At 42.2% G+C, this 72,089-nt stretch overlaps 2 protein-coding genes across 2 annotated transcripts; one reads left to right on the forward strand and one right to left on the reverse strand.

The window, feature by feature from the left end:
* Positions 1-1,410: 1,410 nt before the first annotated feature.
* Positions 1,411-46,503, reverse strand: LOC121867432 (serine-rich adhesin for platelets-like). Its single transcript, XM_042367343.1, has 16 exons — positions 46,488-46,503; positions 25,541-25,784; positions 21,567-21,743; positions 20,685-20,793; positions 17,533-17,636; positions 15,792-15,898; positions 15,372-15,568; positions 14,828-15,007; positions 13,963-14,104; positions 13,077-13,267; positions 11,757-12,307; positions 9,368-10,138; positions 9,018-9,255; positions 8,521-8,664; positions 7,528-7,660; positions 1,411-2,797 (listed from the first exon to the last, which is right to left on the reverse strand). Exons 1-16 carry the CDS (start codon positions 46,501-46,503, stop codon positions 2,373-2,375), a joined length of 3,729 nt encoding a protein of 1,242 aa, XP_042223277.1. The 3' UTR covers positions 1,411-2,372.
* A 41-nt stretch (positions 46,504-46,544) lies between these two features.
* LOC121867433 (extensin-3-like) lies at positions 46,545-47,018 on the forward strand. The gene has a single exon (XM_042367344.1). The coding sequence runs from the start codon at positions 46,545-46,547 to the stop codon at positions 47,016-47,018; it is 474 nt and encodes a 157-aa protein (XP_042223278.1).
* The last annotated feature ends 25,071 nt before the right edge of the window (positions 47,019-72,089 follow it).

Consider the following 72,089-nt stretch of genomic DNA (forward strand, 5'->3'; position numbering starts at 1 on the left):
TTCAAGAGTGAAGTGCTTCCCCATCTGGAGTACTGTCACCCCATCTGGTCCCCGAAATATGATAGGGACTGTCAGTTGGTTGAAAATGTTCAAAGGGGGGCCACCAGACTGGTGCCTGCCCTTTGGCACCACAGCTACCCTGAGAGATTGGAGCGTCTGAAATTGCCTAGCTTATACTACAGACGGGCAAGGGGTGACATAATTGAGGTGTATAAGCATCTCAAGGGGCACTACTCAGTTGAGTGTACTTTCTTGGCGCTGACGGACGCTCGCCCCACAAGGGGTCACAGCTCAAGATTGAAGAAGCCGCAAGTCCAGAAAACTGTGAGGGCAAACTTTTTCGGAGTTTGAATTGTAAACTCTTGGAACAATCTACCAGAAAGTGTTGTGACGGCACCGAGTGTGAGCTCTTTCAAGACAAGACTTGACCAACACTGGAGCGGGTTCAGGTACATTCAGGAGCTGGTGCATGCCCAGTACTTGCCAACAGTGCGTAACAGAGACGTGACCGATCGCCCGAGCAGCTAACGAGCTGATCTTTTGGTGAAGAGGAGACAAGAAAAGGAAAAGTAATGAGAGACGTGACCAATCATCGAAGCGGCTAACGAGCCAATCAGTGGTGAAGAGGATAAAAGTAAAAGTAAGTAAAAACAAAGTGTGGGGATTGTGTCCAAAGAGAAGCAATGCTAAAAACGCCATGATATGCAAGTAAAGTGCAGAAACAACAAACAAGCTGGTATTCATCGGCAAATGTTGGATAGGTACCTGTGCGAGTCTACATTGTGCCAGCGTCACAAAGAGCAAAATTTGTACGAGCTTATGTTAAGCATGATTGGCCAGCACTTCCGATTCTTAGACCTGCAAGTCACAAATAAAACATTTCCACAAAACATGAGTTTCACATTTAAAATCAGCACAAAAAACTGTATTTTTAATGAAAATTTAAAAAATTTGGAACACAGTCCAAATTTTTAATAAGACCCTTCAATATAATTCACTCGTCGATTTTGCTTATCGTTCGTAAATCATGGAAAGTGACCTGTTGGCGACCTGTGGGGCCATGGTCAGCATGCTCACCTCGCAAGCGAATAGACCCGGGTTCGATTCCCGGGCAAGGTGTAACTAAGTAATGGCATTACAGTACAGTACAGTATAGTGTAGCAAGAATGATTTTACCTACTGGATACTTATTACCTCAGAATGCATGTGTAAGGTGTTAAAAGCACAAGTGTAAATGTCATACTGAGTGATTATACATTAAAATGTATCAATGGTATGACCAGGAAGATGGTATATTTTGACTGGTACATTCTGGCAGTAGGACAATGACACCATGTACCTTAAAATTGGCATCTTTTAATATTTGTCATAATTTGTGTAACACTGAAAGGGGAATTTAAAACTCGGTAATTGTTCTGAACTTTTTATTACATATCCCGATGATCAACACTGCTCTGGCAGCCAATGGAACAGAAGACGATGTGATTCTACATCAATCTGTAACTTTTCAATATTCAAACATAATTTTTTTTGTCACTGGTATTCTAAAGCCAAAATAATTCCCATCCTGAAGCATTAAACAACTAAAAATTAACAAAATCAATTCACCAGTATTAAAATTTGTTGTATAAAGTATTTACTTTGTAGTAATTCTTAATACAATATTCTGTCTGCACACTGTGAGAATCACTCAAAAGCTGTCCGACTACAGCAAACTCTAAAGTTACCGGGTACCTAAATTTCCATACACCACTAATTGTCTTTGGTAAAGAGGACTATCTACAGCACATAGCACAGCTGCTAAGTACAGTCAAAAGAACATGTATTCATATAACAAAAAAATAACAATAAAATAAAAAATAAAACAAAAATCACTGACTGCATACTTTAGGATGAAGCCCTAACCTTTTCCCAATGCAGGCAAGAAGTTCTTTTTCATAACAAATTGCCTATAGACAGAGAGAAGCAAAGCAGTTGAAGAAGCAATTACCTATGTCACAATTTTTTAAAAAGCTGAACAGTAATTAGCTTTGATTGCTCAAAAGCCTTGCATTTATAAGTCACTCTGATGTTTCCTTTACTGGGATATTTATCATCTCGGGAACAACAGCAGCTACCTAAATACTTCTTACATGATACTCAGAAACTAACATGGAATGTAGACATACAAATGGATTGTGACCTCATGATACGTGAATATATACATTATGCAAAACCAAACAAAAATACATTATGATGGCATTGCTACAACACAACCGGTCAACACGACATGATATGTTTGCATTCATTATGATAAATGCAGGAATAAATGCACCACTTATCCCAAAGGATATTATTATAATGGTAAACACAGCTCATTAGAGGTTGCAGTATCAAGGTTCCCCAGTTTCAGTATCGCTCCCGATGGAATAAGTGGGAAGATAGGTACTAAGAGTCTTTTCAAGATTTCTAAGGAGCTGAACACTTTTCAAAGGTTCATATTCTTTATTAAATTCCTTATACCTCCATGGACCACTGTTTGCATCATCATTATCACTGGTATGTTCATTTTCACTGACTATTGGCATCTTGACATCTTCCGTAGTAACACAACTCTTCAAGGTTTCCGTAAGCGCTTGCACCTTACCCTCTTCTTCATCTTCCTCAGAGTTACCATTTTCAACAACAGCTCCAAGTCTCCAGCGTGTTCTGCCAGCCACTTTCAATGCTCCGTCCTCCAGCTCCGCCTCGTCTTCCTCGTCTTCGCTACTTGTAAGGCTCGGAGAGAAGCTACTGAAACCTAAACTGACTGGAGATGCTGAAAAGGACAAAAGGTACTTTGATTACAAAGATATATAGAAAAAATATTAACCTATTGAAGAGTCAATCAGTGCTAATAAAGTATGCTAAGTTAAGTTCAGGATAATGCATTCACTATAAGTAAAACTAATTAGTTTAGAAAATGCATGATATTATGTAATGCATTCCATTTAAAACTAACTATTTGTTCAAAGCAAAGATAAATAATTCAAATTCTGTTCCAGAAAATGCAACATGGACTAAGTAAATTAGTAAGTACAATACTATATTTTCTAAGGAATTGTTCTATCAGTTATTCATACACTGTATAGTCTAGTGACCAAGGCTAAAAATTGATCAGACTGTGGTAAAAGTAGCAAATTTAGCCCATTGAACATACATTTTGAAATGGGATTCATGGAAAAGCAAGACTATATTCTCATTGATTTTTATAAACTAGTGCCTGGCTTGGGCAACTTAGGTTATTACCCCCTTCAAAATGAGGGTTATGGCTGGTTAGGAAGGAAGTACAGTACTGTAGTACAGTACTTGACATTCTGACAATATAATCATTCTGTAACCTTCTCTTTGGAACTGTTGCTCTACAAGAATCCTATTTCATTTTCTGTGTTTGGTCAGGGAAACCTTGATAAGTTTACCCAAAAATAACAGAAGCAGCTCTGTTAACAATTTAGGTGCAGGTATTGTGCAAATAATTACTGGCAATGCATAAGTTAGGTTGATGAATATGATAACTACACCATCACCAGTTTCATACAAAATTCTGATGCTACTTGCACTTTGTATATTCTGAGATACACAGGTGGCACTCACTTTATGTGACTGCACTATGTGTGTGAAGCCTCTACAGTATTTCTACTATTCTCGCTTCTTCTAGGAAAAGTTCACACTTATAAGCAGGTTGAGTTGGATATTCAATATGGTCACCACAATATTAAAGTGCCAACTTCAAATTTTAGGAATGAGAATTACGGTAGCCATTAAAATTTACATTTTAATTGGATTTGGTGGACACACGGAAAATTTTTAATGTTTCAAAATTTCAGGGTGAATTCAAAAGAATTACTTTACCAACTAACTTTTTGTACTTGAATATATTGGTGTAGTTACCAAAATCTTCTTACTATGTGACTTTAAAACTGAGATGCTTGATATATTGTATAATGCTTGACCATGGTTACCATCTTAAAAAAGTATGATGCACAATGGATCTTTGCTTTTATTTTTTATTTTTATTTTATTTATTTATTTGAAAGTATAATTTTTGCCACTTATCAGTTCACTAGCTGTTTGGGTGCTCTATCCAACTGTTAGTACAGGAGAAAACCTGTGATGTTTGGTAAGGTGACAGTGGATAACACCCTTCTCACGTGTGTTTAGGCCGAGGCTCGAACCCTTGACATATTGGTGAGAGTTACGTGCGTCACCACTGAACCACTTACACCCCCAGTTAATGTGAACAAATTTACTAAATTTAGTGGTTTTATCACTATCTTAACAATTATTATAGCTTCAGGCTGGCCTAATATCTATCATTATTTTTAATATCATAAATATTATTTCTGTTAGTCAGATATAATAAGTTTCTACATATAAAACATGTTTAATCAACTGGCCAAGTCGAACTATAGGCCTATCTAAAACCACACCAACATTCATTACTTATGAATTTTTCAAAAGCACTAAAATAGTTAAACAGAGAATAAAGTAAAGAAGAACAAGCACACAAAGCTCACCACCACCACCACCACCACCCCAAAGCTTTAATGTGTCATTATCTGTTTAAGGCAGACCTTTCCAGCATTATTGTGCAGACTAGCAACATTCAGGAAATATTTTACCATATCCTCAGTGCAAACACCTATTTTTTGAGCTCTAGTTTCAGATAATTATGACAACTATTAGTTTAAGCATACTCTTAGTAACTTTTACAATAATTACTTTTTAATTAGATCATGACATCGTCATAACATACATTAGTACAAGTAATTCACAAATGCAAATCATCAATAATTAGTGTATTAAATCAGCCTTATATATTACTGCCACAAAGACGCAACAGTTTTACCCTTCATAAGCGTTGGTCTTCAGTTCCATTGATTACAGAATAAACCAAATATTTCCTATAAAAAGAAGATACAATAAGAGAGAAATTCAGAATAGATTGTCTTCTTACCACTACTCCACGTCTAAAGCAGCGTGGAAAAGCAATTAAACAAACCATCAAAATACACTGAGTAATATTATATAGTGACATGATTGCCATCATCCTATGAAAATAGAAGGAAATACAACTTGTGGAAAATATTCATAACCAAATTTAGGGAATTATTTTTAATTTAAAGTACAGGTACTGTATTGTCACATTTAACACAGGATCAAAGATGCCAGTTTTTTTTACTTCAGTACTGTATATATAAAGGTGTAGTGTTTACTGTGTATGGTAATGTATGTGTATGTAAAACCTGAGTGACTGGTACAGTGCTATTTTAACATTACCCATTTTGACTAAACACAGGAATTACCAAATGTGATTTAAATAACCCACAATGGTATTGATTGAAACTGTGATCATAGGTTAATTACATGACTCATAAAGGTAGGACATGTATTGAAGCCCTTGATTGACTGTCTAATAATATATGAGAGGATCAGAAAGCATGTGAAGGATAAAAAGTATTTAAAGGATTGTGATGACCGGAGTACACCACCGCCATGTGTTTGCAAGCCTTAAAATAAAAACGAGATGTTTACGAGTCCAAATGTAAGGACACATAAAAATGACTTTCAGGAGAGAACGAAGCATAGGAGGCGGGTGATCTGAGAGTTGGCTGGCAAATATCATCAAGGGTAGGAATTTAAGTTTAGAGGTAAAGAAGGAACTCAGAAATAGTATTGTGTTTCCTAACTTAATTTATAGCAGCAAAACACGGACTTGGAATAGAGATGAATGCTATAAATTTAAGCCACAGAGATTCATTACTCGAGAGCTGCATGTGGGTTAACCAGAATGGAATGGAAAGAATTAATGAAGTGTATGGGGTGTTTGGAATACCAGAGAAGGCAAAGGTGAATATTGTACTGTGGAGTGGTGGAATAGTTAATGTGTGGCTCATTGATATAGTTTGAACATGTGAGAATGATGCACAGGGTGACGACTGTGTGTGTGTTGAGGCAATCTAGCAGGTGCACTGGGTAGAGGGATACATAGAAAAAAACGGTATTTTTTTTATGAATACAAAGGCAAAGCTTTCATTCTGAAACTCTCAGAAAATCCATTTCATGAATTTTTTTTTTATAGTTCTTAAATATTTTTATTGTTCTATCAACATACTTGAATGTTATTAACTACTGTACTGTATACATTTAAATGGTTGAGAATTAGGTCTTGTGTATGTAGGTTTTCTGTAGTACAGTACCACTGAAGTTTGAGCAAATGTTAGCATCTCAAAGAATGTGAGCACTGTACCTAAAAATGGAAATATGTTTTGTATTTCAATGTCACAAGTTAAATATATATCTGGATGTTTAAAATTCAAAAATAAAAAATAATAATGAATTTGGTACTTAAATTTAAAAACAATAACAGAAATACAGTATCTTCACTATCACTGACGGAAGGGCTTAACACATAAAAAGTTAACTCTGTGCCCAGGTGTAACACAAACAATATTATAAGAAGCACTGATGTAATGAATGTTATAGCCAAGTCATTTTGAACTGACATAGCAAAAGCTGTTTATTAATGTGCTGTGAATTCCCTGTAATTTACTCTGCCTATAAGACACTGATGCAATATAAAGGCTATCTCTTATAGATGCATTATATAAAGTGCTGGAGTGATTATACAGACACCATAAAGCTGGCTTAGAAGAGCTGTGTGCTGAGGTGAAACTATTTAAGGCTAAAGTACTGAAGGTCATTTGCATCAGAAGAGTACTGCATAAGATACTATACTAATTCAATAACAATATTATATCTTACAATGTATCTATTCTACTGCCTCGTTGCACTAAATTACTCAATATCTTATCTACTCTAAAGTTATACACATGTATTTGCATTATGGTTAACATTTATACATTTTTTATTTTACTGGTTTCTGTCCCAACTCAAAATGAATACCACCAAACCTATATATATATTAATTTCCTTATGAATAATAAACCCAATTAATGATTTATATTTTACTTCTCAGTTTCTCCTCACCTACCCAAAATTTCCAATTATTTCCTTTATTCTTCCACAGCTATCTTATACACTGCACTGCATTTCGTATTCTTCTGTACACTATCTTATTACAGATAATTCCTGAGCCACACCTTACTATAATATCATAAACTTTCATACATAATAAAGCTTTAAAAACCCATTATCTTTTCATAGCCTGTGGAGAAGTGGTCATCAAGAGGCTGCCCAGGTATCTCCGAGCCCAATACAGTACAAATTTCTAATAAAATTATCCAAAAACTTCTGAGGAAAATTCCATCCTAAATTTGTTATCATATTACCTAATCTAATCCTGCAAGACTAATCAGAAATATCTAATGCCATCTCTTCTATTTAAAATAATTCTGTTTCTTTTAAAATTATCAGAGTATTTAGTCCATTCTAATAAAAAAACTACCCGCACCCTAACATTGCTCTTAGATCAGCTCAGACAATCTCACATGACTAACCCTACACCCAGAGATCAGTTATCCCATCTTCTTCATTAGTTAGCTTTACCTGATCCATCCGCAAGCATGGAGTGCGGTGCCCGGCTATCCAGGAGATTCTCGGAGGATCCTACCGATAGCTGCATGTGTGGTTGCTGGAACAATAATGCGTTGAACTCGTCATCAAAAAACTCCTCCTCAACCTGGAATAAGGAGGTCTTGCATGAGGTTCAAGGTATAAATACATATGGAAAATAATTTATCATGGTAGGATCTTGCTTGGAAAAAATGTAGTTTCCTCTTATATCCCAATTCCATGTTATCAATTTGTACTTCTGATATTAATTATACATGACACCTGGAAGGCCATTTTGAATTTTCAATGAATTTATATTTCAAAACTGTACCGTCATTCTTGTTTTACTTTCTTGAACTACATGTACAGTACTGTATTAAGCTTATACAGTTATTGTCAGTCATAAAATATATTCTAATAACACAAATAATACAAAAGCAAGTGATACTCTATACTTTTTTAAATATACTACTGTATAAAGTACAGCAATGGTTGCCCCTCGTGTAACGAGGATGGCCTGCCCAAGGGCCACCTAGGCGTGAATTTGTTTAAGGTGTAGAAGCTGTCACCAACACAATAACCACACCCTAAGTTAACGAGTTGCATGACCCAGTGTCAAGGAACAGTCCGAGAAGACCGGACAACTTGCCAACTGCACTAGCTAGCCATTACCCCTGAACACAATCAGCAAATTGATTAATATCCAGGTTCCCAATTACTGCTGGGTAGACAGAGGCAAATGGCATAAAGAAACTTGCCCATAGTTTCACCCTGCCCGGGGATCGCACCCGGGTCCTCTCGCTTGCGAGGCGAGCATGCTTACCATTATACCACAGTTTGTATAAGTGAATGACAAGGTTATACTTTTTTCTTATCAATACTTCACAGGTTTAGTTTATTCAATTTCTGACCATTAGTACAACAAAAGATCCTAACAGTTTAACATTTAATAGGATACAGCAATAAAAATCAGTTTCAGGTACAAACCTCCACCTCTTGTCGGCGTTTGCTCTTGCGAGGTCGTGTTCTTTGGCCCTCCGAGTGTCGTCGTGTCTGTATCTTAACGGCTGAATCCCCAAGTCCAGCTGAAGTGCCGCTAATGCTGTTCCATCGTCGCCCTACACCTGCCTGCTACAGAATGGATATGAGAGTAATGATTCTAGTCACTTTATCTAAATGTTAATGGGCAATGACTTGAGTTGTTGGTCTTTATACATACCCATGTCCCTGTCTCCCTGAATAGTTATCAAGTCTCTTACTAACTAAAAGACTTCAAGAAATATCTGTTGTGTCTTTTATCAACTAAATTTCAAGTTATTGTTGTTATACCTCTAATATTCATGTTGTGGATATTAAATATATTTGTGTTAAATCCAATGACACATACAAATTACTTCACACACACACACACACATATCCACACTACTAGAAAAGTTCAACTAATTTATGAATACTGAACTGTATTGTACTCAAATGAGTTCTACCTTAGTGCCTCCACTGGTAGGAGAGCGAGATGGTGAGCCCTGATTGGACGATGGTCTAACACATGGACCAATAGTATTGCTATGCTGCCAGGATGTAGAGGAGCTGCCACTGTAGTGTGTGGGGCTGGATGGACCACTGGCTAATGAGCAAGAGGATGAATGGCGGGTCAGCTGGTGACTGGCTGGCTTAATACCAGTGATCTCCTCCCATCCACTATTCACCTCCTTTTTACTACTTCTGAAAATGTAAATTTGTTTTAATAATTCCCAGTACAGTACTGTAAGCTCGCTGGCACATATATTTGAGAGAAGCTTGTTTCTCACAAAACAGAGGTCTTAGCAGTAAATACCTGGCAGAGTGTGCTGGACTCTTAGGAGCAGAGCGGGATCTTCGTGTACGGGCCTGCTGTTCTTGCTGGGGTTCATTCATATCATCCTTACTGGAGGAGGAGTCTGAGACTTGTGATAACTTTCTAAGAGTGAGAGTAATCTGACTGACGGTACGAACGGGCCGCCGTCCGCTGATGTCACTACTGGCACTGGATGAAGCACTGGTCAGGGACACATGGGAAGTAGTCCTTGTGACACTGGTGCTGGTGGCAAGGCTTGGTGAGTTGATGTTAGTCATGCTCAGTCCACGACGGACCACCTCATTTCTTCGGAGGACGTCTGTCACTTGACTCTGGACGTCATTTCGATCAAGTCTGGAGGCACTTGAGGGACGTTCTGGCATTGTGGGAGATCCTTCATCGCCTCCATCACTCTCTATTAAAAAGGCTCTCTTGGCTGCATTAGAGATGTATCCATAGCCAGACGCTTGTTCTTCATCTGTTGGGGAACTTGTACGAGAGTGGTCAGAATCTGTGACTGGCATGATGGGAGACAGCAGAGGTGGAACAGATGTTGATGTAGAGTTTCTATGGAATACCTGTCCTTCCTGGTTCCTACACCCTCCTTTACCACACTCTAAATGCCCTCGGGAAAGTATGTCAGGGGTCTGTCCATTTTTTAGTGACTTAATGTTGACTTTGTTAGGAAGAAGGTCTGGTTGGAGATCCACTCGTAACACTGATGTAGTTGGTGGTCGAGCAGGAGTTGATGTTATAAATGATGGATTAATTCTGGAAGAAAAGTTTTCATTGTACAACCACAACTAGAAAGATGGTCATCAGAGCACAAACACACACACCCAGTATGGAACTCTGACCTTTATTTTATACTAACCTAAAATTCAATGGTTTCTTTGCTGGCTAATACCCTGTACACATTTTTGTGATACTGGTACTCAGTCTATCCAGTTTTTCACCTGTACAGATGGAAGCTCAATTTAATTTGTGACATTAATATCTGAGCTACATCCTCCAAAGATCATTTCATCCAAAGGGAATATGCAACCCATATGTAGAATTTCATCAAAATAGGTAATATTTTCTTTTTATTCCTACTACATAATGGAGACTAGTTCATATACACTTTATGGTAAAATATGCTATACAGTTAACCCTCACTTTACGCGGTTAATGTAACCCGGAGGGTACCGCGGAAAGCGAGAAACGCGTAAAGTGAATAACATAACATATGGGATTAATTGAAATGGAGTCCAGGCCGATCCCCAAACTCCACTTTTTGACGACACATAACTATGTTGTAGTAAAAATAACATCTTAATTTTATGATGGTACATGCACACAATTAATACTTAAGAGAAATAGAGAAATACAGTCGCCAAGTTAATGTCCATTCAAATAATGAACACGACTCCCTCCCCCTCTTCTCACACTACACTGCTGGCTCTTCCCTCTGAGAAATTTTGGGGGGAAAACCAGGTATAGTAATAAATAATACCTCAAACTAAAGTTAGGATAATATAATTGACATTGCTGGATTCCTTGTAAGACCAGGAATATTTTGAATATAAATGTCATATATTTTTCACAAAAGATAACATATTTACTCAGATTAAACATTACATCTAAAATTTGTATGTCTAATGCAAAATCTATGATGTTTATATTCAAAATGATCATCAAATTGTAAGAATTCCAGCAATGTAAATTATATTCTGGCCGGGTAATTTGTATGAATTTTATGAGCTAAAACAAATATCTTCAGTTAATAAAAAAAAAAAATATTCTTCACGACACTATCTGTCAATCAAAGTACCCCACCTTGCCTCCCCCCCTCTTCCAACCGCGCGGTCAGTCCCAACCCTCCCCCCCACCCCCCACCAATCCTCCCTTCAAGAGAAAGAGTGGGTGAAAAAAATAAATTTTAACATTTTGTATTAAATAATACCTCAGATTAAAGTTAGGATAATATAATTGACATTGCTGGATTCCTTGTAAGACCAGGAATATTTTGAATATAAACGTCATATATTTTGCACAAAAGATAACATACTTACTCAGAGTGAACATTATATCTAAAAATTTTATGTCTAATGCAAAATATATGATGTTTATATTCAAAATGATCATCAAATTGTAAGAATTCCAGCAATGTAAATTATATTCTGGCCGGGTAATTTGTATGAATTTTATGAGCTAAATTAAAAAAATTATACTTCACCCGTGTAAAGGGGTACACCCACCGCGGAATGTGAGCATCCTGGGTTCTGGCAGGGCACCGCGTAAACGTGGAAACGCGGAATGTGGGACCGCGTAAAGTGAGGGTTGACTGTATTTCATTAAGATGTACTGTATACTGTAAAATACATGTGACTGAGAATACTGTACTCACTTGGCACTGGTTATGGTGTCCAAGGTAGGGCTCGGTGTGCGGGTACATGGTGTTGAGAATCCACTATCCACGCTAGTTACCATTCCTTTGGCATTTCCTGGCACACCAGGCACCACCCTGGGCATACCGCCATCTGTCTTATCCTCTAGTGTAACATTAGGAGACTTTTGTAGCCCTTCAGCGTGTCGTTCAGGAGGTGAACGTGCAGGACGACCAGATGCAGTGGAAGATTTACTGTGGTGCACCTCGCTGGATACCACCATCTGTGTGGCTGAACTGGAATCTTTTCTCGAACCTTTTGTTCTCATCAGTTTGTTATTATAGTCACTAGAGATTTCTGGATGGCTTGAAAGAGACCCAGAACTATATTTCCGGTTGTTATAAGACTCGCTTGAAGAGTTCTGATTACTGACAGATGGTTTTCTTTTTGAGAGAGGAGAGGTGTTGGCTGAGGTCTGTGATGTGTGTCTGCCAATAACTGGTGTGTTGGGTATGGATGGTGGACCCCATGCTGGAACAGCTGGCACACGATCCTCCTCATTGGACTGAATCTGTTGTAAGAGAAGAATAGAGAACTACTGTATTAACTGTAAAGTGAAAAATTAATCCTAAACTTTCTTATAAACTACAGAATTAATAACATGTGTAGAGAGTATAATAATTCTTAACACAAAAAATAGAAAAGAAGAACAAACTCCAGTAACAGGTGCATTAATTCATAAACAGATAATTCTAAACATTAGTACAGTAAAGTACAATACATGGAATGAAAATAGAACCAAGAAGCTAAATTAAAAATATCAGTTCTAACCATTTAAAACTTTATCTGAAAATACACTAAAAAATTATAGAGGCCATAGAATTAATGAAAATGGTGAAACTAATCACCTATAATGGACAACATAATTTACAATATTCCATTCAGTATGTGTAGAGCCCCAAGTTATGATCCTGACTATTTCCATGGCACCAAGATGTACAACAGACCTTATCCATCACTTTATATGAAAGATTTATCACAAATCTATTGTTAGTGTTCTTGAGAAATGAAAATAAAGTTATCTGCTACAATTGGAATGACATTTCTGGATCCTACAACAAAAAATTATACCCAGTATACACAATCACAACTACAGTATTGACTAATCCATCTCATCTAGGAGTTGCCTCCCAACAAATTATGGGAATAATCATTAACTCCACCAGCACAACTTGGTCAGCACAGACTAAGCAAGACAAAGAACTTTCTTACATATTGAATGAATCAGTCACTCATCATATTCATATAGATGGGTGATGCAGCAAAAAAATGACACTCACCCTAAGTGACCGTAGCATTGTGTGGATCTCCTGAAGGTCAAGTTCCCTCTCGTGAGAGTTCCACTTGAGACCGTACTGAGTGAGGTAAGTGACAAGGGAAGGTGAAACTCCACTCACAGCAGGCAAAGTCTCGCCAGCACCCACCCTGTGCAACACCTCTGCTTCTTCCACACCGGACCATGGAGGCATTCCTGGTGGTACACAAAACATGATTAATTTCTAGTGTTTAGCAAATACTGTACTGAAGTTTTGAAGTATAGTTTTAAGGGTTTTATAAATATCTAAATAATGTATCAGAGACACCTGAGGGCTATATCACACTACAACTACATACAGGGAAAAATGGTGTGGTAAATTAACTCTGCATGGGGAGTGTATCTTAAAAAGTACTAACTCCCTAGGAATATTTTAGGGACTCTACTCCAAGAATTAGGTTAGGATGGAGTATACAGTATTATAATTGTAGGCTATTTCATCCGCAACCTCTTCATCCATCTAGAATTGGAAATTATAATTGACTGTAATCCGAACTTGTCTAAAATAAATAAATTACATTGTTATACAGTACATACTAATCTAATATTCTTCATTACTTTGATATTTATTATTTGAATCAAAATGGTTATCCTTGGCCTATAACTAATTATGAAAGTATGAATGAAGAATACTATACTTGAATCAAATTTAAACGTGCTGAAAAAACAAGATGGGGTCATTTAATATGGTCTCTTGGTGATAAGGCTGTTCATCAGTTCAAGCAATAAGTTTACAGAAAGTTGAAAAACACAAGTTAATTAATTCTGGTAACAATCAACTTCAGCTCTCATAAATGGACCAAATATTGTGACTTTCGTGAAAATAGTAAGTGGCCATGATATCTCCTCACCTGACCAGATTTCCCACATTATAGCCGTGAAGGAATAGATCTCTGAGCGTGTGGACACCATCTGCTCACTGAGAGTCTCCGGAGCCTGCCAGGGATGGAGCCATGTAGCTCGGAGAAGTTCTGGAGCCTTCATACTGCAACCCTATAAAACAAAAATAAAAAAGGTTATACTGTATATTAAAGTCTAGAGACCTATTCCAGAGACCTATTTTTATGCCTAACAAATTTTCAGAGGCCTATATAAAGAGCTTTTAAACCATCAGGGATCTATTTAAAATACTTTCAACCCACTGAGACTTTAATCTAAGTGGTTTTCAGTCTTAAAATTTATATAAAGAGTAATGGTAATCAATGGATAATTATGATTTAGTTTATGAATACTGTAGTGTACAGTATTCAGTTTATGATAGGGGTGTCATAAATCAAGGTGTACCTGTATACTGTACTTGTATCACATTTTTCTTTATATTCAGCATGGTAGGCTACACCACTGGACCAGCCAGTAGTTAAATACAGATGTCTTATTGGCTAACAATATCACTCTGCATTACAGAACTGTACTCTGCTTTCAGCTGAATTTTCTTTACCAGATTATTTTTTTTACTAAATATGATTATTATTAACGTACACAAAGCAGTACAATAACAACAAACTTAGTTAATATTTAAGTCTTTAGGAACTTTACCATAATGTCTTAGAATAAAAAATATAAAAACCATGCGACTTCAATACATGAACAAGGATTACCTCCGCTGGTATAATACAGCTTACCAAAACAAAAGGCATAAAATTGTATAGCACAGATTAAGATTCAAATGTATATCATATTTCAACATTTGTCTCAATGGGAACTAAGAAAACTTACCTTGCCGTGCATCTCTAGAGCAAACTCAAACCCTCCAAGCTTGGCATGGTTCATAGAAACTAGATGGAGGGCATGTGAGGAGAGGGCGGTGTGGAGCCAATTATGAGCATGAAGGAAGAGCAGAGCCTCCACCACACCCACCAGGATGTCCACAGCCCCACCCACACTCAGGTCTCGGTGCTGCGGGTAAGACAGTTCTCAAGAGTTCAAAAACAAAAATTTCTAATGCATGACATGTGAACCAAATCAGCTGCATGATATGGCCTGTGCCTCCTGTGTAATGACAACAACTTAGGGAATTGCTAGGAGTATAATGGTTACTAATATCCCTCCCTTATTATAAATATATTACTGTACATAAAAAAGTAAAACAAAAGAAATATTATATATTTCAAAGTCACACATTTCTATGATAAAAATAAAAGTAGGAAGCTAACCCACATGGTACTAAATAACTTAGAAATAACTATGAGAATAATGAAGAAAGAATCTTTAATCTGGACTTTCAATAACAACAAAACATTAACAAGAGCCTTGGTCTTACCTGGACGTGCAGATGATGGTAGAGGGAGCCATGGGGTACATGTTGGAAGACGAGGGTGATGTGGTCTGGGTACGGAGATGTCACGTGACACGCAGCCATCACCTCCAGAAAAGCTGGATGACGGAGGCGACGAAGAACTGACAGCTCCTGCACTAAGGAATTGCAAGCACCTTGATCCAGGGAGCTCTTATCTTCACCTGAAGGATAACATGAATGTTTATGACTAAGAACTGCTAGCTAATATGTGGTATACATTATATTTCAAGTACTGTACTGTACCTGATGTTGGATTATATTTACTGTACCTGATATATTGGTTGTATTTAATGTACCTGTCTAAATCATTAACTAAATATTAAGAACACTTTAATATCCGAATATATGGCCACAAACCCAAATAAAAATTAATAGCAGACATACCTTTAAGAGCATTTTCCTTGGGGAGAGAGAGTGCGGGAGTGGGCCTGCGGACAGTGACGTTAGTGCCCAGCCATGTGTAGGGGGAGTACACGGTGGGTCCACCACACCTGAGACACGGGGACAACTTTAGTAAACTCAAACATTAGTACAGTACTGTAGACAAAGATACAACCTACACTTAGCATTAGCTGTTCAAGACTTAGTTCATTAATACTTGTAAGTTCCTCAGGATCAATTTTAGTTCTTCTACTCACCTGCACCGATTCACCCAGTTGACACTTATCTGATCAATGCAGGAGTGAATCCAGGAAAATCAAAAGGGAGGGATCCAAAAACTTGTGGGTGGGGGAACATGGCGAGCCCACCCAATATAACGGGCATTTTGAAGCTATGTGCACTTGATATTAAGAGATATTCTGAGGTCAATAGCAATTACGTTTTACAGTGATCCCTCGGTTAACGAGCGCCTCGGTTAAAGAGATTTCGGTTAACGATTTACCTTCCATAAGATTCTTAACTTCGGTTAACGAGCAATCCCTCGATTAACGAGTTTTTTACAAGCCGACCTCAACATGTTTTCACTTGCATTTGGCGGTCCACCAGCTGTAGTATTAGTCCGCCAATACAGTAATCGGTTTTAGGGCTTAAATTCCTTACTATTTTAGTAAATATCAAGAAGTTTATACCATTCAATAATTTTAAAAGTTTAATATCAACATTTTTTAGTCATTTTAACAATTATTGAACATAATTGAAGGTAAAGAAACTAGTTTCTGGCGTGCCATCCAGCCTGTTAACACACAAACAGGCATTAGTCTCTCTCTCTTTTCAGTGGAAGTAACATATTGCTTGAGACTCTCTTCAACTAAACGCTTTTTTCTGTGTTTCCAAGCAAATTATTGGTCATTTTGAAATTTATTTTACATATTGACAAGAGAACTAAAATTTTATGGGTGAAATAGCACCATGGGGTGACTTCTCTTCCACCCCAATGCCTTCTCTTCTCCCTTCTCCTCCACCCCCATTCTAATTCCCATCATCATCATCATCCAGGAGCCTTCTACATACACACCTCAAAGTAAGTGTACTTTTCTACCCTTTTTGTTGAATTTAGTCAATTTTCGGTGAGCTGGAACCAATTACCCAAAAACCCATTGAAACAGTGGTTTCGGTTAACGAGTTTTTCGGTTAACGAGCAACCTGCTGGAACGGATTGTGCTCGTTAACCGAGGGACCACTGTACTATATAAAAATCCCTGAGTACAATACTACATTACAGAAAAAGTATTGTAATTTTCTGATGAAAGGGTGGGGTCCGGACCCCCAGGACCCTCTCCCTGGATCCGCCCCATGCAATGTTCACATTTTCTTACTCAACTCAAACATGATTTACAGTTTATACTTACATAAAAAGTGATAAGTATTTGCTTTACTTCTACTCCTCACTGGATAATATACCTCTCTCATTTGTTATTTGCTCTATTTAGACGCTTTCATAGATCACCGACAATAACCATTCAAAAACAGTGTCATTCATTTTTTTAGCCCACCACCTCCTTACATTCTTATTCTCCTACCTATATATAAGAATGTATTTTAGAGCCCAGTCTTGTACATGAACTGAATATAAAGAACACTTAAATATCTGCATCTGTTAGAATACCTGAAGTCATCTTCATTAATGTAACATGGCCCCGATATCATCTGATTAATAAACACATTGTTTAATAATAAGACTCACGTATAAGCAATGCCAGTGACCTCAGGACGTTTGAGGTCAGGTGGAGTAAGGAGGGGCAAGGACGTTGACACATACATCTGGTCCAGCAAGTGGCATGACACGGTCTGTAACAACAATAAATTATTATAACACAGGGAAACAAATTCTGACAATATGTTGTATTTATGTCTTTCAATATGGTCATTCTGAATCAAAAGCATTGTACACTCAAATGCACTGCAGATGTTACGATAACAGCCCTGTTAGATTCAACCTACAAGATATATAACAACACACACACACACACACACACACACACACACACACACACACACACACACACACACACACACACACACACACACACACACACACACACACACACACACACACACACACACACACACACACACACACACACACACACACACACACACACACACACACACACACACACACACACACACACACACACACACACACACACACACACACACACACACACACACACACACACACACACACACACACACACACACACACACACACACACACACACACACACACACACACACACACACACACACACACACACACACACACACACACACACACACACACACACACACACACACACACACACACACACACACACACACACACACACACACACACACACACACACACACACACACACACACACACACACACACACACACACACACACACACACACACACACACACACACACACACACACACACACACACACACACACACACACACACACACACACACACACACACACACACACACACACACACACACACACACACACACACACACACACACACACACACACACACACACACACACACACACACACACACACACACACACACACACACACACACACACACACACACACACACACACACACACACACACACACACACACACACACACACACACACACACACACACACACACACACAACACACACACACACACACACACACACACACACACACACACACACACACACACACACACACACACACACACACACACACACACACACACACACACACACACACACACGTATATAGAACATCTGGACGACGGTGGGAGCATTCTAGTCGAGGCCTCTTGTTATTTACAATTTTAAATTTAAACATAAATGCAGGTAATGTTTGTATTTACAGGTGTAGTGTGCTGGTATCAGTATTATGTCACAGTAGATGATTCAGTTATACCTTACATGGACTCTACTAGAAGCTATGACTCTTTTACGTGTAAATTCCTTGAATATATTAATGCGCGAATTATTTCCACCTAAAATATATGAAGCAGATAATCCTGATAAATGACTCACCCAACAAAGGATTAAGGTTGAATATAGCTGAATAAATTATTAGTCACAGTGTTGTAATTATATCCGACCTTGCAAGTGTTCATCCACAAAAGAAAATCTCTCACATAATTCAATGCTTGTTTTTATCAAGATTACTGTACTGTACAACCATACATAATAACTTCGGTGACCTGACATTTCTTCCTTTGAACATACTTAACTTGGTGTGACCTTATTTTCATATCATTGTCACGGGCGAGTTTGAGGATCATGTGAAGATTAGGCACCCCAACTTATTTCACCTGATGATCAAGCACCCTAACAATACCTTGAGGGGTTACGTTATACTTTTACTTTTATCCTCTTCAACACTGATCGGCTCGTTAGCCGCTTGGGCGATCGGTCATGTCCCTGTTATGCACTGTTGGCAAGTACTGGGCATGCACTGGCTCCTGAAATTGCTTGAACCTACTCCATTGTTGGTCAAGTCTGGTCTTGAAAGAGCTCACACTCGGTGCCGTCACAACACTTTCTGGCAGTTTGTTCCAAGAGTTCACAACTCTCACTCCGAAAAAGTTTGCCCTCACAGCTTTCTGGACCTGCGGCTTTTTCAGCCTTGAGCTGTGACCCCTTGTGGGGCGAGCGTCTGCCAGCTCCAGGTAAGGATACTCGACTGAGTAGTGCCCCTTGAGATGCTTATACACCTCAATTAGGTCACCCCTTGTCCGTCTGTAGTATAAGCTAGACAAGTTCAGGCGCTCCAATCTCTCAGGGTAGCTGAGGAGCCGAAGTGCAGGCACCAGGCTGGTGGCCCTCCTTTGAACATTTTCAACCAACTGACAGTCCCTAGCATATCTCGGGGACCAGACGGGGTGACAGTACTCCAGATGGGGAAGCACTTCACTCTTGAAGATCGTTACGAGGGAAGGACCGTCTAGATATCTGAACGACCTTCTTATAAGACTCATTAATTTATTTGCCTGATTTACCTTCTTCTCGCAATGGCCCCGAGAACTACAGCTCATTGTCAACATACACACCTAGGTCCTTCTCACATTCAGTCTCAAATAGTGCAGTTTCTTCATCCCGTTGGAACATATCATACGTCTCTTTACCGTTGGTACGCCCCAGGTGCATCCTCTTACACTTCGTGACAGGCATGCTATTTATGAAACAAACAAACAACAGCGGGCCCAATGCACTGCCCTGTGGTACCCCGCTCATGACAGGTGCAGATGATGATTTAGTGCCATTAACCACCACACACTGCTTGCGGTCACGTAGAAAGTCTTCTATCAACGCTAGGACATTTCCCCGAATTCCATACCCTTCCAGTTTGATTTACAGCCTTTCATGGGGTACACTGTGTTAAGGTGTTTAATCATCAGGTGAAATAAGATGGATTGCCTTATTCTCACGTAATCCGATTTTCGTCACAATACGCTGCTGATTTCTGGGCATATTCCAATCTAGTTAACTTTTGATGACTCTTTCACCTTTATGTGGCCTCAGTAACCACACCTATCATGTTAATCTACGGGAAATTATGTGACCTTCGTGACCTCCCTGAGTGCCATGATATAATCCTACCTGGCTACTGGTGCTCCTCAAAGCCACCCCCCCCCCTTTATTAAGCATTTGTGACTTACTGACCTTGTGAGGGTTGGTGGGGGGCAGGGAGGAGAGGATGGTGACCTTACTGACCTTGTGGAGGACAGGGAGGAGGGGATGGTGACTTTAATGACCTTGTAGAGGGTAGAGAGGAGGACAGGTAGGAGAGGATAGTGACCTTTATTGGCCAAGTGAATAACCTTACTAACCTTATGGAGATTGGTGGAGGTGCCCCCCTTGTAAGGTGGGGAGCGGGGAGATGTACTATCCCCCTCGGTGATACAAGCGCCCCACACACTCGCTAAACTTCCCTGCCGTCTGTGGGAGGGAAAAAAAAAACAACACGCTGTAACATAACGACGATCCCAACACACACACACACACACACACACATACACACAACACGATGGAAAAACACAAACACAAACACCGATCGGATAACAATTAAAAAAAAAAAAAACACCGAGGTTATAAACGGCTATCCAATACTCACTCCTGGGAATATTCCAATTAATGTACCACAATGAAGGTATTCCAGAAGTGATACAATCATTCGTCGTGACGGTAATGGTATCGACAAGCTGAGGAACGAGTTGGAATATCGGAAAAAAGACTTAGATTAAATTTCAGAACTTCGTAAATGAGGTGAATAATACAAATAACATATCACAGTATAATGATAAAAGAGGAAGATAAAATGCTACTTATGAGACAGTGTTACGTGAGGGAGTTGCTTCTTACGGAATACCTAGTCTAGTTGTTACTTAATGGACAGTATGTTACGTGAAAGTTGATATTTTATTGAAAAGACTAGGCTAGATATGTTACTTAAAGGTTAGACTATAATATATTTGTTACTTAAGGGCTAATGTTTTATTTAAGGGCTAATATGTTACTTAAGGGCTAGATATGTTACTTAAGGGCAAATATGTTACTTAAAGGTTATATATGCTACTTAAGGGCTGGATATGTTACTTAAAGGCTAGATATGTTACTTAAGGGCTATTTATAATTTCTTAAGGGATAGATATGTTACTTTAGGGCTATTTATAATTACTTAAGGGTTAGTATATTACATGAAGACGTCTTACTTGAGGGCGAGGCTGGTCTTGGAGATAGAACGATTCAGGGTAGGGTGAGGCAGGGTAACGTTGGTGGTGGTAGCAGTACGAGCCAAGGAACGGTGTAACGTCATTGCCAGAAGCAGATCCAGGAAGTTAATAATCTTTTGACGACGTATGGGCGATGGTTGCTTTAGTGCGTAGTCCCTGCAATAAGGTGGAGGAATTAGTGTGTAGTCCCTGTAATAAGGTGGAGGAATTAGTGTGTAGTCCCTGCAATAAGGTGGAGGAATTAGTGTGTAGTCCCTGCAATAAGGTGGAGGAATTAGTGTGTAGTCCCTGCAATAAGGTGAAGGAATTAGTGTGTAGTCCCTGTAATAAGGTGGAGGAATTAGTGTGTAGTCCCTGCAATAAGGTGGAGGAATTAGTGTGTAGTCTCTGTAATAAGGTGGAGGAATTAGTGTGTAGTCCCTGCAATAAGGTGAAGGAATTAGTGTGTAGTCCCTGTAATAAGGTGGAGGAATTAGTGTGTAGTCCCTGCAATAAGGTGAAGGAATTAGTGTGTAGTCTCTGTAATAAGGTGGAGGAATTAGTGTGTAGTCTCTGTAATAAGGTGGAGGAATTAGTGTGTAGTCCCTGCAATAAGGTGAAGGAATTAGTGTGTAGTCCCTGTAATAAGGTGGCGGAATTAGCGTGTAGTCTCTGTAATAAGGTGGAGGAATTAGTGAGTAGTCCCTGTAATAAGGTGGCGGAATTAGCGTGTAGTCTCTGTAATAAGGTGAAGGAATTAGTGTGTAGTCCCTGTAATAAGGTGGAGGAATTAGTGTGTAGTCTCTGTAATAAGGTGGAGGAATTAGTGTGTAGTCCCTGCAATAAGGTGGCGGAATTAGTGTGTAGTCCCTGTAATAAGGTGGAGGAATTAGTGTGTAGTCTCTGTAATAAGGTGGAGGAATTAGTGTGTAGTCCCTGTAATAAGGTGGCGGAATTAGCGTGTAGTCTCTGTAATAAGGTGGAGGAGGTGAGGGGTGGAGGTGAGGGGGTAAGGTGGGGGTGAGAGGTGAGGGGGTAAGGTGGGGGTGAGAGGTGAGGGGGTAAGGTGGGGGTGAGAGGTGAGGGGTAGTGAGTTCTTGTTGACGCTTGTTTACGCTCAGGTGATCAATGTTTTTATTTATACCCATACGATAAAGACTCTCTCTCTCTCTCTCTCTCTCTCTCTCTCTCTCTCTCTCAAGGGAAGGAGGGGGGGTAAGGTACTGCCACCATCATTCATACCCCTTGTTATTACTCTTCTAAGTTCCTGAAGCGTAACTTGATTTGGTCTACGCCCCGATGCACTTGTTCCCGCCAGACCACAACGCCAGGAGGGAGAGGAAGTTCCCTGTGGGTGCCGCTGGGTTAAAGGTCTCCCAGTTAGTGCTTCATACGGTTAAAGGTCTTCCAGTTAGTGCCTCATACGGTTAAAGGTCTTCCAGTTAGTGCTTCATACGGTTAAAGGTCTCAGTTAGTGCCTCATATTCCGCGGGTGTGGAGGTTGTCCCTGAATTTCAATGTTATTATTTATTATTATTATTATTATTATTTGTGTGTCCCGCGGCTCTGTACTGTATGTTGGTTCATTGGCCCGCGCATACATTCATACATACATACATACATACATACATACATACATACATAACTATAAATGACTCAATATAAACACAGGTAGGTATACACTCTGCCACTGAGCATGTGTGTGTGTGTGTGTGTGTGTGTGTGTGTGTGTGTGTGTGTGTGTGTGTATCTTCATGTATATTTATGTGTCTGTGTGGCCTTTAGATTGTGTGTACGCATGTAGGTGATTGCATGCCGTGAGTATGCATGTACATATGTGTGTGTCTGTGTGTGTGTGTGTGTGTGTGTGTGTGAGAGCGCGCATGGGTGTACCTCGCTCAGTAAACCTTGGTAAAAAGTTGTATCAGATTACAGGTATTGGCTTATTGCTCTCTCTCCATTGATCTATCTATCGATCTATCTTTCTCATTGTCATCTTCTATATCAATGGTCTCTCTCTCTCTCTCTCTCTCTCTCTCTCTCACCTGCGGTTCACAGTGACACAGGTACACCAAATAGTGAAAGGGAGAAGAATAATCACAATAATTCCTCGAGACTTCGCCCTTGTGTGTGCCTTGACCACCTTAGCCTGTGGGTTACGCCTCTCTGCCCCCGATAATGTATACCGTCGTCAGAAGCTTTGGAGGGTCACTCACTAACTCACTCACTCACTCACTCACTCACTAACTCACTCACTCCTATATGATGTTAAGTGAACGTATCTAGTTAAGTAAGAGTCTCAGTGTAATATTTCTGGACCAGTTACGTGTATTCTCAAAATTTGACTTACGAGGAACATTCACCTTACGAAACTCTATGACCCTGGACTCTCTCGTATCTTGAATTACATTGTCATTTTTTTTCTGGTTTCTTTTCTCAGCGACCAATTCCTCTCTTCTCTCTTATTTTATGATATTATGTATTGTTTTATCCAGACAAGACGTGAGTTTAGGTCATATCATTCGTAAATTCAAAAAAAAAAAAAAAAAACGATATATTCAATAATTTATCTCCGTGAAATCAATGGGACGAAACAAATAACAAAAGAGCATCAGTATTATACAAGCGCTCCAAATATGTAGTGGGCGTTACTCCAGGCGATCTGATCCTCCTCCTAAACAGGGACATGGTATCACATTCCCTTATCCCCCCATATAACTATCCCGTCACAATATTTACTTTGTTTATATATCCCAGTCTTTGTTTACCTATAATAATGGCTAATTCTGCATATTTTCTGCAGTTTGGGAGTTAAAACAAAGAAAAATAACAGGAATTGAAATATTATAGCATTTTGACGCGATGGGAGGAGATATGACATAGGAGAGAGCATTAAGAGTTACAATCTTACATAATGGCGATACAATCCGTAATAATTTCACTGTCTCACGAAAAAATAAGAATAAAATCCTCGTAAAAATATAAAACGTACATCACTGATTTACTTAAGGTAGAATTTCAGAACAGTTATGATGTTATTTTAGTGTTCTAGCTTGAGTTAATTTCCTTTGTGTACTCTTATCTCTTCACTTACGAGATATTTTTTTTATCGTAAGAGTTTTGAGAATCTGGAGACTAGTGTTGACCGTGAGAGTGGTCCAGATATAAAGACCAGGTTAAGTGTACACATGACCACAAGGACGTACACATGCACGCACAGCCATGAACATGCATAAAGACAGACACATACATACAGTACATACATACACGGGTACACACAGATTCAACACAAAAGTGCTTAAACGCACATACATACATATAAAGATGAACACACACACACACACACACACACACACACACACACACACACACACACACCTGCCTTACTTACACCAAAATTCCAACACAATAATTTATGCTTTTAATTGACTTTTAACCCCTCCCCCTTATCAACCCCTCCCCCTTATCAACCCCTCCCTCATTAAACCCTTCCACCTCTGTCCTAAGTCACCGGGGGAGAAGGGGTATGGAGGTCATATGGAAAACCTAAATTGAATCAGGTTTATTTTATCGTTGATGACAGTGACTGGCGGCGTGTGTAGGGGAGGAGAGGGGAGAGAGAGAAGGGAAAGGTGGGAGGGAGGGAGGGAGAGAAAAAAGAAGGAAGGGAAAGGGGGAGAGGAGGGAAGGGAAGAGGGTAGGGAGGGAGAGAGAGCAAAAGAGGAAAGAGATACGGGAGAGGAAGGAGGGGGAGATGGGGAGGGGAGTGAGAGGGGGGGAAAGAAAAAAGAGGAATGGGTAGGGGAGGAGGGGGGAAGGGGGGAAAGAAAGAAAGGGGAGAGGGAGGGGAGAGGGGAGATGTCAACACAACACAAACAAGTAGTTCACGGTCCCCTAATTCTCAAAGGTTTGCACACACACACCTACCTCTCTCTCTCTCTCTCTCTCTCTCTCTCTCTCTCTCTCTCTCTCACCTGGGCGTCTGGTCCTCGTTGTCCAGGAGGGAGAGGTCACCGCCAGCCTCCACCAGTAGCCTCAACACCCTCCTCGACCCCCGGTAGGAGGCGCCGTGGACGGGGGTGGCGCCCTTCACCCCGCACCTCCTGTTGGGGTTGGCTCCAAGACGCAGCAGAAGGGCCACCACTTCGTTGTCTCCGCCGAAGGAAGCGCAGAAGAGGGGCGTCTGTCCGTGCGAGTTGACGCTCTCGATGTGGACCCCTGTGGGAGGGAGAGATGGGTGTTAGTGGTGGTGGTGGTGGTGGTGGTGGAGGTGGAGGTGGTGGTGGTGGTGGTAGAGGTGGTGGTGGTGGTGGTAGAGGTAGGTGGTGGTGGGTGTAGAGGTGGTAGAGGTGGTGGTAGAGGTGGTGGTGGCGGTAGAGGTGGTGGTGGTGGTGGTGGTGGTAGTGATGGCGACTGAAAATAATACTGGTGGTGGTGATAATAATGGTGGAGGTTGTAGTGGTGATAATGGCGTTAATATAACTACAATAAACAATACCTCATCATAAAACAGCCACAAACAACAAGTCAACACACAGTAGACACCTCCCCCATCCCCCCCCATCCACCCTCTACAAACACCTACATTAATACAACCACGTTATCACAAGACCTACATGCAGAAGGTATGAACGAGGAACAAATCAGCAGTCATCATCACTCAAGTTCTGGGTGAGTAGCCAGCGAAGTGCCCCACCCCACACCCACCCCATCCCACACCCACTCCACCCCACCCACTCCACTCCACCACCCCACCCCACACCCACTCCACTCCACCCCACCAGTCATCTCTGAGTGATAACATTACGACACGGACGGTAACTAACAACACGATTACACAACACTGATATGAAAATAGACTGTCATTTCCTGGGTTTATTTTTTCCCCTTCACAACCTATGCTTTCAGGAGTTCAATACCAACGTCAATAAAGATTTAATTCATCACTAACTTTAAAGAGCTTGTTTTTATATCCTTCTAAATCATCAGTAACTTCAAAGAGCTTTTATTTCTATATGCTCTTGGTAATCCCATCCAGGCCGGAGTGTTGGAGCAGCCGACTTTATCTCTTGTAATATTAATGTATAAATATTCAAGTGTATAAATGAATAAACGTATAAATGCATTGTTGTATAAATGTACAGGAATATATAATTGGAGAAGATAAAATTGTCTGGACTGGAAAGAAAGCTGGACACACACACACACACACACACACACACATTCCTCGACAGGCACTCAACTCTTCCGGTAAAAATGTTCTGCTCCCTCCCTCCCTCCCTCCCTCCCTTCCCCTTCATCCTCCCTTCCTTCGTTCTCCCTTTCCTTCCCCCCTTCCTCCCTCACACTCCCTTCCTCCCTCAGCAGAAGCAGGGAGGCCCCAGGGAGGTGAGGTGATCCCGGCACAAAGGAGGAACACGCCCCTATCTTCTTCCTCATCTCCTGCCGCTGCTCTAGGTCACGACCCCCCAAGCGGCCACCACTGCAGGGGGCAAGTGGGGGCAAGAAACGGGGTAAGGAGGCTGGAAGAGGAGGGGGCAAGAGAGGGCAAAGGGGCAGGAGAAGGCGGCGTCAAAGGTCACGGGTGGAGGGGAAGTGGTGGGTGGACGCGGAAGCATTGTGGAGAATGTGATGTTTTGATTCTGTCGTTTATACATTTCTATTTTGATTCAGTTGTTTATAGATACTTGATGTTATTCTGTCGTTTATACATATTTGCTTTGATTCTGTCGTTTATGAAAGGTTCTCTTTTCTTTTGTCGTTTATACAATAACAACAGGTAAAAATAACAGAGGAATATACAAAGAATAGGATAAAATGAAGACAAAAGTGATAAAGGAAGCGGAAAATAAAAAAATACACGAAGAAATGGACTAAAAATATAACAAAAACAGGGAGATAAAAAGAAAACAAAAGATGGATAGAAAAAAAGAAGAGACGAAAAAAAACGTAAAAAAGAGATATTATGTGAAAAGTGAGAAAGACGAAGAGAGGAAGAGGGAAAAGATGAGAGGAACGCGTGATGATGTGGTGCGTGTACTCAGGGGAGGAGCATGGTGGAATGAGGCAAACACTGGCCAGGGGGGGAGAGTAAACAGGGGCTGGTAAAGAAGACAAAAGCACTCTTGAAAGTAGGATAAACATGGTTGCTTCTCGCTCACCTTCTCGTCAGAATTTGTGTGTGAGAGAGAGAGAGAGAGAGAGAGAGAGAGAGAGAGAGAGAGAGAGAGAGAGAGAGAGAGAGAGAGAGAGAGAGAGAGAGAGAGAGAGAGAGAGAGAGAGCCTGACACCTCCTGCATCTTCTGTGGAAGTCGTGAGTCACGTTCAAGTGAGGCTGTTCCACCTGCCTATACCTGCCTCCCACCTCCACCTGCCTATACCTGTCTCCCACCTCCACCTGCCTATACCTGTCTCCCACCTTCCACCTTCATCTGCCTCCCCCCCCTCACCACCACCTACCCCAATATTACACAAACGTTCAACTAATTGACTTTAATGTATAGTCACGACTCACTACACCTCGCTAATTGGCTCCAAAGGTAAGTGACCCCCATTAATCTCTAAGAAAGTAACGAAATAAAATGAATTACTTTTCACAAACTTTCAAAATACTTAATGAGAAAATAATGTCTTAAATCCAAGAGGAAAAGTTTGAACAAGGAAAAAAAAAAAGTAAGGTGTAATTTTAGGCTATATTTCGTGGGTTTAATTTCCACCTTTCCTGACCTGAATGATGTTGCTAGTTAGTGAGAATGTTTACTTATTTATTTTTTAGTTTATTTTTATGTTTTTGTGCAACTATTGTTTATTTCACGGTCACGATCCCAAGACAACTCTATCCGGGAAACTCCACCTGTCGAAGGAAGAAATTGACAGAGCAATGTCCTTCTATACTGACTATCAGGTTCTGTCAAGTTCTGTCAAGCTTTCGTGAAGTGACAGTAAGACAGATGGCTCTCTTGTGTGACGTCTGAAGTCTGATCCTCACTATTTAACCAAGATAACGTACGTGTGTGTGTGTGTGTGTGTGTGTGCGTGTGTGTGTCTATTATGATGCTTTGACTTATCGTAACACAGTTTTGTTTTTATCCTTTGTTTTGGATTAACTGATAGTAATTTGTTTTTAACCTGATAGTCTTTTGTTTTATACCTGTTAGTCTTTTGTTTTATACCTGTTAGTCTTTTGTTTTATACCTGATAGTCTTTTGTTTTATACCTGATAGTCTTTTGTTTTATACCTGATAGTCATTTGTTTTTTAACCCGATAGTCATTTTATTAACAAATGTCTACAGAAATTATAAAAAAAATTACAAATATTCAATAGTAATGAACTTAAAAGCAATGTAATACTACTACTACTACTACTACTTCTATAATAATAATAATAATAATAATAATAATAATAATAATAATAATAATAATAATAATAATAATAATAATAATAAGAAGAAGAATAAGAATAAGAATAAGAATAAGAATAAGAATAAGAATAAGAAGAAGAAGAAGAAGAAGAAGAAGAAGAAGAAGAATTCACTGGTTGCATCTGACCACAAAGATATACCACCATACTAGGAGAGGTAAACAACATTAGATATACCACAACAAAAGAGTATATTCCAGGTAAGGTATAACCCCAGGTCTTTGTCTGAGGAAAGGAGTGGTATATGTACAGACACAGGTAGACAGACAGACAAAGGTAGAGAGAGAGACGGGTAGACAGATAGCCACAGGTAGACAGAAACACAGGTAGACAGAGACAAAGGTAGACAGACATACACAGATAGACACATGTAGACAGAGACACAGGTAGACAAAAACACAGACAGACAGTTAAAGAGACAGATACAGATACAGATACAGACAGACAGGTAGATAGATAGACACAGACAGACAGACGCGTAACAAAAGCAGAACTGGCTCCAGCACGGGATAATTGTGGGAGTACACCAGTTTATAATGATATGTTATATATACGTGTCAAGCAGTGGCCTTGAAGCAGTAAGAGGGGGAGGATGGGGGGAGAGGGGGATGATAGAGGAAGGGGAGGGGGTGATGGAAAAGGGTGGAGAAGGGAGGAGGAGGAGGGGGTGATGGACGAATAGTGAGAGGATGGGGGTGATGGAAAGGGAATGGAGGGGGTGAGGAGGAGGGGGTAATGAAGGAAGGAGGAGAGGGGGTAATGGAAAGGGGATGGAGAAAGGAGGAGGATGGATAAATGAAAAGAAGGGGAAATGAGAGGGGGAGTAGAGTGAGAAGATGACAGAGGAAGGGGAGAAGGAGGGTGTGAAGGAAGGAGAAATAGAAGAGGGTGAAAAACGAAGGAGAAATTTGGGGGCATTGGGGTTGAAGGAGGAGATAGAGGTGAGGGAGTTTGGGTCAAATGGGAAAATTGGGAAAAGTTGGGAAAATGTGGCGGAGTGAGCGAAACTTATTAGAGATAATGGGTAAATGAATAGATAAATAGGTAAATGGGCAAAGGAATGATGGGTGGGTTAAAAAGACAGACAGACCGACAGACAGATAGACAGACAGACGGAGACAAAGACAGACGCACACAAAAAACAAGATCAGGGTACATTTACATATCATAACATCAAAATATTACCAACGGAAGTCCGTCTGCCGAGAGGGGCGTCAGCAGTGATGTGAGGGAGGGTGGGAGGGATGGATGGAGGGAGGGAGGGAGGAAGGAAGGTGGGAGGGAGGGAGGGAGGGAGGGAGGGAGGGAAACGAAGAAGGAAAAAGATGAAACGGGGCAGGATGGAATAAATGTGGGAAGGTGGAATGAGGAAGGTTACGGTTAACAAATCTGTTGACAAAGCTTGGAGTACAGTTTGCCTATTCTGAGTAAATTCAGTCAGGTCTTGACACTGAGGGTGGTATCACTGTTCACTGCCACACAGGACAGTGGTTCATATACAGTAGAAGTCATAATTAAGGACTAATCAGTGTGAACCAGCAGCAAATTTTGGATAAACAGCAAGAATGTCCTCAAGCAGTCCTGATTCAATGGAATAATTACAAAGTTCATGATACAATAAGCCAGGTGGCCTGAAGTCTTCGACAGTATCACATTTAATAATATAGTGTTCAAGTGTATGCTTTAAAGGTTTATCACAAAGTTTACACGCTGAGTGTTACGGTATGGGTACAGCGTTACTAACTTGCCAGATGTGTCTGTATCCTAGCCTAATTCTGGCCACGACTACATCACATTGTCTGGTTCTGCCCTGTGCTGGCCATACCGGTACCTCTTGTTACAAAATTTGTCATATTTACTAATGCTACAACTACCAGGTCTGTGCATTTCTCAGTTAAGGATGGAGTAGGATGGGATTGATGAAATGGGAAGGATGAAACCGAAGAAGAAAAATTGAAAGGGGAGGAAGGGACAATGGAATAGGAATGGAAAGATGGAATGACGGAGAGAGAGACCAATCACAGCCTACGGGATCACTGAATGAATCCCAACAGCCAATCACAACCTTCAAGGACCCAACAACTTAACGAGGACAAAACCTGCGTTAACTGGGTTGTTTGGTGGAGTCGTTCACACCAGTGGTAACGAGGCAATTACACTGTGGATAGCCATGGGTGGTCGCACGTTACCCCCCCAGCTAAAAACTTGTTAACAGGAGGATGTGTGTGATGGTGGGAATGTGGAGGTCGTTAGCTCCTTATATGGTGGTGATAATGGTGGTGATGGTGGTGATGGTGATGGTGGTGATGGTGGTGGTTGTGGCAGTGGTGGTAATGATGGTGGTGGTGGTAATGATGGTGGTGGTGATGGTGGTGGTGATGATGATGGTGGTGGTGGTGATGGAGGTGGTGGCAGTGGTGGTAATGATGGTGGTGGTGGTGATGGTGGTGGTGATGATTGTGGTGGTGGTGTTGGTGGTGGTGTTGGTGATGGTGATAATGATGATGAAGATTATACATTATTATTGTGGCTGTTGCTATTATTATTATTACCACAAATACTATCATCATCACTATCATCACCATCATCATATCTTTATCATCATTATATTTTGACTCATCATTAAAACCTCCACAGTCTGTGTCCTTCTGTGCATCCTGCCCGACTACTGTGTCTCAGGCAGTGAACAAGACTGATTCACACATGACACTCCCCCCACACACACATCTGCACGTGTCACGGTGTAAACACAGGACACACCCACCAGCACACCTGCCTGAGGACTAAGAGACACCCTCTCACACACCTGCCTGGGGAAAATCATAACACACCCTCCCACACACCTGCCTGAGGACTGAGACACCCTCCCTCACACCTGCCTGGGGACTGAAACACCCTCCCACACACCTGCCTGAGGGTAAAGATAAGACAATGACCCAACAGGTGTCTACAGTATCAGGCCATCATCGTCCACGCCCTTCCTTGGTCAGTGAGTCACCCGTGTCTTGGTCCGCTTCGTCTATGACTCACCACTTCCTCATCACCACTATCATCATTATCATCATCATCGGCCTGTGTCAGTCAAGTCTACAGCTGCATGACGGGTTCTTCTATGTTGTTCATCATCATCATCATCATCACCATCATCACCATCATCACCATCATCAGTCAGACACTAGTACTGGATAAAGATCTTCCCTACACACACACAGATAAGATATTACATTATTAACTCTTGTAGTGTGTGTGTGTGTGTGTGTGTGTGTGTGTGTGTGTGTGTGTGTCCTCACCTTCCTTCCAACACCTGTCCTTTCCACTCTCCTTCCTTCACCCTCCCTCTACCCCCATCCGGTATTTCCCACAAAATCCTTCCTCCCTCTCACCTTCCTTCTCTCCCTCCTTCTTACTCCTTCTTTCCATCTCTTCCTTCCTCTTCCTCTCCTCCCTCTTTATCCCCTTCTATCCCCCACCCATCCTTCCCCCTTCCCCATCTCCCCTACCATTTCCCTCCCCCAACAATTCCCCCAAAAATATCACCAAGGTAAGATGGATAATCTGTCTTAACATTAATGTGTTTTACGCCGCTGCAGAGGTGGAAGGTCTTAGTGTATGGCCTTGAAACATTTTTACTGCTCTTGTAATAAAAGAAGGAGGAGGAAGGGGAAGGGGGGGGAGGGGGAAGGGGGAGGAGGGGGAGGGGGGGGAGGGGGAAGGGGAGGAGGGGGAAGGGGAGGAGGTGATGTGGAAAGGGGGGGGCGGGGATGTGGAAGAGGAGGTGGGGGAGGAGAAGAAAGAGGAGGAGGAGGAAGTGGAGTGGCGAAGAGGAGGAGGAGAAAGAGGATTTTTATGAGAAGGAGAAGGAAGGAAGAGTAAGAGAGTAGGAGTAGAAGGAGGAGGAAGGACGTGCAGGACTCACCATGGGCGTTTCCTTAAGGGCATATCCTGCAAGTACCTAAGCCCCTTAAACTGTAGGATCCTGTGTGAGGCTTCCTGATAGGCTAGTTGGCTCACCTGAAGATTAATCACCCCAAGATTATTTCACCTTAATGCTTCCTGGAGGTTAGGTTAGGTTAGGTTATTTAATCCTCATGTGAAATATACTGGGGTGCCTAAACTTCAGGTGATCCATTTAATCTTGGCAAGATGTGTCCCCCCCCCGCCCCCCCACGAGTGTGCTCTTCAATGGACAGTAACTCAAGCTCATTGTCTGCTGTACCTGACTGTAATCGTCACACACACACACACACACACACACACACACACACACACACACACACACACACACACACACACACACACACACACACACACCATATTTTCTACACTCCATCAAATATAAAAGAGAAAGAGAGAGAGACAAACTCTCTCTCTCTCTCTCTCTCTCTCTCACCAGGAAACAGAACACCAGTAAGGCTCGGTATATTCACCTCCCTCCTCTCACTCCACATTACACCTCGTGGGAATTAAATCAACACACCTGGAATTTAACGCCAAAAAAGTTCAAGGAAGTTTTTAATACAGTGTAAAATTATATTCACACCATTTCTATGTACTTCCGGGTATGGTGTAAAAGACGCCATGTTATTTCTTCATTGGAGAAAAAAGTCTTGGAAATAATAATAATAATAATAATAAAAATCATCATTATAACAACAACAACAGCAACAACAGCAACAACAAAAACAACATAATAATAATAATAATAATAATAATAATAATAATAATAATAATATTAAAAATCATCATTATAACAACAACAACAACAACAACATATTAATAATAATAATAATAATAATAATAATAATGAATAAAAGCTCAAAGAAAACAAAAAAAATAGGAAAATAACGACAAATAATAAAAAAATAAATAAACAATGAAAAAAAAAAGAGAGGAAAATCTCACAACACAAATGAGACCAAATTAAACAAATAATAGATAACGTTAAGATACACAGGATAACAAAAAATAAATAAATAAATCTCTCACCAAGGAAACACATCCACCAGTTCGGTCAGAAAAGGCGGAAGCTATCACGAATAAAACTTTACAGTGTGTTATGTTTAATCAATCATAGAGTCATGCGTCAAGGTAGTGTTGGTTCTCAGGGTATGACTTTACCTGGTCGTAATTTTCTTAATGAGGTTACCTTAATTAGTTTAGGATCACATGAAGATTAGGCACCCCAGCTTATCTCACTAAACACCTTAACCTAACCTAACGCAATGTAACCTAACCTGACCTGACCTGACCTAACCTAACATAACCTAACACAATGTAACCTAACCTGACTTAAACTAACCTAATTCAACGTGACTTAACACTGAGACTGTACTGTACCTGTCTGTAATTGGTCACTGTTGCGGCCCAATTTCAGATGCCTCTCTCAAAAAGTGCCTGAGATATCGCCCAGCCTAGGAGGAAAGCAAGGGTCTGGAGAAGGAATGGGAGGGAGGAGGAGGGGGGGGTAGGAATGGGAGGGAGAGGGAGGGAGAGGGCGAAGGAAGGAGGGAGGGAGGGAAGGAGGGGCGTTGTACACGAACATTGCCGTAACTGATAAACCCACTGAGACTAAGTGGCAGCCCAACTACTACTATCACCACTACTACGCCGCCACCACCGCCTACACCATCATCACCACCACCACTACGCTAACACGAACTTGTCATCAGGTGTGGAACTAATGCTGCAGCGTAGAGGTGCTTCCGGTGCATTGTGTGTGTGTGTGTGTAATGTTTAGGATGTTTAACATGAATTTAAACTAAGTTACTAATCTGTTTTGCCTTGTAATATTCGTGCCTGAGTTTCCTTGTAAATATATCGGTTTGTTTTAAGTGTATTTTTCACTCTGGGTTTTCTCCTTCACAATCACTACAACTATTTTGCTGTCACTCGGAATCGAGTATGACGATCATCCAGCTATGATACAATAATATGAGTTATTAAGGCTGTCACCTTCGCTGGTGAGCTCTGAGGTGACTCGAGAGACCGATACGGGACCGACACGGCCGTCCACAGATGTTGTACGTGTGGAGGGCTACATCTAGTGCGGGAGGGGCGGTGGCAGCGTCTTTCCGGCGTTGGCACTTGTCTGCCTCGGTATGCAGTCGGGCTAACTCGAAGGTATTGGCACCTCGTGTGGTGCTCCTCCAAGCTTTACGGTGTGGAGTGATCGTCTTCCAGGTAAGGGGGTCGATTTGGCACTTTTTCAAGTTTGTCTTAAGATTATCCTTATACATTTTCAGTTGTCTGCCAGCGTTACGTTTACTCTTCGTTAGGTGACAGTGCAGTAGCTGCTTTGGCAGTCTACAGTCACCCATGCGAGTAACATGGCCAGCCCAGCGTAGTTGTTCATGGATAATGGTAGCCTCGATGCTCCTACAGTTGGTGGCGGCAAGAATACTGTCCCTTGTCTTCCCAGTGAACTCGGAGGATGGAACGTAGACTACGTTGGAGAAAGTTTTCAAGTGCCTTGAAGTGCCTCCTGTATGTGACCCATGTCTCGCTGCCATATAGCAGGGTGGGGAGGACCACTGCTCGATATACATACAACTTTGTAGATAATTTTAGCTCCCTACAGTTGAAGACACGGGTACGGAGTTTGAGATGCACATCTGATCCGCTGTTGAATCTCTTCATCGATGTCCGCGGTGGTGGACAGGTGGGAGCTGAGATAATGAAAGTGGGTAACTTTAGAGAGGGTAGTACCGTTAAGCTGGATGGATGGTGGAGGTGTCTGAACCAGGGGCAGGTTGAAAGAGGATCTGAGTCTTACGTAACATTCACCTTAAGGCTGAAGTGTGCATACGCATCTGCATAGGTATTCAGGATCTCCTGTAGGTCGCGTTTAGATGTGAGCGACAAGGGTGAGGTCGTCTGCATACTAAAGTTCGGTAATGGAAGCTGCCGACACCTTGGTATGTATGCCAATCTCAGTCTCTCTTATCTATCCTTGTGTCTGTCTCCTCTAAGACCTAAACAACTTAACCTCTCGCCATTCCGGATATGTTCCCTTCCTGTTCTAATCAGTTTTTTATCGTCACGTCTCCACCACTTCTCGTTATGTCACTACTTCCTCCTCCTACCTGCCTCACACACCTTTATTATCTTACCACCTTATGATATATTCTTGTTGTCTTGACCTAGCTCATTACCTGTGTGTGTGTGGGGGCAGGGAAATTGAGGGAGAGTGAGGTTGAGGGCAGAGAGAGAGAGGAGAGTTCATGGTGAGAGTGAATAGTATTGTTGGGGTGAGAGGCAGAGGGGAGGGGGGAGGTGTATTAGGGGTTAGAGGTGAGTGTAATGAGAGAGAGAGAGAGAGAGAGAGAGAGAGAGAGAGAGAGAGAGAGAGAGAGAGAGAGAGAGAGAGAGAGAGAGAGAGAGAGAGAGAGAGATTATATTTTTATCAGTACGCCCTTTTAACCTCTCACACTCCTCACCACGTCTGTTAGTCATTATACACTGCCTTCACTATACACTGCCTCTTTCACTACCATTATTATTATTATTTTATTACTACTGTTATTGGTAATTTACTTTTATCTCTTATTCCTTATTTATTGGTCACTTTCTCTTATTACTTTTATTGCTATTGTTTTTTTGTTTGTTTTTTGTTTAGGTTCGTTGTAATCCGTTTTATTTTATTTATTGATAATTATATTTTTACTCTCTGTCAGTCCGTCTGTCTGTCTGTCTGTCTCTTTCTCTACTTTGTTCCTATCTATCTGTTCGTATATCTAGTCATCCGTCTGTCTATCTCTGTATCTTCGTCTGTCTGTTTGTCTCTTATTCTCTCTACTCCTGTTGTTATCTATCTGTTTGTCTGTCAATTCATCATTCTATATACTTCTGTATCTCAGACTACGACTCTCTCTCTCTCTCTCTCTCTCTCTCTCTCTCTCTCTCTCTCTCGGTCACTGAACTTCTTCTAAGGAATTCAAATTCGCTTTTACGGAATAAAATGCAGTTTTCTGGGGGCAAATTGCACACACTCTCACCCACTCGTGTGTCTACAAGGGCCGGTTTCACTTTTGACCTGAGGCGCAAAAGCTAGCAATCTACTCGCCTTTTCTTGCTATTTTTTTCTCCTAGTTTTGAGTAGAATTGTTTTCGAATTTTTCCCTATTTTTGAATATATTTTCAAATTTTTTGTATTTTTTCCTATTTTTTAATCTATTTCCCAATTTTTCGATCGTTTCCTTAATTTTGAATGTTTTTTTTCCATTTTTCCCCCTAAATTTGTATATATTTTCCCAATTTTCGATTTTTTCACCTACTTTTGAATATATTTCCCTTATTTTTCTACTTTTCCCCTAATTTTGAATTAATTTTCCTATTTTTTTTTTAATTAATTTTCCTATTTTTTTTTAAATTTCCACAATAGTTTTGGAAAATAAACCTTCACTAATTTTTGCCTATATTCCCCCAAAAATACGTATAAATGGGATTTTCTTCACAAACTAAAAAAAATAAAATAAATAAAAAATCGAACACAAAAGCTACTAAAACTAGGTCATTTGATGCCTTATGCGGCGTTAAAAAATCATCCCTCTTACGAAAAAACAAGATCCATCAGCTAAGTCAGGATAGGCTGGTGGTTGAGAAAGTAAACACAGCCAAAATACTGAGTAAAAGCGAAGTGTTTATGTATAGACGAGGAAGAGGGAGGGAGGGAGGGAGGGAGGGAGGAGGAGGGAGGGAGGGAGGGAGGGAGGAGGAGGGAGGGAGGGTAAGGAAGGAAGGAGGGAGGGAGGGAGGCAGGGAAGGAAACTACCTCACACATGGGTCTCAATACCTGTGAAAATACACCTCCTGTGCCAGTACCACACCTACTACACCTTCACTGGGGTGTGTATGTGTGTTTATATGTGTACTCTCGGGTGTACATGTGTGTTGTTGTGTGTACATTCCTATCAGTCACACAAAAATGTCAACACAGTGTTAGGGATGAATGTGTACTTCTGACTTTGTGTGTGTGTGTGTGTGTGTGTGAAATTATTTTGCATGGGTGTACACACATTAACTCTCTCTCTCTCTCTCAATACCTCCTTCACCCATATATCCATTTTCTCTCACTTCCCTCCCCCTATCTGTTCCATTTTCTCTCACTTCTCTCTCACTTAATGTTCCACTTTCTCTTACATCTCTCACCATCTTCCTGACGTCAACCCACTTTCTCTTATCTCTCTGTCTCTCTCACATCATCTTCATCACGTTGGCCTACTTTCTCTGTCCTTCTATCTCTTTATCATCTTTTTACACTCACTCACTCACTCACTCACCCACCACCCCCCCCACACCACCACCCCCCCACCCTCACCCCCCTCCCCTCACTCACCACCCTCCTCACCACTCACTCACTCACCCACCACTCACTCACCCCCCCCCACTCACTCCACTCACCACCACCCCCCCCCCCCCCCCCTCTCCTCTCTCCTCTCTCTCTCTCTCTCACGTCACCTCCATCTAATGCAACCACAAACATCAATTGCAATCATCATTAAGTATCGTAAATTGACATCATTATTGCAACTGCAGCTCAAATTACTTTCATGACGACATTCTTTCTTTAATCATTCTCGTTATCATTATCATCATTCTTTATTCATTCTTTATTGCATTGTTTATTTTATTCTAATTCCCCCCCCAGGTAACATTAGGTTAGGTCAAGTTAGCATTAGGTTAGGTTAGGTCAGGTTAAGTCAGGTTAGCATTAGGTTAGGTCAAGTTAGCATTAGGGATTAGGTCAAGTTAGCATTAGGTTAGGTCAGGTCAGGTTAAGTCAGGTTAGCATTAGGTTAGGTTAATCTTCAGTTGAAATTAAGCTAAGGTGCAATTTCTTCAAATGATCCGAGAACTCTGACCTCAAGTGGCGGTGGGGAGTGTAAACATGGCACTAACATCATCCGGGTGCCAGTTCACTGACACCCGCGACCTCTACCGGATGCTGTAGCCCCTCTTGAGACACAGGTGAGGGTGAGGTAGGTCAATTAGCGTCCGGGCTCAGGTGTTCACTCTATATGATAGCTTTTTATAGTCCGTTTATAGGCATGTCTGTATGTCTGTCGGTATTATGGGCATGTCCGTATGTCTGTCGATATGAGCATGTCCGTATGTCTGTCGGTATTATGGGCATACCATTCTTCGTATTATGGGCATGTCCGTATGTCTGTCAGTATTATGGGCATGTCCGTATGTCTGTCGGTATTATGGGCATGTCCGTATGTCTGTCGGTATTATGGCATGTCCGTTGTTATGGTGTATGTCTGTGTATATAGGCATGTCCGTATGTCTGTCGGTATTATGGGCATGTCCGTATGTCTGTCGGTATTATGGGCATGTCCGTATGTCTGTCAGTATTATAGGCATGTCCGTATGTCTGTCGGTATTATGGGCGCCGTATGTCTGTCGGTATTATAAGCATGTCCGTATGTCTGTCGGTATTATGAGCATGTCCGTATGTCTGTCGGTATTATGGGCATGTCCGTATGTCTGTCGGTATTATGGGCATGTCTGTATGTCTGTCGGTATTATGGGCATGTCCGTATGTCTGTCGGTATTATGGGCATGTCGTATGTCTGTCGGTATTATGGGCATGTCCGTATGTCCGTCGGTATTATCATGCCCGTATGTCTGTCGGTATTATAAGCATGTCCGTATGTCTGTCGGTATTATAAATGTCCGTATGTCTGTCGTTATTATAAGCATGTCCGTATGTCTGTCGGTATTATAAGCATGTCCGTATGTCTGTCGGTATTATAAGCATGTCCGTATGTCTGTCGGTATTATAAGCATGTCATGTATCTGTCATTATTATAAGCATGTCCGTATGTCTGTCGGTATTATAAGCATGTCCGTATGTCTGTTCGCTATTATGAGCATGTCCGTATGTCTGTCGGTATTATGAGCATGTCCGTATGTCTGTCAGTTTATGGGCATGTCCGTATGTCTGTCGGTATTAGCATGTCTTATGTCTGTCGGTATTATGGGCATGTCCGTATGTCTGTCGGTATTATAAGCATGTCCGTATGTCTGTCGGTATTATGAATGTCCGTATGTCTGTCGGTATTATGGGCATGTCCGTATGTCTGTCGGTATTATGGGCATGTCCGTATGTCTGTCGGTATATGGGCATGTCTATCTTAGTCGGTATTATGGGCATGTCCGATGTCTCGTCGGTATTATGGGCATGTCCGTCGGTATTATAAGCATGCCCGTATGTCTGTCGGTATTATAAGCATGTCCGTATGTCTGTCGGTATTATAAGCATGTCCGTATGTCTGTCGGTATTATAAAGCATGTCCGTATGTCATCGGTATTATAAGCATGTCCGTATGTCTGTCGGTATTATAAGCGTGTCGTATGTCTGTCATGGATTATAAGCATGTCCGTATGTCTGTCGGTATTATAAGCATGTCCGTATGTCTGTCGGTATTATAAGCATGTCCGTATGTCTGTCGGTTTATAAGCATGTCCGTATGTCTGTCGGTATTTAAGCATGTCCGTATGTCTGTCGGTATTATAAGCATGTCCGTATGTCTGTCGGTATTATAAGCATGTATGTCTGTCGGTATTATAAGCATGTCCGTATGTCTGTCGGTATTATAAGCATGTCCGTATGTCTGTCGGCATTATGGGCATGTCCGTAGTCTGTCGGTATTATGGACATGTCTGTATGTCTGTCGGTATTATGGGCATGTCCGTATATCTCATCAGTATTATGGGCATGTCCGTATATCTGTCGGTATTATGAGCATGCCCGTATGTCTGTCGGTATTATAGGCATAAATGAATAAATGTATAAATAATGAATAAAAAAATAAGAAAGACGGATTTATACAATACATTTATTACCGTTTTGATTATCTCTTGGTATAATGGAAGGATGTGTAACTGAATGAAGATTATTGTTATGCACACACACACACACACACTACCATCATACACACACACTTGAATATTTGGTAATGTGTTTTAGGTGGTCATAGAAAACCTTGGAGATGAGGGAAGGCTGGAGGGGGTACTGTCCTATAGAATGCCAGTTACAATGATGCAGTTCTCTCTCTCTCTCTCTCTCTCTCACGTACACACGAGGTACCAACAAGAGAGCAATACTCGGCCTACTTCCTCCCCTCCCTCTTCCTCTCCTCCCACCTCCTTTCTTCCCCCCCACCTCCCCTCTTTCCCCTCTTCCCCCCTACGAGAGGATGTTGGCTTAGTGAGGTCATTTTACAGCTCAATACCGAATACCTTCCTCCAACCCCCCCTCCCTCCTTCTTCCTCCCCCTGCTTCCTCATACCTCCCATCACCCCCATCCTTCCTCCTCCCCCTACTTCTCCCCCCCCTCCTCCTTCTCTACCTCTTCACCATTACCTCTCTAAGATCCTTCCTTATTCCATCATCTTCATACTTCCTTTTAATTTTCCTTCTCATTTATCTCTCTCTCTCTCTCTCTCTCTCTCTCTCTCTCTCTCTCTCTCTCTCTCTCTCTCTCTCTCTCTCTCTCTCTCTCTCTCTCTCTCTTCTTCTTCTTCCTTTTATCTCCTCCACATTATTAATTTCTTTACAGTTCTCCTCTTGCTCTTCATCCTCACTCTCTTACTTCCCTCTTTCTCTCCTCTTCCTTCCTCATCTTCGTCTCCTCCCCCATCCTCCTCCTCCTCCTCCTCCTCCCTCTCTTCCTGTGGTTTTTTCGTGGATGTGTACAGACTTCAGTCAGTACACACACACACACACACACACACACACACACACACACACACACACACACACACACACACACACACACACACACACACACACACACACACACACACACACCCACACACACACACACACACACACACACACACACACCGCCCTGTTAGTTAGAAAGCTTCAATGCAACTACAGACACGGTTCACAGACACGTAATCAACCCTTAACCCCCACCCCCCACACAGACAACGGACACAGAAACACACACAAACTCAACCTCACATAAACAACCTCCCAACGCCCACAGGACACCCTCTTTACGCCCACAGACAACCTCCCACTTCAGGACACCCTCTTTACGCCACAGACAACAGCCCCAATACGCTCACTTCAGACAGCTGCTCGAGTTATAACAACACGACAAAGAAACGTAAACACAGGAGGGGTCATCACCTTCTCCACCAGGTAAGGTATCAAGGTCCTTACAGGTAAATTATGTAATCACCTGTCTCCTTCTGTTGATATGCTGTGTGTGTGTGTGATGGGGGTGGGTGGATAGACGATGCATGTGTGTGTGTGTGTGTGTGTGTGTGTGTGTGTGTGAAAAGTGAGGCACTATGCGTGTCTGTGTTGAATGTATGCACGACCAGTAATAGATTCTACCGAGCAATTTTAGCGCCAATTTCTGTAAATAAGGGTAGCAGCTATAGCCACACCCTGCCACAGCTAAACCCAGTTTAATTTTACAGCTACATCCACCCTCCCCCCCGTGTCACAGCTAAAGCCACCCCATACCACGTCCTCAGTCATCCCCTGCCACAGCACCACCACACCCCACTGGCCGACTTCTTGAAGCATCCGCCCGCAACAAGCCTCAATGGCGTTTCACATAGTGGGCGCCAAGAAATGAATGAGTTCACAGGGACCCGGGGGCTAACATGTTTACGACGGTGGCGCCAAGGTGAGTGAAGATTCGTAGATAAGATTCATAGAGAAAACACAAAAATACGGCCAATAACACAAAATTAACAGAGATTCTACCTGAACTAAGTTACGTTCATTTAACACCAATAACACCGAACGTTCACTTTTATCACCCACTAGTGCTAAGTGAACGAATCTAGTACTTTCTAATGATTTTAAGTTGTTTTTTTGTGCTTTGAGTCAACCAGTTAGATGGTGGAAGGAGTCACGGGGTGTAGAGTGAGGAGAGGACTTTCTTTACCAGGTTATCGAACTGTTAGAGTCACGAGCCTCAGGTGATCGGTTTGGGTAAAGATTTTGGGGATTTGGTCGCCTAAAACCTCGGTCAAGTGGTATCGAAACCCACATAGGTAAAGTAGACCCTAATTCTAATAGACCCCAGTTATAATAGATCCCAGTCCTAATAGACCCCAGTTATAATAGACCCCAGTTCTAATAGACCCCAGTTATAATAGACCCCAGTTATAATAGCCCCAGTCCTAATAGACCCCAGTTATAATAGATCCCAGTCCTAATAGACCCCAGTCTAATAGACCCCAGTTCTAATAGACCCCAGTTATAATAGACCCCAGTCCTAATAGACCCCAGTTCTAATATACCCAGTTATAATAGACCCCAGTTATAACAGACCCCAGTTATAATAGACCCAGTCTAATAGACCCCAGTTATAATAGATCCCAGTCCTAATAGACCCCAGTTATAATGGACCCCAGTTCTAATATACACCAGTTATAATAGACCCCAGTTATAATAGACCCCAGTTATAATAGACCCCAGTTATAATAGATCCCAGTCTAATAGACCCATTATAATGAACACAGTTATAATAGACCCCAGTCCTAATAGACCCCAGTTATAATAGACCCCAGACCCCAGTTATAATAGACCCCAGTCTAATAGACCCCAGTAATAATAGGCCCCAGCCCTAATAGACCCCAGTTATAATAGACCCCAGTTCTAATGGCCCCAGTTATAATAAACCCCAGTCCTAATAGACCCCATTTATAATAGACCCACAGTATGAGACCCCAGTTGTAATAGCCAGTTGTAATAGACCCCAGTTATATAGACCCCAGTTATAATAAACCCCAGTAATACAGACCCCAGCTATAATAGACTGATTATAATAGACCCCAGTTCTAATAGACCCCAGTTATAATAAACCCCAGTCCTAATAGACCCCATTTTATAATAGACCCCAGTCATAATAGACCCCAGTTGTAATAGACCCCAGTTATAATAGACCCCAGTTATAATACCCCAGTTCTAATAGACCCCAGTTCTAATAGACCCCAGTCCTAATAGACCCCAGTTCTAATAGACCCCAGTTCTAATAGACCCCAGTTCTAATAGACCCCAGTCCTAATAGACCCCAATCCTAATAGACCCCAGTTATAATAGACCCCAGTCCTAATAGACCCCAGTGGTAAGATAGGCTGGGGACTGACGACTATCTAAAAATGTATTACTATTATTATTATTATTATTATTATTATTATTATTATTATTATTATTATCATTATTATTATTATTATTATTGTCGTTGTTGTTGTTGTTGTTGTTGTTGTTGTGATGGCAGCCACTCGAGGTCGTGCTGTGAACTGTGTTAAAGGAAGTTGTGGTGTTATTGGTGCTGTGAACTGTGTTAGGTTAGGGGGAAGTGGCTGAGTAACCTACCATGGATGGGTCGTGATGTCAGCGGAGTTAACTACCAACACACCGTAGTGATGATGATGATAACTGTGGTAAAGAATGTTAGCTGACCCAATTAAGTATGTTAGGCTGCCTCGAACTTAAGCCTTGTTAGCTTTCCAAATCTAATAACGTTAACTTATCAGAGAATCTACAGATTACCCGTTGTTTTAGCTTCCATACTGTTGGACCGTTTAACACCTGTTGATTCTGTTAGTAACGTTAGCTTTTTACAACTGTCCTATCTGCTATTTGTACCACTGTCAGCTAATTTATCCCACTTAGCTCTCACCTGTTACCAGTTTTAGCTTATGATACATGAGTTAGCTGGGTGAGGGCAGCAGGGTGGGGTGGAAGGTGGAGATGGAGGTGAGGTGAAGGTGGAGGTGAGGTGGAGGGGTGGAGGTGAGGGTGGGGGTGGAGAGGTGGAGGTGCAGGGGTGGAGGTGGAGGTGGGGTGGGTGGAGGTAGGGGTGGAGGTGGGAGGTGGCAGTGGAGGTGGGAGGTGGGTGTGGAGGTGGAGTGGGGTGGAGGTGGAGTGTGTGGGTGGGTGTGGGGGTGGAGGTGGGTGTGTGTGGGTCGAGGTGGGGTGGAGGGTGGTGGTAGGGTGGGTGGGTGTGTGGGTGGGTGTGGGGTGGAGGTAGAATTGGAGGGTGAAGGTGAAGGTGGAGTGTGGGGGTGGAGGTAGAGGTGAGGGTGGGAGGTGGAGTATGTGGGTGGGGGTGGAGGGTGTGGAAGAGACAGTCACCCCTGGGAGTATCATTTATCAAACCACTCTCTACGTCACCCGCAACTACCCTGGTCACTGTATGATGGGAAGATGATGATGATGGTGGTGGTGGTGGTCGCGATGGTGGTAGTAGTAGTAGTAGTAGTAGTGGTGGTAATGGTGGTGGTAGTGGTGGTGATGGGAAGATGATGATGATGGTGGTGGTGGTGGTCGCGATGGTGGTAGTAGTAGTAGTAGTAGTAGTGGTGGTAATGGTGGTGGTAGTGGTGGTGATGGAGATGATGATGATGGTGGTAGTGGTGGTGGTGGTGGTCGTAGTGATGATGATGACGACGGCTCTACTATATCCAGCTTAAGAGAGAGAGAGAGAGAGAATCACTCGGGTGTGACGAAAAAATACGCTAACATCACCGTCTAAATGAATAAACTAACTGGATTCGGACGCCTGTTAGTTCCCAGTCACGGCGTTCAGTCTCCACTCACCTACTCCTTCATCACCCCCCCCCCCCTGCCCTCGTAAGGTAAATATGGTTCTTTCCCTCGTAACTGGTGATGTGAGAACGTATCAAACTGACTCAATGAACCTTACGACAATAAAAATTCTAAAAAATCCTTAAGATAAAATATTCCACGTAAGTCAATAAAACACAATAATAAAACCAAACATAAAAAAAAAATAAAATATATCCCGTAAAAAAAATAGTAATACCAAACGTGATTCTGTGAGGTCGACGGTACAGACCTTTTTCTTTGACTTATTGTACCTCAGGCAGCGTAAGTAAACGAAAGAGATAATGGCGAATCGTCTGCTTAATATCTTGGCATTTCCGAGTTCACACGATTGATTAGGTTAACCCGACACACAAACCTCGGTGCTTGAGTTTTATGTGCCCCCCTCCCCCTCCACTTAAACCCAGTATACGAAGGAGGGAGCTGAAGGTCGATTCCATAGGCTGTTGACCTTTGAGTTAGAGGCAATGCGGATATAGTATACTGAGGATCTTGTATAGTTAGGTACTCGATCTACAAGTCTGTGTGTGTGTGTGTGTGTGTGTGTGTAATAATAATAATAATAATAATAATAATAATAATTAACGGTTTATTGAAAAAGTTCTGCAGCCCGAAGGCTGAAAATATACATTGGACATAAATGACTGTGTGTGTGTGACGATTCATGGCTGTTGGTGTAACACTCCTTAACCTTCATTGCCTCCGTCACAATACCCTCCCCCGCCCCCGCCCCCCTCACTCTCCTCCAAGGGCGTCATGAGGTGCGGTGTGACGGGATGAGTGTGATGGATGAAATGTAGGCCGGCTGAGGTGGGCGGCTGTGGGCGGTGGTGGTGGTGGGTGGTAGGCGGAGGTGGGATGGTTTACCTGTGGTCATTCAAATACACATACCTGCCAGTGTGCACATAACTCCTAATCACACACCTGCCACGCCCCCACAGATCTACCATGCCCCCACAGACCTGCCACGCCCCACAGATCTACCACGCCCCCACAGACCTGCCACGCCCCCACAGATCTACCACGCCCCCACAGATTTGCCACGCCCCACAGACCTGCCACGCCCCACAGATCTACCACGCCCCCACAGATCTGCCACGCCCCCCACAGATCTGCCCGCCCCCACAGATCTACCACGCCCCCACAGATTGCCACGCTCCCACAGACCTGCCACGCCCCCACAGATCTGCCACGCCCCCACAGATCTGCCACGCCCCACAGACCTGCCACGCCCCCACAGATCTACCACGCCCCCACAGATCTGCCACGCCCCCACAGATCTACCACGCCCCCACAGATCTACCACGCCCACACGCCTACATTCCTCAGGCCTCTCCACCCTTAACCATTTGTCCTGAAGTCCCTACATTCCTCGTATCTACAAGCCACGCCACTACACTATCACTGCTACCGACACACTGACTTGGATAAACAATAGCTTGATACTTTCTCACATCTACTCGTCCCAGTACTCGTTTTGGATGCTTCCCTCACATCTACTCGTCCCTGTTACTCGTTCTGGATGCTTCCCTCACATCTACTCGTCCCAGTAACTCGTTCTGGATGCTTCTCTCACATCTGCTCGTTTCGGTAACTCGTTCTGGATGCTTCCCTCACATCTACTCGTCCCAGTAACTCGTTCTGGATGCTTCCCTCACATCTACTCGTCCCAGTAACTCGTTTTGGATGCTTCTCTCACATCTACTCATCCCTGTTACTCGTTCTGGATGCTTCTCTCACATCTACTCGTTTCAGTAACTCGTTCTGGATGCTTCCCTCACATTTACTCGTTTCAGTAACTCGTTCTCAGACTACATTCATCATTCTACTCATTCACTGGAGACGATGTGAATGATAAGATAACCTAACCTAACCACACAAGATCACAAGATAAACACAACTCAGTATAAAAACAAGTTCCAGCGTTGTGAATTCTTACGATACCCGAGTACGATAAGTTAAAGAAATAAGGATCGTTCGTCATACTCAGAAATATCGTAATCTATTTTTAAAGTACTATCGTTATCTTCACTATACACATTGCCCAGGGTACAGGAAGAACACAAAAACACTCTTAAAACATTGAATTAAAAGGTAAATTCAAACTAACAAGAACCAAATATCACAGGTAAATGGGTCTCAAGTGTATACAATTCTCCTCTTTAAACAGGTATATTTTTCTCTCTTGAGCTAAAACCATTAACATTCGGTGGTGGGAACAATAGCATATGCACTAAATTTCACACTTGTTATGTTATTAGTGATGGGAGTAGTGTGATAACTTGTTCCCATGTGTATACAAGGTCGTTGTTGAGGGAGTTGTAACGGTGAGAGTTGGAGAAAAAAAATTATGTTTTTATCAGTCTTGCTACAATTAATCCCGTAAGAGGGAGAAGAAGATGAGAAATATTGCTCTAAATATCCCTCAAAATACTACTTAAAGACTGAGATATTATTCTAATCTTAATATGGGAGGAAGAGAAGCTAGTATTAATATTCCTCAACCTTACGTTTCAGAAGTCGAAGTTATATTTGTCCAAGTCGATGTTTCTTGTACCGTTAATGAATACCGTGAAGGGCGCTTGGTGTGGACTAGACAAGGAAAGAGGTGGATAAGGAAGGTTAGAAGGGTGGATGAGGAGGAGAAGGAAGACTAGGGAGGTGGAGGAAGAGTACTAGAGAGGAGGAGTAAGAAGAGGGGATTAGAGAGGTGGAGGAGGAGGACTAGAGAGGAGGAATAGGAAGAGGAGGACTAAAGAGGAGTAAGAAGAGGGGATTAGAGAGGAGAAGGAGCAGGAGGAGGAGGAAAATAGAGAGGAGAAGGAAAAAACGAAAAGAAAAAGAGAAGAGGACGAACAAAAGCAGAAGCAGCAGGAGGAACAGAAGCAGCAGGAGCAACAGCAGCAGAAGGTGAAAGGTAGAGGAGGGTGGTGACACAGCTGAGGGTTTTGTGAATGGTGGTCGCTACCTCCACCGTCATGGTTTATTTACACCGTTTCCGTGGCCGCTACAGGATAGAGAGGCCCCTGAAGCCCCTGCGTGTGTCCCTGTAAGTCCCTGTGTCCCTGTGTATAGGTCTCCCCTCTTAGGATGTCAGGTTGGGCAGTCGTTGTGTCCCAGAGAGCAACAAGGACTTTCATTATTGTTTTAGTAGGACGTGTGTGTGTGTGTGTGTGTGTGTAGGATATTTCATTCTGCTGTTCCCTAACCTAACCAAACTTAACCCCAACGAAATTTATTCTAACCAAAACTAACCTAACCCTAACCTAACCAACTTCAACACAAAACTCGACCTAATCTAACCTAAGCTAACTAACCACAACGAAACTTAACCTAACCTAACCAAGCCAAACTTTCTGAAGTACTAGTGAGTATGTGAGAGAGAGGGACGGCGTCAGTCAAGGCTAGCAGCTACGGCCCCCCCTCCCCCCTAGTTCTAATAGCCGTCTTTGAGGTGCGGTGAGATTCGCTATTATTTGCCATCCGGTGGAAACAATTATAGAAATGTATATATTTCTCTACCTCCGGTTTCTTTCGTGTTGTTACTTGATACTTGGAGTTTTTCCGTAATTTTTTCTTCTTTTTTTCATAATTTACGTAGTTTTTGTTGAAGTTTCCCATTTTTTTGTGATTTTTTATTTAGTTTTTATTTATTTTTCTTAATACGGTATGTCCCAATTTCTTCAAAGTCCCCCACCTCTCCTCTCTCTCTCTCTCATCTTGATACATTGTTCTCTTTTTCCTATTTCTTTTCTTTTTAGTTTTTCAATTCTTCTTTTGCTACTTCGTCTTACTCTCTCTCGTCCTTCCTCCTCTCTTCCTCCTTCACAATTCAAACCACTACCCAAGCATATCAACACGACCTCCTTGCCCTTCCTCCTCCCTCCCTTCAACCCCCCCCTCTCTACCTTCCCTCTCTCAACCCCTCAACGTTAACTAATACGATATCTTGTTGTTCTTCTTCTTATTATTATTATTATTAATATTATTACAAGTTACAACTCACCTCCTTAAACTCGGTGACAATAACAGTAATGACCTATAGACACAAGGTTTATTAATGCAGCAATAAAATCTGGGTAATTGGGCCTTACGTAATTAGTCTCTTCCACTCTGATTGGCTGCCAGCATCTGTCTGTCAAGCGAGCATCCCTCCGCAGGTCATGACGCATAACCACACGAGCAGTCAAATGAGAGTTTATGGTACTGCTATTATTATCACTGTATTTTATTATTATTATTATTATTATTATTAAAAAATTCAGTAAATCATTAATTGAAATATTCTCATTGTGTAATTAATAAAAGTACTAGTATTTTATTTCCGGATTCTACGGTTAAATGAGCATCCACACATGCCTTTAGGTTACAGTTACAATGGTCCCGTTATTTTGTACCGTCAAATCAAGGTCCGTGTCTTGTGTGTTTATGATGATGCCTGGGTAATATTTATGTAGTAGAGTCAAACGAGAGTCTCATTCTGGCGAGCTTTGTAGACAACTGAGCAACTAAAGTTTATTGTTTTGTGAGTATGGTGGATGAATTGCTAATATTGATGGATGAATTAGTTTTTATTCCGAACCATGAAGTGAATGAGCCGGTAACGATAATAGGTGAACCGGTAGCTGTGAGAACCGGTTACGTGATATCATGACAGGCGGACGAACCGGACGTTGGGTGAACCAGATATGGGTGGAGAGCCGGATAGTGGAACCAGGGGGAGGACAATTGAGACGATGATGGCTCTCTCTCTCTCTCTCTCTCTCTCTCTCTCTCTCTCTCTCTCTCTCTCTCTCTCTCTCTCTCAGGGGAATGGTTATGTGCTCTGGCCACACACACACCTAACATCAAACCACATGATGACAATGGCCACACCAATAACCACACCTTCACCACACCTCACACTCTCTATCACCATCACCACCACCCCCTATCACCATCACCACCACCCCCTATCACCATCACCACCATCACCACGACACCGTTAACTCCATTCACCCATATCTTATTCTTCACATCACCCATGCAGACACACCATTACAGACAGACAGACAGACAGACAGACAGACAGACAGAGAGACAGAAATACAGACAGACAGAGACAGAAAATTTACGATCACTACACAGACACACAAACCGATGGCTATATCCCTTTACTATGACCGGGAGATAAATAATGGGGTGACTGTATCCAGGTGTGTGTTAGTAATGTTGATAAATCCTAAAATGTCACAGGTAGGAGTCACGGTCAGTCAGGTATGGAACCTAACCTAACCTAACCTAACCTAACCTAACCTAATCTAATCTAACCTAATCTAACTCACATACGAAAGACATCCATCAGTAAGTTTGAGAGAGGATGAAAACTGAATTAACTAAACGTTTATAGGTTAGAAATTAAATCAAGGTTGAATAAATTTAATGGGAGTTTACTTGTACTAAATGTAAGTTATTATTATTATTATTATTATTATTATTATTATTATTATTATTATTATTATTTATAGAGCCAAAATAATCCTTCATCTCAGAGGGCAAAAATAAACCACCAATGAGAGAGCTCGGTTGCCATGCTGGTACTGGACCAATCAGAGTGTGTGGTTGCCGTGATGGTGTGCAGGTGAACTCTCCTGATTGGTCACACAACTAGCCATCTGAATCGGTAAATTTATTCGTGGTCGCCACCCACCAATTGTGCCACAGAGCTGTCCTTCACACCCACACCCACACCACCCCACACAGTCCTCCACACTCTCACCCACACCATCCCACAGTCCTACACACCCTCACCCACACCACCCCACAGCCACCCTCACCACCCCACAGTCACCCTCACCCACCCACACCACAGCCACCCACACCATCCCCACAGTCCTCCACACTCTCACCCACACCACCCCACACCTACTGCTGACAGGGTAGCAAAACAGAGTAATAACAATAATAATAATAATAACAAAAACAACAATGAAAAGAACAGCAACAACAATAACAGCAACAACAATAACAACAACAACATCAATAACAACAACAACATCAATAACAACAAAAACAACAATAATAAACAGTGACCTAAAAACACACCTTAATCTCACCTGCAAGAACACCCCCCACACACACAACACAAAAATATGACAACATAACAACAGTCTTCCTCAATCACACTCACGCAAAATAAACAAATGACGTCACTTTTTAAATTACCCAAGAGAAAATACTAACAGGTACCCAAACAAGGGGTTATTTTTGGTAATTCCTCGTGATTGCAAGGCCTCAGGTGTTGTGGTCAGTGTGTGTGTAGAGGTCAAGTAAGGTCATTGGTTGCTAGGATGTATAGTGGTGCTTTGAACTGTGTGTGTGTGTGTGTGTGTGTGTGTGTGTGTGTTTTATGCATACCGAGATTCATCAACAAGGAATGAAAAACAGATGACTTAAAACCAACTTTACACACACACACACACACACACACACACACACACCATACGACAAAGGAGGAAAAATTTAATTCCTGTGGTTCCGGTAACAAGACTCCGCCATGTAGTTAGGTGCGACCCTAAAAAACAAAACAACCATTGATCACCTGTGTTAAGTCAGTACCGCCCTCCTTTCCTGAGGCGTCTGATAAAATTTTTCCTGAGCGAGGGAGGTATAATTCGGATCACATGAAGATTAATTAACCCCACCTTAGATTAATTCACTTAATGATTATACCTGTACAACTTAACGCTACCTAGGGAGATTAGGTCAGGTCAGGTTAGGTTAGGTTGGCGTTAGGTTAGCGTAAGGGTGTTTAATCAAGTGCTCTAGAACGGGGACGAGAGATGGGTCGAGCGCGGTGAAGGATTATGCTGATAAACACTGGACGAATCATCAAGCCACACACACACAATCTGCTGCCACCAGACTAATGATGTAATATCTTGTCCACATCAACCTATAATTACTGGTCTTAATGATGTAATACCTTGAGTTATTAATTAAGTGATTATTAGTCCAGTTAGTGGTATAATGTGTTTGATTATTAGAGGTAATTCTTATCATTATGTCACCGCGGTTTGGTTACCCACATCGTTAATTTAGTTGGGTAATATATATTTTTGTTTGTATGTTAGTCTAGTCAAATGAAGAGGGTTTTTATTATTATCAGGGTTAAATAGTTATATCTTACAATCGTCTGGTTATTTACAATACTGGGAAATAGATTTTAACATACAATAGGTTTTGTTGACTGGGTGTTAGCTGTGAGATACGTTAGCTTCTGTTGTCAATACGTTAGCTTCTGTTGTCTATCCGTTAGCTTTTACTACCACATATTACTAGGGTCAAAATTACATATACTTTAAGGAAACTACAAAAGGTTTAATATTTTGCATTTACACATTTTCTATAATAATAATATCGGTAGCCCCTCGTGTAATGAAGATGGTCGACCCAAGGGCCACCTAAGCGTGAATTTGTTTAAGGTGTAGAAGCTGTCGCCAACACAACAACCACAGCCTAAGTTAACGACCTACATGACCCAGTGTTAAGGAATAGTCCGAGAAGACCGGACAACTCGCCAACTGCACTGGCTAACCATTACCCCGGACTACACTAAACTAACGCCCACTGGTAAAGAGATATTTTGGTTAAATTTCTTGGTATAGCTGTTTGCTTGGCACACTTACGACATATTTTTAAAGAAAGCAGGAACTGGGGTTACTTTCTCAGACCGGAGGCTAAGAGGCATTACAACATTAACATTTTTGGTAATAAGTTGGTGACATTGTGAACTTTAAAACGTGTTGTTATTATTATTATTATTATTATTATTATTATTATTATTATTATTATTATCATTATATTGCTATTATTATTATTTATCTATAATTATTACCACTATTATTATTATTATTATTATCATTATTATAACCAGAGTGACAACAAATTCTTCAATGTCATGTAAGCAATTATTTTAAACCTCTTTTTACAACATTTGTCAAGGGTTCCGTTAGGCCACAAGAGACAACACATCCCTCACGTGTCAAAGACATCTATCAGTCAGGCCACAAGATGCTCAAATTGTGGTAATTAAACACAGGTAAAACAGAATGACTCTTAATTGGGTTTTTCTTGATCAGTGACACAGGTGTGGAGGTTTTAAATTTGGTTTTATTATAAGTTGGTTTTTATTTGTATTTAAACTGGAAGGAATTGGGGGGTTATAGGAAGACATACATACATACATACATACAAACATACATACATACATACATTCATACATACATACATACCTGTACATACAACCATACATACACTTATAAATGCACTTTTTAGTACTGTATACATGCTTATACTACACACTATATCACACACACACACACACACACACACACACACACACACACACACACACACACACACACACCAGCATCACATAAGCCATAAGTCGTCGAGAAAACTCATAATCTTGGCGAAAGTCATGGACGAGTGTGAATCCTCCCCCCCTCCACCCCCCATGGTCACCCACACCACCTCATGAGCCCGGCAGATGGTCATTTTGTGGGGGATGGGGGCAGGAGAGCATCACTTGCCCCCATGGGTTGAGATGAATGGGTTTAGGTGATGGGGCGAGGAAGCAATGGTCATTATGGGTAGGTGATGGGGACAGGATAGCATCACTTGCCCACCGTGAGTTAGGTCAAGGGTCATTATGGGGTCAGGTGATGAGGGCATTACCTATCACCATTACAACTATATACTTCAATACATCTCCCCCATTATTATACTAACCATAATAATCAAATAACCACACGACAATAATAATAATAATAATAATAATAATAATAATAAAAACAACAATAATAATAATAATAATAATAATAATGATAATAACAATAATAATAATAATAATAACAATAATAAAAACAATAATAATAATAATAATAATAATAATAATAATAATAATAATAAATAAATAAATAAACACTACACGTTAAAAACACCTAAACCAGACATACGAACATTTAAATTACATAAAAACCTAAACATAACATTAAACAAAAACAATAAAAAAATTACTCACTTAACTGTTTATAATAAGAGTAATTTTATCAATTAATTTTAACATCATCCTGTTATTGCATTCAACCAAATATCAGAACGAATAAATAACATGTAATAACAGTTCTATAATACACCCTCTCGTTATTCTGTTATTATTCTGGGTGTCATTCGTGTATCTCTGTGTGTGTGTGTGATTTCTCTTTAAAGTCGAACACCCGATAGAGTCCCGAACGTATTTTTTTTTGTTTTCTCTTCACTTAAATTTAATAATAAGATGACGTGAGGTTGAGTCTGGATATTGTATCGGTAAAATTCTCTCTCTCTCTCTCTCTCTCTAACACCTGTCACCAGTCATCCCTCCACCAGTTATTAGTATAGACTGTGTCAACACCTAACACTATCATCAGTCCCGAGTGACGTAACCTGTGTGAGTGGGTGGGGGAGAGGTAGGGGGTGGGTGGGGGAGTGTAAGTGGTGGGGGGGATGGAGAGAGTTGGAGGATGATGTGTGGTGTTGGTGGTCAGTGTGTGTGTGTGTGTGTGTGTGTGTGTGGTCGTCATAGAGATACACATATAGGTTCGGGGTGTGTGTGAATGTGAGTGACAGTGTTGAATATGTGTTTTTCCACTGTATTAGAAACACACACACACACACACACACACACACACACACACACACACACACACACACACACACACACACACACACACACACACACACACACACCAATTAAGGTTCATTACACCTCAAAACCACCTTAACCCGGAACTCATAAGGTTGATAATTAAGAGAAAGACGATGAAAGATCCTCCCAATTTAACAACAGGTGAGCGGTAATGGCTGGTCGACTCTCCCACAGGTTCAAGAGGCGGAGGCAATCGAGGGGTTTCAAGATCGTGTGTCCAAACAACTTCTGTGGTTCATTTTGTGATTAGAGATTTTTATTTTTTCTCTTTGGGGGTGGGGGTGAGGAGGGAGGGAGGGGGGAGGGAGAGGAGGGAGGGAGTCAGGAGGGAGGGAGTCAGGGAGGGAGTCAGGAGGGAGGGAGGAGGGAGGTAAAAGGGGAGACAGAGATGGAGGAAGTATAAAGAGAAAAGGGAGAAGAATGGAGGAGGAGGAGGAAGAGGAGGAGGGAGTGAGACGGAGGAAGAAAGAACGACAAAGAAAAATAAAGAAAGAACTGAAAGAAGAAAAGAAAGAAGAAAACGCAAGATTGAATAAAAAAAAATAATATTGAACGTGATGAAAGCTGTTTTCTTTTCGTTCAATCTTCTTAGGGGGCCTTCATTCACACCTGCACCTCCAGAACTGTCAACACAGACCGAACGTGAAACAGTGATGGAAGCTGATACGTGATATGAAAGCAGTGGCCTGAATCAAGAGGAAAACAGATTATTCCTTCATTCAAGAGTATACGCAGACTCTCTTTCTTTCATTCAAGAGTAAACACACTTCCTTCCTTCATTCAAGAGTAAACATCGATTCCATTCCTTTATTCAAATAGTAAACACACTTCCTTCCTACAAGAGTAAACACACACTTTCTTCCTTCATTCAAAAGTAAACAGTGATTCCATTCCTTCAATCAAGAGCAAACATAGACTCTCTTCCTTCAATCAAGAGTAAACAAAGACTTCCTTCCTTCATTTAAGACTAAACACATTTCCTTCCTCTTACAAGACTAAACACATTTCCTTCCTCCTACAAGACTAAACACATTTCCTTCCTTCCTTCCTTCAAGTAAACACACTCACTTCCTTCCGTCTAACAACAAACACACACAGGTAACTTCCATCAACCACTACCATTCACTAACTGGAACAAAAGACAACATATAGTAACTCCAAGAAAACCCGTCCCACTAAGCTACCACAAGGCTCCCAAAATCACTTCTCTATTTCACCCATGTCACCTCGCCTCACCCCACACCACTCGCTCTACCCCATACGCCACCCACTCGCCCTCCCCCATACACCACTCGCCCTTCCCCCATACACCATTCAATGCTACACTATGATAAACCTCCATACTTAAGATAAACCAATTTAAACCGATATATAACCTCAAGCTATATAAATCTTGGTTTAATTTATATGGTAATTATAGCAGTATATATATTAACACAGGAATGATATAATCTAAACCAAGGATATTATTATATATTCGTTCAAAATATAACTGAATTATTACGGTAAATATTAATACATTAGAAAAACATTTTAAAACTATGATACAATAGGAAATTATTTAAATGTTTAGGATAATTGTAAATGTTAAATTGGAGGTAAACATCTTAAACAATAATTCAATGTTAAAATAGAAACAACGACTCAATGTTAAAATCAAGTTAATACGACACTTATTTATCATCAAAATTTTAACATAACATGACAAGAAATTACACTATTTAAAAATATACAGTAATTAGGGTGAAAATATTAGAATCGGAGGAACAACGAACGTAACAGGGGGGGGGGGGGGAACTGCGGGAAAACACCTGATCAGACCACAATAAAACGCGACTTAGCCAGCCAGCCACCTTTAGCGACCTCCACGCACGAATTAGAAGCCAAGTACCAGTAACTCATCCGTAAAAACCACCGCCCAAGGCAACCCCGCGGTGGTAACATGGCCGGAAACAACGATTAATCAACCGTGTAGGGCCAACAAATCTCCCCGAGGTACAAAATATATTAGTTACCCTAAGTTTTAAGATAGAAAACGGTCTTCTGCGGTGATGAAAGAAAGTGGGTCAAAAATCAAAGATGGCGTGACTCACTTTAACAGTTTATAATTTAACTTTTTTTTTCCTCTTCCGCTGATCGGTTTTTCTCTCTCTTCTTCCTGTTATTCTGGTTTAACAGGTTCACTTCACACATCAGTAACAACTACCAAACTTTATTTTAATAGACACTGGTAGATATTAATGTGGAAATTATTTCGGCAACGGTAGAGAGCTAAGCAATGTTTACACCTACACCCTAATTGTACCAATCTCGTCATTAATAAATTGATTTAGAAAAGGTATTATGACGGCTTCCTATTAACCCCCATTTAACATAGATTTTCTCACTGTTAATTCTACTGCACACACACACACACACACACACACACACACACACACACACACACACATATACACATTGCTGTTCGACACCACAACCGCATCCAGCCCATACGTGCACGAACTGATCGCTATAAGAACAGCCCAGTCCCAACCATTGTAAAAATTATCAATAACTTGTAATAAACCAGTGTATTCACTCCCAGTAAATACTACTCCTTGCACTGTCACTATGTTGAAATGAACTGTAGTTTGAGCTTTTCCCCATCTAGTTATTATATATCTTATTTGTATCACTTATGTTACTTGTATATTATTTGTAATTCGAAACCCATTCCCCAAATATGTAACTGTATATTTTCAGCCTCTGGCTGCCAAGCTCTTTCAATAAACCGTTAATTATTATTATTATTATTATTTCACACACACACACACACACACACACACACACACACACACACACACACACACACACACACACACACACACACACACACACACACACACACACACACACACACACACACACACACACACACACACACACACACACACACACACACACACACACACACACACACACACACACACACACACACACACACAAGACCTCACTGACAAAGAGTAGACTCGTAACAGAACACAGACCAACACATACCTGCTACGACAAATCTTGGTGTATGAGAGGGTGAGGGAAGGGGGTCTGGTAGATGGTTATTAGTAGTAGTGATGAAGGTATTAGTGCTATTGGTGGTGGTATTGGTGGTAGAGGTGGTAGTGGCGATGATAGTGGAGTGACCTTCAAGCAAGGCTGGACACACAGTCACAGGAGGAGAAGAAGGAGGGGAAGGAGGGAAGGGGGGTGTGTCCAGGTGGCTTCTCCCTTGGTCAATGACTCGTGACGCCCAAGGTATTCATTCATTCACAAGATCTCTCTCTCTCTCTCTCTCTCTCTCTCTCTCTCTCTCTCTCTCCCATAACCTGTTTACACCTCTAATCACCATCACCATCATCACCATCATCATCACAGTCACAATAGCATGGACCATCAGTTGACGGCGACCTTAATGAGCTACAATGGTGTTAATTCCCCTTTACTCTCAACAGTGTCTTAGGACAATACGTAGTGGTAATGAGGGCCTTGTAACACACACACACACACACACACACACACACACACACACACACACACAGGGAACAACATTGAACGTATTATCTATTTATCTATTAATTATCCTTACCCCTCCCTCCCTCCCCCTGTCTCTCACTCTTTGGGGAGGAAATAACACAGAGGGGTGAGGCAAGACAAGTATAGAAAGAGTCAAACAAATATAAGTTTAGGACTATCCATACAGACATACAAACTGACATCCATAACAATATACAAAGTTAATTTAGGTTAAACGACGTATATTAAATTTCTCTTTCGTTAATTAGATATTTATTTGTGTACTTAATTATGGGTAGAATCTGTGTTTTTATTTATCTTTTTCTGTGTCTTAACCTAGAGGCTTTTTCTCACGTCTACAGTCATGGAGATGAGAGAGAGGGGTGGGGGTGAGGGGTGGGGTGGTGGGGAGATGGGGGGGTAAGTTAAGGGTATTTGAGAATTTATTTTTTTTTGTCTCTTATCTTACGAGCCACCTTGAAGACTCCATCTGTGTGTATGTGTGTCGTAGCCTAAGACAAACCTCCATGACCCAGGGAAACTTCTTCACATTGTTCCCCTGAAATGACACCCTCATTAACACTTACACATCTTGCTACATCTGTGTGTGTGTGTGTATGTGTGTGTGTGTGTGTGTGTGTGTGTGTGTGTGTGTGTGTGTGTTTACCCCCTCTAAGACAACTCCTCTTCACAACACTTACAACCTCACCGTTAAATGACCACAACCGTACACACAACCATTCCCACAACCATTCCCACAACCATACACACAACCATTCCCACAACCATACACACAACCATTCCCACAACCATACCCACAACCATACACACAACCATTCCCACAACCATTTCCCTAGCCATACCCTATGCCACCACCATTCCTGACCATACACACAACCATTCCCACAACCATACCCACCACCATTCCCACAACCATACCCACAACCATACCCACCACCATTCCCACAACCATACCCACAACCATACCCACAACCATTCCCACAACCATATATCTTTACATTGAGACTTTGTTGTGAAAAAAAAAATAAAAATAAATAAATGCAACAAAAACCTTTAAAAACAAGTAGAAAAATAAATGTCTAGACGTAATGAAAGGAGCCACACAGAACAAAACAATAGAATGACCTTACCCATCTCAATGCTCTACCTAATCCTTAATCCCTTCACGTAACTATAACTTTACCAAATACTTAAAATCCCATCCATCCTTAACTATAACCAATCACAAAATTGCCAAAAATATTACCAAATAGCCATGAAGTGTTTTAATTTAACGAAAAAGCCAAAATATTTCACTTTAAAAAAAATATATATATATCAAATTTTAGTCAAATTTTTCATCATTAGTGAATGGGATCTTCAACTGGATTCCAAGTGATAAGAAAAGATTCAGATGATAAGAGAGACAAGCTGGTAGATGGATGTAGAGGTGAGAACACACTCGTCCTAGGATAAAAATAATAACTCTCGTCCTAGGATTAAAATAATGAATATAACAACCACGTCCTAGGATTAAAATAACAATAATACTCACGTCCTAGGAATTAAAATAACAATAATACTCACGTCCTAGGAATGTCCCCCTCTCCCCTTATAGCCAGGATCCCTAAACAAGGCCGCTGGCATTACCCTGTCGACCATGCATGACTGAGAACACTCAAAGGGGAGAGAGAGAGAGAGAGAGAGAGAGAGAGAGAGAGAGAGAGAGAGATTACCCCTGAAGGAGTCACTGACGGAGGAGGAGGTAGTGTGCGTCATCTGGTGGTGTACACAAAGGTGGGAGGCTGAGGCCGTGTGGGTCTTGGCCTCTTCAGCCTTCGGATTTCTACTGGTTTCCGGCGGACACGATCCTGGGAGACATTTTGCCACTGGACAAAAGACAATCTGCCACTGGACAATAGACAATCTGCCACTGGAAAATAGATAATCTACCATTGGACAAAATGCAAATAAACAATCTGCCACTGGACAAAAGATAATCTGCCACTGGACAATAGACAATCTGCCATTGGACGAAATCTCACCAATTTGTCATTAGATAAAATCCCATTACGCCTCGTTGGAAAATTTGGCTTTAGAACACATTGCTAAGACGGATTCAATTAACTGGCCACCAAACAACACCTTGACTATATATACATGATTAGAGACAACCACACATTAGGGTAATAATCAGACTTACCTGAACTGATGCTGGCGAGCCAACACCCAACTAATCCTCGCTGTCTCAAAATGACGCTTCGAAACACGTCTCAAATTCACCGAGAAAGTGTTCATTAACGTCTCAAAACACCCGAGTCAAAGATGTTCGGAACGTCTCCAAAGATAATGAACAGTTCGAACTTTTTTTTTCTTCTTCTTTTTCAAATCACTTTACAAGACTCAATATTATCAGCGTCACGAACACACAAACACGAAATACAATAATTAATCCACTAATCCACTAATCCACACACACACACACAAGAGGATTATCCCCTACTAGAGGTTGTCCTTCTTCAAGTAACGTTGTCGAGCGGGTCAAACCTGAAGGAGTGAATGAGTGTATGTGTGTGTATGGCTGACTACTGAAGAGGGAGGAGCGTGAGGGAGGAGCGTGAGGAGCGAGGTGTTCACTCCCTGGCGTTCCCTGACACAATGACGTCAAGCCGCCCCAGCCAGGTGTTGAGGGATGGGGGTGCTGGGGGAGGGTGGCGGGGAGGGGGGAGGTTTAAGATCCGGTGCCTGGGGGCTTCATGGGGGGGTGGAAATGAAGAGAGAGAGAGAGAGAGAGAGAGAGAGAGAGAGAGCTTTCAACATCTTTTCTATCCCTCTTCCACCTCCATGACACTTCATTCCACCATTTCCACAAGCCAGTATAACAGCATGAAAGAAGAAAAACAGCATAACAGTCGAGTATAACAGAATAACAGACGAGTATAACAGCATAACAGTCGAGTATAACAGCATAACAGACGAGTATAACAGCATAACAGTCGAGTATAACAAGGAAGGACAACAGGGAAGTATATATGACATGTATAACGAGGAGGGCGTGGGGGGAGGAGGGCGTGGGTGGGAGGAGGGCGGGGGGGAGGAGGGTGGGGGGGAGGGCGTGGGGGGAGGAGGCGTGGGGGGAGGAGTGGGGAAAGATGGGTGGAGGGGTTAGAATAGGTGGGTCGGGAGAAGGATGGGTGGGATGGGTGGGGAGGATGGGTGGGGGGAGGGGGGGGAGGAACCTTTTTATATCCTGTCCACAGGTGATTTACTGATTGTTATCAACGTGACCATAGGGGGTGGGAGTGTGTGGGGAGGTGGGGGGAGTGTGGGGAGGTGGGTGTGGGGAGGTGGGAGGTGGGGAGGTGGGAGGTGTGGGAGGGTGGGAGGTGTGGTGGGGGAGGTGGGGGTGGGGGGTGGGGAGTGTGTGGGGTGGGGGGTGTGTGGGAGGTGGGGGTGTGTGGGAGGTGTGGGGGTGTGTGGGAGGGTGGGGGTGTGTGGGAGGGTGGGGGGTGTGTGGGAGGTGTGGGAGTGTGTGGGAGGTGAGAGAGAGAGAGAGGAGAGAGGAGAGAGAGAGAGAGAGAGGAGAGAGAGAGAGAGAGAGAGAAAAGAGACCGAAAGACAATCTGAGACAAAGACAACACAGACAGACAGACAAAGACACGCGAGAATAAAGAAGGAGGAAGAGGAAGGGAGGGGGTAGAGGAGTGTGTCATAAAGGTACAGTAGGAAGTACTAGTGAAGGGGCGAGGAGAGGGAGAGGGAAGTAGGAACTGCAAAGAGGGGAGGGGGAAGGGGGAAAGGGATGGGGAGGGGGATGTATGAGGTTAATTATTAAGGTAATTATGTACACAATTACTGTACATCAAAGGTCATTATCATTAGCGGAAGTTGTTAGAGCTGAACCACCATCAGTAGGGTTGTTATCGTGGTTTTATATATGTGTGTGTGTGTCACACACACACACACACACACACACACACACACACACACACACACACAGACACACACACGTACTCACCACCAGCAGGGTTTCCGCCACACAGGATGGCCGTCAACATACCTGGGAAAAAAATCACAAAATTACTCAAGGTTAATTAAAGTCTATATAAAAGTCGCAATTATAAAACTAATATAAAGGACTTTTGAGTAGTAAGACAATCTTGAGGAGATAATGTGTGTGTGTGTGTGTGTGAGTGTGTGTGTGTGTGTGTGTGTGTGTGTGTGTGTGTGTGTGTGTGAGTGTGTGGGGGCGTGTGTGTGTGTGTGTGAGTGTGTGTGTGTGCGAGTGTGTGTGGCGTGTGTGTGTGTGTGTGTGTGTTGCCTTCACCATGACCCACCGCCATCAAGGACTGTACAGTACTGGGCGTCTCTACCTGCCGTAATGAATGGACTCAGAGGTGGAATTTAGGATGGATGGATGTGTGGGTGGGTGTGGGTGGATGTGGGTGGGTGGGTGGTTGGTGGTGGGTGGTGGCTATTTTTTACATGGGATATTTTTTTTTAGGGGGTGAGGTTATGTCTGTCTGTCTGTCTGTCTGTCTGTCTGTCAATCTTTCTTTCTCTCTCGTTTATCTTTCATTAACACAATCTCTCTCTCTCTCTCTCTCTCTCTCTCTCTCTCTCTCACAATCAACTTCTCCCCCACACAAACTCCCACACAAGCCCACAAGAACCTGATAAATACCCCCACACCAACATACCCTCATTACCCACGTTGTTTTTAGGACCCACGGCGGCAAAAACTCGAGTCACTAAACAACACTGTGGGGTCTGGCTCCAGCCCTTTCAGCCCCTAGCCAGCGGTGCTCCTTACAACCAGACCGCAGAGTAAACAGATCAAACAAACGCAAACTAACACTCGTACACACACACACACACACACACACACACACACACACACACACACACACACACACACACACACACACACACCTACACAGACACACAAAGCTGGATGATGAGGGGTGGTGGGTGGTGAGGGTGGTGGGTGGTGAAGGTGGGGGGTGATGAGGGTGGTGGGTGGTGAAGGGTGGGGGTGATGAGGGGTGGTGGGTGATGAGGGGTGGGGGTGGTGGGTGGGCGTGGGGTTGTGAGGGGTAGAGAGGAATGGGGATAGGTGGAATAGAAAGCTTGATAAAATAGGGAGGGGAAGGGAGGTGTCCTTCCTGTGGGTGGCTTGTCCAGACCTACATACAAACTTGTGGATAATAGGGAGGACTGAGGACCCGCCATATTTAATTACCAATCCCACCACTGCCACCATCACTGCTAAACACCTTCGTAAATATTAAAACTTGTATATATATCCAAGTCCCTCCTCTTATTCCTCCATTTTCTTTTATTATAGTTCCTTGCATCTTAATAAAAAATAATAATAAAAGTACTACGACTATTACTACTACTACTACTACTACTACTATTACGACAATCAATCATTACAAATTAATATGACCTCTTTTCACCTTTATCATTCATTCTCTTCATTTTACAATTTCAATTCATTTCATTCGTTTATACATTGATCGTTGTTGTTATCATCATCATAGAAATTGAAAATGGCAGCAAAAATTGACTACTTATATAAAACTTTATTCAAAGCTGATTCTAATTTTTTCACGTTTCCAAGCCAACACCCACAGTACCACCACCACCACCACAACCACTATCTGATACAGCTTCAACGCCGCTACCACCATCACCACCACCGGAACTACCACCATCACCACTACTTCCGGCTACCAACATCAACACTATACTTCCCACTCATTCATTCAGTACTAGGACCGGTTTGTCTTATTGCTATCACCATCACCACTATCATCACTACTATTCACCATCACCACTATCGCCAACACAATTGTCACCATCACCACCACCACCACAACTACTACCACCATCACCACCAATGGGAGGTCTATTTTCATCACACACACACACGCACACACACACACACACACACACACACACACACACACACACACAGTTACAATAACCAATACACTCAAAGTCAAATCAAGAAATACACTCACTCAAATATTAATATACACTCAAGATACACCAAAATCAAGGTACACACACTTACACTAAAAAAAGACACTCACACTTAACTCACACTCATAATCAAGAGGATACTCACGATGCACTTGAGTCCAGATAAACTCACACTCAAGTCAACAAGTGTAACCATGATGCCTAAACAAACACCTTAAGTCAAGTTCATTCCACCCATACACTGGCATGACGTCACAAAATCAGCATGACGTCACAAAAACAGCATGACGTCACAAAAACTAGCAATGACGTCACAAAAACTAGCAATGACGTCACAAAAAAAGCATGACGTCACAAAAACTAGCAATGACGTCACAAAAACTAGCAATGACGTCACAAAAACAGCATGACGTCACAAAAACTAGCAATGACGTCACAAAAACAGCATGACGTCACAAAAACTAGCAATGACATCACAAAAACAGCATGACGTCACAAAAACTAGCAATGACGTCACAAAAAACAGCATGACGTCACAAAAACTAGCAATGACGTCACAAAACACATCATCACGTCACAAAGCTCACTAACTGGTTCTTAATCAAACCCATGAAGCGCCTCGTTATCCAATCATATTGCCTTTGGAGCTCTTCGTTAAGCCAAGGTTTAGCTACGTAGTGTGTAACCCTCGTCCCGTTTTCCTTCTCACAACGAATAAAAGAAAACGTGAATCAGAAACATCTCGGAGGGGGTACTTAGGTAAAAAAAATATATCCACTTGTTTTAGAATTTGTGGAAATGGGGGCGTGATGGGTGGATATTCTGAGGTAATCATGATGAGGTATTGGCCAGGTGAATGAAATGGGTTGATCAGGAATATGGGGGGTGGGGTGGGTCTGATGGGAGTATTTAAGGCTTTAATGAGGTTTAATGGGGTAGGTTGTGTTAGTAAGTCTCTCTCTCTCATATGCCCTAATTAGTACAGTACACCATAGAAGTTACAATACATTTTCTTCTTTCTTTCTTTCCATTGTTTTCTTACATACCAGTGAAGAGCTGATTATCTTTACTCGTGTTTTCTTCTATCCACACAGAGCTCCTCTACCCGCACAGAGCCCTCCAGAACCCACACAGAGCACCCCCACCCCACACAGAGCCCCCTACCCACAGAGCCCCTCCACTACCTACACAGACTCCACTACCCACACAGAGCACTCCCCACTCCCCCACACAGAGCCCCTCCACTACCCACACAGCCCCCCACTACTACCCACAGAGCCCCTCCTGCCCCCCACTACCCACAGGCCCCACCCTCACCACCACCACATGCAGTTAAAGCATTATGACGACTCTAAAATAGGTGCTGAGAGAGGTTGAGAGTTAATGTGGAGCTACAGTATACCACCTGGCAGGGGTGATAAGGGTGATGGGGTGATGGGGGGGGGTGGAGGGGTGATGGGGGATGATGATGGGGGTGGAGGGGGTGGAGGGGGTGATGGGAGGGTGATGGGGGTGATGGGGGTGGAGGGGTGATGGTGATGGGGTGAGGGGTGATGGGGGTGTGGAGGGGGTGATGGGAGGTGATGGGGTGGAGGGGTGATGGGGGGGATGGGGGGTGATGGGGGTGAGGGTGATGGGGAGGTGAGGTGATGGGGTGGATGGGGGTGAGGGGGTGATGGGGCGGTGATGGGGGTGTGGAGGGTGAAGATCTGGGGGAGTGAAAGGGGCGGTGGGGGGTGATGGGGGATGTGGAGGGGGTGATGGGGGGGTTAAGATCTGGGGGAGTGGAGGAGGCGGGGGGTTAAGATCTGGGGGAGAGGAGAGGGCAGGGGCGTAAATACGGATCACTTGAAGATTAGGCACCCCAGTTTAGAGGATTAAACTCCCTAACCTAACCTAACCCCCTCTCCCCCACAGATAGCAATAAGGTGTTTAATCATCTAGTAGAGGAGGAGGAGGTGACTAGTCTCCAAATGATCCGTGTCAACATAGAATCACTTAATTGAGAACAGAGGCACCAGACCGCGTTCTCTGCATCATCGGCGCCACAAACATCGCCACACTCTATAAACCACCACACAATGCCTCCACCGACGAGAACAAACACGTAGACGATCTTTTTTTATAATAGTTTCACCTCTATCACCCGCGCCTACTGCCGAAGAACAAACACGAAAATAAAATATATCAGTCAGTGTTTATCTTCTCGGGCTACAGAGGCAGGTGTCGACGGTGGCGCCATCACAACACCAGCGGCGGTATATCGAACTACTGGATATGGGATTAATCATGGAGTGTATGTGGGATTTTTTTTTAGCTTCAACAAGTATGAAAACAAAAGCCTCTCTCTCTCTCTCTCTCTCTCTCTCTCACTCACACATAAAAAAATATTCCAAACAGATGACTGAAAGATTTAAAGGCAAAGCAAATGATAATAAGAGGTGAGACTTATCTAATTATCTACAACACCTTCCGCTAATTCTGAAGGTAATATAGGGCAGGTTAGTTCACGGTAGTCGAGGTATAAAGGCTCTCGACCTAACTATTGTTCCCTGAATGAGGACGAAAGAGTGCAAGAGTGCATTTAACTGGCTTACGTTTGCTGATATGGTACTGAAATGGCACTAAAATTACAATAAAATTAAACTGAAATGGCACTAAATGGCACTGAATCTACCAATACCAGTTTGCCTTTGACGTCATCAGTTACGGGAAAAATTTTGACTTAAGAATTTTCAAGACTCGGGTTTACGGAGTATATGAAAACATCAGTAGGTGATTTATGGAGTAGCAGAGCGCAAAATTACTCCGGTTACGGTTCAGAGGAAGACGAAATGACGGAAACTATGGCGTAAAACACGACGTAATTATTCAAAATATGATGAGAAAAAAAGAGGCGGGTGAAATGACTCAAAATTATGACTGTTTGAGGGGAAAACATTATTCTGAGGAGGAAGACGAAGACGCACTCAACACACACACACACACACACACACACACACACACACACACACATAAATGAAGTTGTAGACCGAGACTGTGTTCGTTATTGTTGTTGTTGACGTCATAGTGAGTTGCCAAGATACGAGTTATTTATTTTTTTTACTTTATTTATTTATACATTATTTTTCACACGATCTCGAAAGGTGAACTAAACTCAGAGGCTTCAGTGTGCCTGGGTTAAGTGCTGAGGGGCGTCTGTCTGTCTCTGTCTGTCTGTCTGTCTGATATTCGGGGAACGCAATGTGGGCGGGACTACGAGGGTTGAGTTGCCAAGGGACAAATTTTATCTCATTAATTTACTGTCGTGATTCAAGATTTCTGTGTCATCTGTAATAAGCTTAGTCATTAAAAGCCATTACACAGCGGTCTTAAATTATTAGCCTTCGCATAACACGACTTACATTCATCCCCCATGAACTCTGTGGATGTTGAAAAAGAAAACAGATTTGATAGCCCCAACGATCGAGTTTTTTATTACTTTCTCCTTTCAACTTTAATACACCAATCACTTCCCCTGAGTGCAAAGTCATCCGAGGAATTTGTTTCGTAGTTGGAATAGTGAATGAAACCAAAGCAGTTTGTTTAATAACGTAATAACGGAGGAGTGTAATTATATCTATTCTCTCGGGAAATTTAGTGCTCGATTAGGCTGTTTCCCGCACAATAACAGCTGACCTGCCTGAGCACTGAGGGTGAAGACTTGGCGACGACGAGTGTATGTAATCTTCACTGGTAACATTTTCTTACAACATGATGCGGTTAATCTTAGGTCTTTAACACTAATCTCTCCTGAAGGAACGGAAATATCTGTCGGGAAATCTCAGTTTCGTTATCTGGAACATCAAATGAGAGAACCTGTTTTAGCTGAGCGGAGAACGTCGTCTGATGAGCTGGTTTTTAGAACAACAAGCGCACTTAATTTAACCGTGCGACCTATTCATCCTGTGACGTTAACACCTGAGAGATAATGATAAGATTTCCCGGCAAAATAACACGGTTTTACGAAACATACTTCAGTTATCTCAGCATACTAACAGCATTACAACACACACACACGCACACACACACACACACAAAACCACAAAATTCCTCCTCCTCCTCCTCCCTCACCTCTACCTCCAATGTAACCTTGTTAATACCTCACTGTGACCTCTGACCCGCTGCCCCCACTCCCCCATTATGCCCTGGCACAGTCCCCTCACCTACTGACAGGAAGCTAGTGCCCCACATCACACTCACCCCCCCCTCCTCCTCCCCCTCTCTCACATTATCCCTCATCTTCATCCCCCTCCCTTCTCCTCCATTATCGCCCTCTTCCTTCCTTCCTCTCCCCTCCCCTTCCACTCTTCTCCTGTTTTATCTCTCCCTTCTTTACTCTCCATCCCCTCCCTCCCCCCCTGATCAACTAGCTACCCCTGAGTCATCCATCCCTACTATATCTACCTCTCTTGGGTCATCCACCTCCCCAATTCCTCTAGCTAGTGCAACATATACATACATACATACATACATACATACATACATACATACATACAACATAAAGTACAAACACTTTTCTATATATTTGTTTGTCTTTCGTTCATAAATCAAGAGTGTACGAGTATTAGGTTAACCAAGAGAGACGAGAAAATAACACATTGTATATGAAAAGTTTATGGTTATAGGTTAGGTTAGGTTAGGTTAGTCATAATAATTGTGAGGAAATATAGAATATGTGTTTATGTTTCTCAGGATGCCAGTTTCCCCTTAGGGCTTAGTTGTTTCCACCACTACCACTCAGCAGCTAGTGGGTTACTCCTCCACCTAGCAGGATGTTAGTTTACCCGAGGCTTGGTTGTTCCATTATCGGTAAACACACCCGGTAGTGCACTCATTCGCCGCTGTGTACATAAGTGTTGGTGGTGTACAAGTAGGGAGCCTAATCCTACAGTTTGGTTGGGATTCGAACTCGTGATCGTTATCTTACGAGGTGAAATCTCAATCAACTTATCTTAACATTATTATTTTAGTGTTTAAGCCAATACCTGGATATAAATACCAATGGATCTCAGGTTAAAATATATAATAATTGATAAAAGTTTAAAAATTACAAAAAAAAATACAATAATTACTCAAGAAAATACAAAAGCAAAAATATAAATCAATCACCAGAATCAAGAAATAACAATAAAATAACAATAAATTAACTTTCCTTCCAAATTACCACTTGCACATGTACTAAAACCAACCAACAAGAATATCAAGGCTGGGACTATGTACACATTGTTCCAACTCTGTGTATCTGACAATTCTTTTACGAAATACCGAATACTTTATACTATACCCGGTAACAACACAGTCCCCGTCACGTAGGTCAATAAACAAGGCCACTATACCATTACGATAACATTGTCAATAGTGAGTTGCATATATGACAAAATACATATCCAGTCATAATAGAGTTACCATGCAAGTATTACGGTGTCTTTATATATATGAGAGTATTGTTCACACACACACACACACACACACACTTAGTAAAATTACCATTGAGAGAGAGAGAGAGAGGCAGGTATGCGGGTGCTCTACATTTTAAGGGTCACAGGTCGAGGGGAAAAACACGTGAAGAAAAGAGAGTTCCGGAGACGTCGGTAAGCAGGTGAGGTGGTGAATGACAGACAGGGAGGGTTGATGTTTGACGAGGAATGTGTTGACTACCTGTTATTGCCTTAGAGTAGAATGTCTTAGTAGTAACCAACGTAGGATAGAACGTCGTAGTGTTAACCAGTGTATAGGATATTGATTTAACAGATATGAAGGATGGTGTTTGGTGAGGATTGGGTATATAGGATGGTTTAGTACCTTAGGGAGAGAGTAGAGGATCTTATTCTAAATAGACGTAGGATATCGTGGCGGGTCTAATGTAAATATTGACTATAACAGTAAACAAACAATAGGGTGGGGGAGAGAGAGTGTGGTGGAGAGTGTGTGGGGGGAGAAGTGTGTGTGTGGAGGAGAGTGTGTGGGGGAGAGTGTGTGGAGGAGAGTGTGTGTGGGGGGAGAGTGTGTGGGAGAGTGTGTGGGGGGAGAGTGTGGGGAGAGAGGTGTGGGGGAGAGAGAGTGTGGTGGAGGTGTGTGGGGGAGAGTGTGTGGGGAGGTGGGGGAGAGAGAGGGGGTGTGGGGGAGAGAGAGAGTGTGTGGGGGGAGGTGTGTGGGGAGAGAGTGTGTGGGGGAGGAGGTGTGGGGAGAGAGGGGGTGTGGGGGAGAGAGGAGGTGTGTGGTGGAGTGTGTGGGGGGAGAGTGTGTGGGGGGGAGGTGTGTGGGGGAGAGAGAGAGAGTGTGTGGGGAGGTGTGTGTGTGGGGAGAGAAGGGGTGTGGTGGGGTGTGTGTGGGGGAGAGGTGTATGGGGAAAGTGTGTGGGGGAGAGTGTGTGGGGAGGTGTGTGGGAGAGTGTGTGGGGAGAGAGTGTGGTGGAGTGTGTGGGGAGAGTGTATGGGGAGAAAGTGTGTGGGGAGAGAGTGTGTGTGGGGAGAGAGTGTGTGGGGGAGAGTGTGTGGGGAGAGTGTGTGGGGAGAAAGAGTGTGTGTGGGGAGAGAGTGTATAGAGAAGGGTGTGTGGGGAAAGTGTGTGTGGGGAGAAAGTGTGTGGGGAGAGAAAGTGTGTGGGGAAAGGGGGTGTGTGTGGGGAGAGAATGTGTGTGGGGGAGAGAGTGTGTGGGGAGAGTGTGGGGGAAGTGTGTGTGGGAGAGAGTGTGTGGGAGAGTGTGTGTGAATAATTTGACGAACATGCACACACACTGCTTCAACCTCACTCTCCAACAGACGTATAAGGATGTTGAGACGAACAATGCTGAAGGGCTGACTAGAGAAACAGGGATAGAGAATAGATGGATGGTTGTGTGCAGATGAGAATATGTAAAAGAGGATATTAGAGAATAGGAAGGAAGAGACTGGGAGGCGCGTGTATACAGACTGATTACCATAATTATTCTTTAATATATAAGACCCGGGGTTTTTGTGACGAGTAGAAAAGATGTGTAATGGGCACCAGCGGGAGGGAGGGGGAGGGGGGGTTAAAGGGAGGGTAGGAGGAAGTGCCAATTACTGTACGCGGGTAGTGTCATTACCTTGAACTCCCGCTGCAGATTACATTCAGTAGAGTTTTGTTGTAATTATTGGAAGACTCGAAAAGAAAAGAAAAGAAAAAGAAAAGCAGGTAATTGGATGTTTTTCTATAGGGTGAGA

The sequence above is a fragment of the Homarus americanus genome, unplaced genomic scaffold (genome assembly GCF_018991925.1).
Source record: "Homarus americanus isolate GMGI-L3 unplaced genomic scaffold, GMGI_Hamer_2.0 scaffold23598, whole genome shotgun sequence".
NCBI classification, from domain to species: domain Eukaryota; kingdom Metazoa; phylum Arthropoda; class Malacostraca; order Decapoda; family Nephropidae; genus Homarus; species Homarus americanus.

Bases quoted from the DNA above. Each gene is read 5' to 3' on its own strand.
- LOC121867432 (XM_042367343.1), bottom strand. The intron at 8,665-9,017 runs GTAGAACTCATT...TCCATTCTGTAG, and splicing joins CTACCAGTGGAGGCACTAAG to CAGGCAGGTGTAGGGCGACG. The intron at 7,661-8,520 runs GTTTGTACCTGA...TCCTTATTCCAG, and splicing joins AACGCCGACAAGAGGTGGAG to GTTGAGGAGGAGTTTTTTGA.
- LOC121867433 (XM_042367344.1), top strand. From the start codon at position 46,545: ATGCCCCCACAGACCTGCCACGCCCCACAGATCTACCACGCCCCCACA.